The following is a 72089-nucleotide window of genomic DNA, read 5'->3' as shown; positions in this document are numbered from 1 at the left end:
TGCTAACCACTACACTACCGTGTGATGGGAATTGAACCGGTGTCACTGGTACTGTAAAAGTTCTGCTACCACTACACTACCGTGTGATAGGAATTGAACCCGGGTCACTGGTACTGTAAACACTGTGCTAACCACTACACTACCGTGTGATGGGAATTGAACCCGGGTAACTGGTTCTGTAAAAATTGTGCTAACGACTACACTACTGTGTGATGGGAATCGAACCTGTGTCACTGGTACTGTAAACACTGTGCTAACCACTACACTACCGTGTGATTGGAATTGAACCCCGGTCACTGGTACTGTAAACATTGTGCTAACCACTACACTACCGTGTGTTGGGAATTGAACCCGGGTCACTGGTACTGTAAACACTGTGCTATTCACTACACGACCGTATGATGGGAATTGAACCCGGGTCACTGGTACTGTATATATTGTGCTAACTACTACACTACCGTGTGATGGGAATCGAAACCGGGTCACTGGTACTGTAAACATTGTGCTAACCACTACACTACCGTGTGATGGGAATCGAACCCGGGTCACAGGTACTGTAAACATTGTGCTAACCACTACACTACCGTGTGATGGGAATTGAACCTGGGTCGCTGGTACTGTAAACGTTGTGCTACCACTACACTACCGTGTGATGGGAATTGAACCTGGGTCGCTGGTACTGTAAACATTGTGCTAACCACTACACTACCGTGTGATGGGAATTGTTCCTGGGTCGCTGGTACTGTAAACGTTGTGCTACCACTACACTACCGTGTGATCGGAATTGAACCCGGGTCACTGGAACTGTAAAAATTGTGCGAACCACTACACTACCGTGTGATGGGAATGGACCCTGGGTCACTGGTACTGTAAACATTGTGCTAACCACTACACTACCGTGTGATGGGAATTGAACCCGGGTCACTGGTACTGTAAACACTGTGCTAACCACTACACTACCGTGTGATGGGAATGAAACCCAGGTCACTGGTACGGTAAACATTGTGCTAACCACTACACTACCGTGTGATGGGAATCGAACACGGGTCACTGGCACTGTAAACATTGTGCTAACCACTACACTACCGTTTGATGGGAATCGAACCTGTGTCACTGGTGCTGTAAACATTGTGCTAACCACTACACTACCCTGTGATGGGAATGGAACCCGGGTCACTGGTACGGTAAACATTGCGCTAACCACTACACTACGGTGTGATGGGAATTGAACCCAGGTCGCTGGTACTGTAAACACTGTGCTAACCACTACATTACCGTGTGATGGGAATTGAACCCGGGTCACTGGTACTGTAAACATTGTGCTAACCACTACACTACCGTGTGATGGGAATTGAAACCGGGTCACTGGTACTGTAAACATTGTGCTAACCACTACACTACCGTGTGATTGGAATTGAACGTGGTCACTGGTACTGTAAACATTGTGCTAACCACTACACTACCGTGTGATGGGAATTGAACCCGGGTCACTGGTACTGTAAACATTGTGCTAACCACTGCACTACCGTGTGATGGGAATCGAACCTGGGTCACTGGTACTGTAAACATTGTGCTAACCAGTACACTACCGTGTGATGGGAATTGAACCGAGGTCGCTGGTACTGTAAACATTGTGCTAACCACTACACTACCGTGTGATGGGAATTGAACCCGGGTCACTGGTACTGTAAACATTGTGCTAACCACTACACTACCGTGTGATGGGAATGGAACATAGGTCACTGGTACTGTAAACATTGTGCTAACCACTACACTACCGTGTGATGGGAATTGAACCTGTGTCACTGGTACTGTAAAGCGTTGTGCTAACCACTACACTACCGTGTGATGGGAATTGAACCTGTGTCACTGGTACTGTAAACATTGTGCTAACCACAACACTACCGTGTGATGGGAATTGAACCCGGGTCACTGGTACGGTAAACATTGTGCTAACCACTACACTACCGTGTGATGGGAATGGAACCCAGGTCACTGGTACTGTAAACATTGTGCTAACCACTACACTACCGTGTGATGTGAATCGAACCCGGGTCACTGGTACTGTAAACATTGTGCTAACCACTACACTACCGTGTGATGTGAATTGAACACGGGTCACTGGTACTGTAAACACTGCGCTAACAACTACACTACCGTGTGATGGGAATCGAACCCGGGTCACAGGTACTATAAACACTGTGCTAACCACTACACTACCGTGTGATGGGAATTGAACCCGGGTCACTGGTACTGTAAACATTGTGCTAACCACTACACTACCTTGTGATGGGAATCGAACCCGGGTCACTGCGACTGTAAACATTGTGCTAACCACTACACTACCGTGTGATGGGAATTGAACCCGGGTCACTGGTACTGTAAACATTGTTCTAACCACTACACTACCGTGTGATGGGAATGGAACCCGGGTCACTGGTACTGTAAACACTGTGCTAACCACTACACTACCGTGTGATTGGAATTGAACTCCGGTCACTGGTACTGTAAACATTGTGCTAACCACTACACTACCGTGTGTTGGGAATTGAACCCGGGTCACTGGTACTGTAAACACTGTGCTATTCACTACACGACCGTATGATGGGAATTGAACCCGGGTCACTGGTACTGTATATATTGTGCTAACTACTGCACTACCGTGTGATGGGAATCGAAACCGGGTCACTGGTACTGTAAACATTGTCCTAACCACTACACTACCGTGTGATGGGAATCGAACCCGGGTCACAGGTACTGTAAACATTGTGCTAACCACTACACTACCGTGTGATGGGAATTGAACCTGGGTCGCTGGTACTGTAAACGTTGTGCTACCACTACACTACCGTGTGATGGGAATTGAACCTGGGTCGCTGGTACTGTAAACATTGTGCTAACCACTACACTACCGTGTGATGGGAATTGTTCCTGGGTCGCTGGTACTGTAAACGTTGTGCTACCACTACACTACCGTGTGATCGGAATTGAACCCGGGTCACTGGTACTGTAAACATTGTGCTAACCACTACACTACCGTGTGATGGGAATTCAAACTGGGTCAATGGTACTGTAAACATTGTGCTAACCACTACACTACCGTGTGATCGGAATTGAACCCGGGTCACTGGTACTGTAAACATTGTGCTAACCAGTACACTACCGTGTGATGGGAATCGAACCCGGGTCACTGGCACTGTAAACATTGTGCTAACCACTACACTACCGTTTGATGGGAATCGAACCTGTGTCACTGGTACTGTAAACATTGTGCTAACCAGTACACTACCGTGTGATGGGAATTGAAACTGTGTCATTGGTACTGTAAATATTGTGCTAACCACTACACTACCATGTGATCTGAATTGAAACCGGGTCACTGGTACTGTAAAGATTGTGCTAACCACTACACTACCCTGTGATGGGAATGGAACCCGGGTCACTGGTACGGTAAATATTGTGCTAACCACTACACTACCGTGTGATGGGAATTGAACCCAGGTCGCTGGTACTGTAAACACTGTGCTAACCACTACATTACCGTGTGATGGGAATTGAACCCGTGTCACTGGTACTGTAAACATTGTGCTAACCACTACACTACCGTGTGATAGGAATTGAACCCGGGTCACTGGTACTGTAAACATTGTGCTAACCACTACACTACCGTGTGATGGGAATTGAACCCGGGTCACTGGTACTGTAAACATTGTTCTAACCACTGCACTACCGTCTGATGGGAATTGAACCTGCGTCACTGGTACTGTAAAGTGTTGTGCTAACCACTACACTACCGTGTGATGGGAATTGAACCTGTGTCACTGGTACTGTAAAGTGTTGTGCTAACCACTACACTACCGTGTGATGGGAATCGAACCCGGGTCACTGGTACTGTAAACATTGTGCTAACCACAACACTACCGTGTGATGGGAATTGAACCCGGGTCACTGGTACGGTAAACATTGTGCTAACCACTACACTACCGTGTGATGGGAATGGAACCCAGGTCACTGGTACTGTAAACATTGTGCTAACCACTACACTACCGTGTGATGTGAATCGAACCCGGGTCACTGGTACTGTAAACATTGTGCTAACCACTACACTACCGTGTGATGGGAATTGATCACGGGTCACTGGTACTGTAAACACTGCGCTAACCACTACACTACCGTGTGATGGGAATCGAACCCAGGTCACAGGTACTATAAACACTGTGCTAACCACTACACTACCGTGTGATGGGAATTGAACCCGGGTCACTGGTACTGTAAACATTGTGCTAACCACTACACTACCTTGTGATGGGAATCGAACCCGGGTCACTGCGACTGTAAACATTGTGCTAACCACTACACTACCGTGTGATGGGAATTGAACCCGGGTCACTGGTACTGTAAACATTGTGCTAACCACTACACTACCGTGTGATGTGAATCGAACCCGGGTCACTGGTACTGTAAACATTGTGCTAACCACTACACTACCGTGTGATGGGAATTGAACACGGGTCACTGGTACTGTAAACACTGCGCTAACCACTACACTACCGTGTGATGGGAATCGAACCCGAGTCACAGGTACTATAAACACTGTGCTAACCACTACACTACCGTGTGATGGGAATTGAACCCGGGTCACTGGTACTGTAAACATTGTGCTAACCACTACACTACCTTGTGATGGGAATCGAACCCGGGTCACTGCGACTGTAAACATTGTGCTAACCACTACACTACCGTGTGATGGGAATTGAACCCGGGTCACTGGTACTGTAAACATTGTGCTAACCACTACACTACCGTGTGATGGGAATCGAACCCGGGTCACTGGTACTGTAAACATTGTGCTAACCACAACACTACCGTGTGATGGGAATTGAACCCGGGTCACTGGTACGGTAAACATTGTGCTAACCACTACACTACCGTGTGATGGGAATGGAACCCAGGTCACTGGTACTGTAAACATTGTGCTAACCACTACACTACCGTGTGATGTGAATCGAACCCGGGTCACTGGTACTGTAAACATTGTGCTAACCACTACACTACCGTGTGATGGGAATTGATCACGGGTCACTGGTACTGTAAACACTGCGCTAACCACTACACTACCGTGTGATGGGAATCGAACCCGGGTCACAGGTACTATAAACACTGTGCTAACCACTACACTACCGTGTGATGGGAATTGAACCCGGGTCACTGGTACTGTAAACATTGTGCTAACCACTACACTACCTTGTGATGGGAATCGAACCCGGGTCACTGCGACTGTAAACATTGTGCTAACCACTACACTACCGTGTGATGGGAATTGAACCCGGGTCACTGGTACTGTAAACATTGTGCTAACCACTACACTACCGTGTGATGTGAATCGAACCCGGGTCACTGGTACTGTAAACATTGTGCTAACCACTACACTACCGTGTGATGGGAATTGAACACGGGTCACTGGTACTGTAAACACTGCGCTAACCACTACACTACCGTGTGATGGGAATCGAACCCGGGTCACAGGTACTATAAACACTGTGCTAACCACTACACTACCGTGTGATGGGAATTGAACCCGGGTCACTGGTACTGTAAACATTGTGCTAACCACTACACTACCTTGTGATGGGAATCGAACCCGGGTCACTGCGACTGTAAACATTGTGCTAACCACTACACTACCGTGTGATGGGAATTGAACCCGGGTCACTGGTACTGTAAACATTGTGCTAACCACTACACTACCGTGTGATGGGAATGGAACCCGGGTCACAGGTACTGTAAACGTTGTGCTAACCACTACACTACCGTGTGATGGGAATGAACCCGGGTCACTGGTACTGTAAACATTGTGCTAACCACTACACTACCGTGTGATGGGAATCGAACCCGGGTCACTGGTACTGTAAACATTGTGCTAACCACTACACAACATTGTGATGGGAATTGAACCCGGGTCACTGGTACTGTAACCATTGTGCTAACCACTACACTACAGTGTGATGGGAATCGAACCCAGGTCACTGGTACTGTAAACATTGTGCTAACCACTACACTGCCTTGTGATGGGAATTGAACCCAGGTCACTGGTACTGTAAACATTCTGCTAACCACTACACTACCGTGTGATGGGAATTGAACCCGGGTCACTGGTACTGCAAACGTTTTGCTAACCACTATACTACCGTGTGATGGGAATGGAACCCGGGTCACTGGTACTGTAAACATTGTGCTAACCACTACACTACCGTGTGATGGGAATTGAACCCGGGTCACTGGTACTGTAAACATTGTGCTAACCACTACACTACCGTGTGATGGGAATTGAACCCGGGTCACTGGTACTGTAAACATTGTGCTAACCACTACACTACCTTGTGATGGGAATCGAACCCGGGTCACTGCGACTGTAAACATTGTGCTAACCACTACACTACCGTGTGATGGGAATTGAACCCGGGTCACTGGTACTGTAAACATTGTGCTAACCACTACACTACCGTGTGATGGGAATCGAACCCGGGTCACTGGTACTGTAAACATTGTGCTAACCACAACACTACCGTGTGATGGGAATTGAACCCGGGTCACTGGTACGGTAAACATTGTGCTAACCACTACACTACCGTGTGATGGGAATGGAACCCAGGTCACTGGTACTGTAAACATTGTGCTAACCACTTCACTACCGTGTGATGTGAATCGAACCCGGGTCACTGGTACTGTAAACATTGTGCTAACCACTACACTACCGTGTGATGGGAATTGATCACGGGTCACTGGTACTGTAAACAGTGCGCTAACCACTACACTACCGTGTGATGGGAATCGAACCCGGGTCACAGGTACTATAAACACTGTGCTAACCACTACACTACCGTGTGATGGGAATTGAACCCGGGTCACTGGTACTGTAAACATTGTGCTAACCACTACACTACCTTGTGATGGGAATCGAACCCGGGTCACTGCGACTGTAAACATTGTGCTAACCACTACACTACCGTGTGATGGGAATTGAACCCGGGTCACTGGTACTGTAAACATTGTGCTAACCACTACACTACCGTGTGATGTGAATCGAACCCGGGTCACTGGTACTGTAAACATTGTGCTAACCACTACACTACCGTGTGATGGGAATTGAACACGGGTCACTGGTACTGTAAACACTGCGCTAACCACTACACTACCGTGTGATGGGAATCGAACCCGGGTCACAGGTACTATAAACACTGTGCTAACCACTACACTACCGTGTGATGGGAATTGAACCCGGGTCACTGGTACTGTAAACATTGTGCTAACCACTACACTACCTTGTGATGGGAATCGAACCCGGGTCACTGCGACTGTAAACATTGTGCTAACCACTACACTACCGTGTGATGGGAATTGAACCCGGGTCACTGGTACTGTAAACATTGTGCTAACCACTACACTACCGTGTGATGGGAATGGAACCCGGGTCACAGGTACTGTAAACGTTGTGCTAACCACTACACTACCGTGTGATGGGAATGAACCCGGGTCACTGGTACTGTAAACATTGTGCTAACCACTACACTACCGTGTGATGGGAATCGAACCCGGGTCACTGGTACTGTAAACATTGTGCTAACCACTACACAACATTGTGATGGGAATTGAACCCGGGTCACTGGTACTGTAACCATTGTGCTAACCACTACACTACAGTGTGATGGGAATCGAACCCAGGTCACTGGTACTGTAAACATTGTGCTAACCACTACACTGCCTTGTGATGGGAATTGAACCCAGGTCACTGGTACTGTAAACATTCTGCTAACCACTACACTACCGTGTGATGGGAATTGAACCCGGGTCACTGGTACTGCAAACGTTTTGCTAACCACTATACTACCGTGTGATGGGAATGGAACCCGGGTCACTGGTACTGTAAACATTGTGCTAACCACTACACTACCGTGTGATGGGAATTGAACCCGGGTCACTGGTACTGTAAACATTGTGCTAACCACTACACTACCGTGTGATGGGAATTGAACCTGTGTCACTGGTACTGTAAAGTGTTGTGCTAACCACTACAGTACCGTGTGATGGGAATCGAACCCTGGTCACTGGTACTGTAAACATTGTGCTAACCACTACACTACCGTGTGATGGGAATTGAACCCGGGTCACTGGTACTGTAAACATTGTGCTAACCACTACACTACCGTGTGATGGGAATCGAACCCGGGTCACTGGTACTGTAAACATTGTGCTAACCACTACACTACTGTCTGATGGGAATTGAACCCGGGTCACTGGTACTGTAAACACTGTGCTAACCACTACACTACCGTGTGATGGGAATCGAACCCGGGTCACAGGTACTGTAAACACTGTGCTAACCACTACACTACCGTATGATGGGAATTGAACCCGGGTCACTGGTACTGTAAACATTGTGCTAACCACTACACTACCTTGTGATGGGAATCGAACCCATGTCACTGCGACTGTAAACATTGTGCTAACCACTACACAACAGTGTGACGGGAATTGAACCCGGGTCACTGGTACTGTAACCATTGTGCTAACCACTACACTACAGTGTGATGGGAATCGAACCCGGGTCACTGGTACTGTAAACATTGTGCTAACCACTACACTACCGTGTGATGGGAATTGAAAACGGGACACTGGTACTGTAAACATTGTGCAAACCACTACACTACCGTGTGATGGGAATTCAACCCGGGTCACTGGTACTGTAAACATTGTGCTAACCACGACACTACCGTGTGATGGGAATTGAACCTGGGTCGCTGGTACTGTAAACGTTGTGCTACCACTACACTACCGTGTGATGGGAATTGAACCTGGGTCACTGGTACTGTAAATATTGTGCTAACCACTACACTACCGTGTGATGGGAATCGAACCTGTGTCACTGGTACTGTAAACACTGTGCTAACCAGTACACTTCTGTGTGATGGGAATGGAACCCTGGTCACAGGTACTGCAAACGTTGTGCTAACCACTACACTACCGTGTGATGGGAATGGAACCCAGGTCACTGGTACTGTAAACATTGTGCTAACCACTACACTACCGTGTGATGGGAATCGAACCCGTGTCACTGGTACTGTAAACATTGTGCTAACCACTACACTACCGTGTGATGGGAATGGAACCCAGGTCACTGGTACTGTAAACATTGTGCTAACCACTACACTACCGTGTGATGGGAATCGAACCCGGGTCACTGGTACTGTAAACATTGTGCTAACCACTACACTACCGTGTGATGGGAATCGAACCCGGGTCACTGGTACTGTAAACATTGTGCTAACCACTACACTACCTAATGATTGGAATCGAACCCGGGTAACTGCGACTGTAAACATTGTGCTAACCACTACACTACCGTGTGATGGGAATTGAACCCGGGTCACTGGTACTATAAACATTGTGCTAACCACTACACAACAGTGTGATGGGAATTGAACCCGGGTCACTGGTACTGTAACCATTGTGCTAACCATTACACTACAGTGTGATGGGAATCGAACCCGGGTCACTGGTACTGTAAACATTGTGCTAACCACTACACTGCCTTGTGATGGGAATTGAACCCAGGTCACTGGTACTGTAAACATTGTGCTAACCACTACACTACCGTGTGATGGGAATTGAAAACGGGACACTGGTACTGTAAACATTGTGCAAACCACTACACTACCGTGTGATGGGAATTCAACCCGGGTCACTGGTACTGTAAACATTGTGCTAACCACGACACTACCGTTTGATGGGAATTGAACCTGGGTCGCTGGTACTGTAAACGTTGTGCTACCACTACACTACCGTGTGATGGGAATTGAACCTGGGTCGCTGGTACTGTAAATATTGTGCTAACCACTACACTACCGTGTGATGGGAATTGAACCCGTGTCACTGGTACTGTAAAAGTTCTGCTACCACTACACTACCGTGTGATGGGAATTGAACCCGGGTCACTGGTACTGTTAACACTGTGCTAACTACTACACTACCGTGTGATGGGAATTCAACCCAGGTCACTGGTTCTGTAAAAATTGTGCTAACGACTACACTACTGTGTGATGGGAATCGAACCTGTGACACTGGTACTTTAAACATTGTGCTAACCACTACACTACCGTGTGATGGGAATTGAACCTGTGTCACTGGTACTGTAAAGTGTTGTGCTAACCACTACACTACCGTGTGATGGGAATTGAACCCGGGTCACTGGTACTGTAAACATTGTGCTAACCACTACACTACCGTGTGATGGGAATTGAACCCGGGTCACTGGTACTGTAAACATTGTGCTAACCACTACACTACCGTGTGATGGGAATGGAACCCAGGTCGCTGGTACTGTAAACATTGTGCTAACCACTACACTACCGTGTGATGGGAATCGAACCCGGGTCACTGGTACTGTAAACATTTTGCTAACCACTACACTACTGTCTGATGGGAATTGAACCCGGGTCACTGGTACTGTAAACACTGTGCTAACCACTACACTACCGTGTGATGGGAATCGAACCCGGGTCACAGGTACTGCAAACACTGTGCTAACCACTACACTACCGTATGATGGGAATTGAACCCGGGTCACTGGTACTGTAAACATTGTGCTAACCACTACACTACCGTGTGATTGGAATTGAACCCGGGTCACTGGTACTGTAAACATTGTGCTAACCACTACACTACCGTGTGATGGGAATTGAAAACGGGACACTGGTACTGTAAACATTGTGCAAACCACTACACTACCGTGTGATGGGAATTCAACCCGGGTCACTGTTACTGTAAACATTGTGCTAACCACGACACTACCGTGTGATGGGAATTGAACCTGGGTCGCTGGTACTGTAAACGTTGTGCTACCACTACACTACCGTGTGATGGGAATTGAACCTGGGTCACTGGTACTGTAAATATTGTGCTAACCACTACACTACCGTGTGATGGGAATCGAACCTGTGTCACTGGTACTGTAAACACTGTGCTAACCACTACACTTCTGTGTGATGGGAATGGAACCCTGGTCACAGGTACTGCAAACGTTGTGCTAACCACTACACTACCGTGTGATGGGAATGGAACCCAGGTCACTGGTACTGTAAACATTGTGCTAACCACTACACTACCGTGTGATGGGAATCGAACCCGGGTCACTGGTACTGTAAACATTGTGCTAACCACTACACTACCGTGTGATGGGAATTGAAACTGTGTCATTGGTACTGTAAATATTGTGCTAACCACTACACTACCGTGTGATGGGAATCGAACTCGGGTCACTGGTACTGTAAACATTGTGCTAACCACTACACTACCGTGTGATGGGAATTGAAACTGTGTCATTGGTACTGTAAATATTGTGCTAACCACTACACTACCGTGTGATCTGAATTGAACCCGGGTCACTGGTACTGTAAAGATTGTGCTAACCACTACACTACCCTGTGATGGGAATGGAACCCGGGTCACTGGTACTGTAAACATTGTGCTAACCACTACACTACCGTGTGATGGGAATGGAACCCGGGTCACTGGTACTGTAAACACTGTGCTAACCACTACACTACCGTGTGATTGGAATTGAACCCCGGTCACTGGTACTGTAAACATTGTGCGAACCACTACACTACCGTGTGTTGGGAATTGAACCCGGGTCACTGGTACTGTAAACACTGTGCTATTCACTACACGACCGTATGATGGGAATTGAACCCGGGTCACTGGTACTGTATATATTGTGCTAACTACTGCACTACCGTGTGATGGGAATCGAAACCGGGTCACTGGTACTGTAAACATTGTCCTAACCACTACACTACCGTGTGATGGGAATCGAACCCGGGTCACAGGTACTGTAAACATTGTGCTAACCACTACACTACCGTGTGATGGGAATTGAACCTGGGTCGCTGGTACTGTAAACATTGTGCTAACCACTACACTACCGTGTGATCGGAATTGAACCCGGGTCACTGGTACTGTAATCATTGTGCTAACCACTACACTACCGTGTGATGGGAATTCAAACTGGGTCAATGGTACTGTAAACATTGTGCTAACCACTACACTACCGTATGATGGGAATTGAACCCGGGTCACTGGTACTGTAAACATTGTGCTAACCACTACACTACCGTGTGATGGGAATCGAACCCGGGTCACTGGCACTGTAAACATTGTGCTAACCACTACACTACCGTTTGATGGGAATCGAACCTGTGTCACTGGTACTGTAAACATTGTGCTAACCACTACACTACCGTGTGATGGGAATCGAACCTGTGTCACTGGTACTGTAAACATTGTGCTAACCACTACACTTCTGTGTGATGGGAATGGAACCCTGGTCACAGGTACTGCAAACGTTGTGCTAACCACTACACTACCGTGTGATGGGAATCGAACCCGGGTCACTGGTACTGTAAACATTGTGCTAACCACTACACTTCTGTGTGATGGGAATGGAACCCAGGTCACTGGTACTGTAAACATTGTGCTAACCACTACACTACCGTGTGATGGGAATCGAACCCGGGTCACTGGTACTGTAAACATTGTGCTAACCACTACACTACCGTGTGATGGGAATGGAACCCAGGTCACTGGTACTGTAAACATTGTGCTAACCACTACACTACCGTGTGATGGGAATCGAACCCGGGTCACTGGTACTGTAAACATTGTGCTAACCACTACACTACCGTGTGATGGGAATTGAACCCGGGTCACTGGTACTGTAAACACTGTGCTAACCACTACACTACCGTGTGATGGGAATCGAACCCGGGTCACAGGTACTGTAAACACTGTGCTAACCACTGCACTACCGTATGATGGGAATTGAACCCGGGTCACTGGTACTGTAAACATTGTGCTAACCACTACACTACCGTGTGATGGGAATGGAACCCGGGTCACTGGTACTATAAACATTGTGCTAACCACTACACAACAGTGTGATGGGAATTGAACCCGGGTCACTGGTACTGTAACCATTGTGCTAACCTCTACACTACAGTGTGATGGGAATCGAACCCGGGTCACTGGTACTGTAAACATTGTGCTAACCACTACACTGCCTTGTGATGGGAATTGAACCCAGGTCACTGGTACTGTAAACATTGTGCTAACCACTACACTACCGTGTGATGGGAATTGAAAACGGGACACTGGTACTGTAATAATTGTGCAAACCACTACACTACCGTGTGATGGGAATTCAACCCGGGTCACTGGTACTGTAAACATTGTGCTAACCACGACACTACCGTTTGATGGGAATTGAACCTGGGTCGCTGGTACTGTAAACGTTGTGCTACCACTACACTACCGTGTGATGGGAATTGAACCTGGGTCGCTGGTAATGTAAATATTGTGCTAACCACTACACTACCGTGTGATGGGAATTGAACCCGGGTCACTGGTACTGTAAACATTGTGCTAACCACTACACTACCGTGTGATGGGAATTGAACCCGGGTCACTGGTACTGTAAACATTGTGCTAACCACTACACTACCGTGTGATGGGAATTGAACCCGGGTCACTGGTACTGTAAACATTGTGCTAACCACTACACTACCGTGTGATGGGAATTGAACCCGGGTCACTGGTACTGTAAACATTGTGCTAACCACTACACTACCGTGTGATGGGAATTGAACCCGGGTCACTGGTACTGTAAACATTGTGCTAACCACTACACTACCGTGTGATGGGAATCGAACCCGGGTCACTAGTACTGTAAACATTGTGCTAACTACTACACTACCGTGTGATGGGAATTCAACCCAGGTCACTGGTTCTGTAAAAATTGTGCTAACGACTACACTACTGTGTGATGGGAATCGAACCTGTGTCACTGGTACTGTAAACATTGTGCTAACCACTACACTACCGTGTGATGGGAATTGAACCTGTGTCACTGGTACTGTAAAGTGTTGTGCTAACCACTACACTACCGTGTGATCTGAATTGAAACCGGGTCACTGGTACTGTAAACGTTGTGCTAACCGCTACACTACCATGTGATGGGAAACGAACCCGGGTCACTGGTACTGTAAACATTGTGCTAACCACTACACTACTGTCTGATGGGAATTGAACCCGGGTCACTGGTACTGTAAACACTGTGCTAACCACTACACTACCGTGTGATGGGAATCGAACCCGGGTCACAGGTACTGTAAACACTGTGCTAACCACTACACTACCGTGTGATGGGAATTGAACCCGGGTCACTGGTACTGTAAACATTGTGCTAACCACTACACTACCTTGTGATGGGAATCGAACCCGGGTCACTGCGACTGTAAACATTGTGCTAACCACTACACTACCGTGTGATGGGAATTGAACCCGGGTCACTGGTAGTATAAACATTGTGCTAACCACTACACAACAGTGTGATGGGAATTGAACCCGGGTCACTGGTACTGTAACCATTGTGCTAACCACTACACTACAGTGGGATGGGAATCGAACCCGGGTCACTGGTACTGTAAACATTGTGCTAACCACTACACTACCGTGTGATGGGAATTGAAAACGGGACACTGGTACTGTAAACATTGTGCAAACCACTACACTACCGTGTGATGGGAATTCAACCCGGGTCACTGGTACTGTAAACATTGTGCTAACCACGACAATACCGTGTGATGGGAATTGAACCTGGGTCGCTGGTACTGTAAACGTTGTGCTACCACTACACTACCGTGTGATGGGAATTGAACCTGGGTCACTGGTTCTGTAAATATTGTGCTAACCACTACACTACCGTGTGATGGGAATCGAACCTGTGTCACTGGTACTGTAAACACTGTGCTAACCACTACACTTCTGTGTGATGGGAATGGAACCCTGGTCACAGGTACTGCAAACGTTGTGCTAACCACTACACTACCGTGTGATGGGAATGGAACCCAGGTCACTGGTACTGTAAACATTGTGCTAACCACTACACTACCGTGTGATGGGAATGGAACCCAGGTCACTGGTACTGTAAACATTGTGCTAACCACTACACTACCGTGTGATGGGAATTGAAACTGTGTCATTGGCACTGTAAATATTGTGCTAACCACTACACTACCGTGTGATCTGAATTGAACCCGGGTCACTGGTACTGTAAAGATTGTGCTAACCACTACACTACCCTGTGATGGGAATGGAACCCGGGTCACTGGTACTGTAAACATTGTGCTAGCCACTACACTACCGTGTGATGGGAATGGAACCCGGGTCACTGGTACTGTAAACACTGTGCTAACCACTACACTACCGTGTGATTGGAATTGAACCCCGGTCACTGGTACTGTAAACATTGTGCTAACCACTACACTACCGTGTGTTGGGAATTGAACCCGGGTCACTGGTACTGTAAACACTGTGCTATTCACTACACGACCGTATGATGGGAATTGAACCCGGGTCACTGGTACTGTATATATTGTGCTAACTACTGCACTACCGTGTGATGGGAATCGAAACCGGGTGACAGGTACTGTAAACATTGTCCTAACCACTACACTACCGTGTGATGGGAATCGAACCCGGGTCACAGGTACTGTAAACATTGTGCTAACCACTACACTACCGTGTGATGGGAATGGAACCCGGGTCACTGGTACTGTAAACATTGTGCTAACCACGACACTACCGTGTGATGGGAATTGAACCTGGGTCGCTGGTACTGTAAACGTTGTGCTACCACTACACTACCGTGTGATGGGAATTGAACCTGGGTCGCTGGTACTGTAAACATTGTGCTAACCACTACACTACCGTGTGATGGGAATTGTTCCTGGGTCGCTGGTACTGTAAACGTTGTGCTACCACTACACTACCGTGTGATCGGAATTGAACCCGGGTCACTGGTACTGTAAACATTGTGCTAACCACTACACTACCGTGTGATGGGAATTCAAACTGGGTCAATGGTACTGTAACCATTGTGCTAACCACTACACTACCGTGTGATCGGAATTGAACCCGGGTCACTGGTACTGTAAACATTGTGCTAACCACTACACTACCGTGTGATGGGAATCGAACCCGGGTCACTGGCACTGTAAACATTGTGCTAACCACTACACTACCGTTTGATGGGAATCGAACCTGTGTCACTGGTACTGTAAACATTGTGCTAACCACTACACTACCGTGTGATGGGAATTGAAACTGTGTCATTGGTACTGTAAATATTGTGCTAACCACTACACTACCGTGTGATCTGAATTGAAACCGGGTCACTGGTACTGTAAAGATTGTGCTAACCACTACACTACCCTGTGATGGGAATGGAACCCGGGTCACTGGTACGGTAAATATTGTGCTAACCACTACACTACCGTGTGATGGGAATTGAACCCAGGTCGCTGGTACTGTAAACACTGTGCTAACCACTACATTACCGTGTGATGGGAATTGAACCCGGGTCACTGGTACTGTAAACATTGTGCTAACCACTACACTACCGTGTGATGGGAATTCAACCCGGGTCACTGGTACTGTAAACATTGTGCTAACCACGACACTACCGTTTGATGGGAATTGAACCTGGGTCGCTGGTACTGTAAACGTTGTGCTACCACTACACTACCGTGTGATGGGAATTGAACCTGGGTCGCTGGTACTGTAAATATTGTGCTAACCACTACACTACCGTGTGATGGGAATCGAACCCGGGTCACTGGTACTGTTAACACTGTGCTAACTACTACACTACCGTGTGATGGGAATTCAACCCAGGTCACTGGTTCTGTAAAAATTGTGCTAACGACTACACTACTGTGTGATGGGAATCGAACCTGTGTCACTGGTACTGTAAACATTGTGCTAACCACTACACTACCATGTGATGGGAATTGAACCCGGGTCACTGGTACTGTAAACATTGTGCTAACCACTACACTACCGTGTGATGGGAATGGAACCCAGGTCGCTGGTACTGTAAACATTGTGCTAACCACTACACTACCGTGTGATGGGAATCGAACCCGGGTCACTGGTACTGTAAACATTGTGCTAACCACTACACTACTGTCTGATGGGAATTGAACCCGGGTCACTGGTACTGTAAACACTGTGCTAACCACTACACTACCGTGTGATGGGAATCGAACCCGGGTCACAGGTACTGTAAACACTGTGCTAACCACTACACTACCGTATGATGGGAATTGAACCCGGGTCACTGGTACTGTAAACATTGTGCTAACCACTACACTACCTTGTGATGGGAATCGAACCCGGGTCACTGCGACTGTAAACATTGTGCTAACCACTACACTACGGTGTGATGGGAATTGAACCCGGGTCACTGGTAGTATAAACATTGTGCTAACCACTACACAACAGTGTGATGGGAATTGAACCCGGGTCACTGGTACTGTAACCATTGTGCTAACCACTACACTACAGTGGGATGGGAATCGAACCCGGGTCACTGGTACTGTAAACATTGTGCTAACCACTACACTACCGTGTGATGGGAATTGAAAACGGGACACTGGTACTGTAAACATTGTGCAAACCACTACACTACCGTGTGATGGGAATTCAACCCGGGTCACTGGTACTGTAAACATTGTGCTAACCACTACACTTCTGTGTGATGGGAATGGAACCCTGGTCACAGGTACTGCAAACGTTGTGCTAACCACTACACTACCGTGTGATGGGAATGGAACCCAGGTCACTGGTACTGTAAACATTGTGCTAACCACTACACTACCGTGTGATGGGAATCGATCCCGGGTCACTGGTACTGTAAACATTGTGCTAACCACTACACTACCGTGTGATGGGAATGGAACCCAGGTCACTGGTACTGTAAACATTGTGCTAACCACTACACTACCGTGTGATGGGAATTGAAACTGTGTCATTGGTACTGTAAATATTGTGCTAACCACTACACTACCGTGTGATCTGAATTGAACCCGGGTCACTGGTACTGTAAAGATTGTGCTAACCACTACACTACCCTGTGATGGGAATGGAACCCGGGTCACTGGTACTGTAAACACTGTGCTAAGCACTACACTACCGTGTGATCGGAATTGAACCCGGGTCACTGGTACTGTAAACATTGTGCTAACCACTACACTACCGTGTGATGGGAATTCAAACTGGGTCAATGGTACTGTAAACATTGTGCTAACCACTACACTACCGTGTGATCGGAATTGAACCCGGGTCACTGGTACTGTAAACATTGTGCTAACCACTACACTACCGTATGATGGGAATCGAACCCGGGTCACTGGCACTGTAAACATTGTGCTAACCACTACACTACCGTTTGATGGGAATCGAACCTGTGTCACTGGTACTGTAAACATTGTGCTAACCACTACACTACCGTGTGATGGGAATTGAAACTGTGTCATTGGTACTGTAAATATTGTGCTAACCACTACACTACCGTGTGATCTGAATTGAAACCGGGTCACTGGTACTGTAAAGATTGTGCTAACCACTACACTACCCTGTGATGGGAATGGAACCCGGGTCACTGGTACGGTAAATATTGTGCTAACCACTACACTACCGTGTGATGGGAATTGAACCCAGGTCGCTGGTACTGTAAACACTGTGCTAACCACTACATTACCGTGTGATGGGAATTGAACCCGGGTCACTGGTACTGTAAACATTGTGCTAACCACTACACTACCGTGTGATGGGAATTCAACCCAGGTCACTGGTTCTGTAAAAATTGTGCTAACGACTACACTACTGTGTGATGGGAATCGAACCTGTGTCACTGGTACTGTAAACATTGTGCTAACCGCTACACTACCGTGTGATTGGAATTGAACCCGTGTCACTGGTACTGTAAACATTGTGCTAACCACTACACTACCGTGTGATGGGAATTGAACCCGGGTCACTGGTACTGTAAACATTGTGCTAACCACTACACTACTGTCTGATGGGAATTGAACCCGGGTCACTGGTACTGTAAACACTGTGCTAACCACTACACTACCGTGTGATGGGAATCGAACCCGGGTCACAGGTACTGTAAACACTGTGCTAACCACTACACTACCGTATGATGGGAATTGAACCCGGGTCACTGGTACTGTAAACATTGTGCTAACCACTACACTACCTTGTGATGGGAATCGAACCCGGGTCACTGCGACTGTAAACATTGTGCTAACCACTACACTACCGTGTGATGGGAATTGAACCCGGGTCACTGGTAGTATAAACATTCTGCTAACCACTACACAACAGTGTGATGGGAATTGAACCCGGGTCACTGGTACTGTAACCATTGTGCTAACCACTACACTACAGTGGGATGGGAATCGAACCTGTGTCACTGGTACTGTAAACATTGTGCTAACCACTACACTACCGTGTGATGGGAATTGAACCCGGGTCACTGGTACTGTAAACATTGTGCTAACCACTACACTACCGTGTGATGGGAATTGAAAACGGGACACTGGTACTGTAAACATTGTGCAAACCACTACACTACCGTGTGATGGGAATTCAACCCGGGTCACTGGTACTGTAAACATTGTGCTAACCACGACACTACCGTGTGATGGGAATTGAACCTGGGTCGCTGGTACTGTAAACGTTGTGCTACCACTACACTACCGTGTGATGGGAATTGAACCTGGGTCACTGGTTCTGTAAATATTGTGCTAACCACTACACTACCGTGTGATGGGAATCGAACCTGTGTCACTGGTACTGTAAACACTGTGCTAACCACTACACTTCTGTGTGATGGGAATGGAACCCTGGTCACAGGTACTGCAAACGTTGTGCTAACCACTACACTACCGTGTGATGGGAATGGAACCCAGGTCACTGGTACTGTAAACATTGTGCTAACCACTACACTACCGTGTGATGGGAATCGAACCCGGGTCACTGGTACTGTAAACATTGTGCTAACCACTACACTACCGTGTGATGGGAATGGAACCCAGGTCACTGGTACTGTAAACATTGTGCTAACCACTACACTACCGTGTGATGGGAATTGAAACTGTGTCATTGGTACTGTAAATATTGTGCTAACCACTACACTACCGTGTGATCTGAATTGAACCCGGGTCACTGGTACTGTAAAGATTGTGCTAACCACTACACTACCCTGTGATGGGAATTGAACCCGGGTCACTGGTACTGTAAACATTGTGCTAACCACTACACTACCGTGTGATGGGAATGGAACCCGGGTCACTGGTACTGTAAACACTGTGCTAACCACTACACTACCGTGTGATTGGAATTGAACCCCGGTCACTGGTACTGTAAACATTGTGCTAACCACTACACTACCGTGTGTTGGGAATTGAACCCGGGTCACTGGTACTGTAAACACTGTGCTATTCACTACACGACCGTATGATGGGAATTGAACCCGGGTCACTGGTACTGTATATATTGTGCTAACTACTGCACTACCGTGTGATGGGAATCGAAACCGGGTCACTGGTACTGTAAACATTGTCCTAACCACTACACTACCGTGTGATGGGAATCGAACCCGGGTCACAGGTACTGTAAACATTGTGCTAACCACTACACTACCGTGTGATGGGAATTGAACCTGGGTCGCTGGTACTGTAAACGTTGTGCTACCACTACACTACCGTGAGATGGGAATTGAACCTGGGTCGCTGGTACTGTAAACATTGTGCTAACCACTACACTACCGTGTGATGGGAATTGTTCCTGGGTCGCTGGTACTGTAAACGTTGTGCTACCACTACACTACCGTGTGATCGGAATTGAACCCGGGTCACTGGTACTGTAAACATTGTGCTAACCACTACACTACCGTGTGATGGGAATTCAAACTGGGTCAATGGTACTGTAAACATTGTGCTAACCACTACACTACCGTGTGATCGGAATTGAACCCGGGTCACTGGTACTGTAAACATTGTGCTAACCACTACACTACCGTGTGATGGGAATCGAACCCGGGTCACTGGCACTGTAAACATTGTGCTAACCACTACACTACCGTGTGATGGGAATCGAACCCGGGTCACTGGCACTGTAAACATTGTGCTAACCACTACACTACCGTGTGATCTGAATTGAAATCGGGTCACTGGTACTGTAAAGATTGTGCTAACCACTACACTACCCTGTGATGGGAATGGAACCCGGGTCACTGGTACGGTAAATATTGTGCTAACCACTACACTACCGTGTGATGGGAATTGAACCCAGGTCGCTGGTACTGTAAACACTGTGCTAACCACTACATTACCGTGTGATGGGAATTGAACCCGGGTCACTGGTACTGTAAACATTGTGCTAACCACTACACTACCGTGTGATAGGAATTGAACCCGGGTCACTGGTACTGTAAACATTGTGCTAACCACTACACTACCGTGTGATGGGAATTGAACCCGGGTCGCTGGTACTGTAAACACTGTGCTAACCACTACATTACCGTGTGATGGGAATTGAACCCGGGTCACTGGTACTGTAAACATTGTGCTAACCACTACACTACTGTCTGATGGGAATTGAACCCGGGTCACTGGTACTGTAAACACTGTGCTAACCACTACACTACCGTGTGATGGGAATCGAACCCGGGTCACAGGTACTGTAAACACTGTGCTAACCACTACACTACCGTATGATGGGAATTGAACCCAGGTCACTGGTACTGTAAACATTGTGCTAACCACTACACTACCTTGTGATGGGAATCGAACCCGGGTCACTGCGACTGTAAACATTGTGCTAACCACTACACTACCGTGTGATGGGAATTGAACCCGGGTCACTGGTAGTATAAACATTCTGCTAACCACTACACAACAGTGTGATGGGAATTGAACCCGGGTCACTGGTACTGTAACCATTGTGCTAACCACTACACTACAGTGGGATGGGAATCGAACCTGTGTCACTGGTACTGTAAACATTGTGCTAACCACTACACTACCGTGTGATGGGAATTGAACCCGGGTCACTGGTTCTGTAAACATTGTGCTAACCACTACACTACCGTGTGATGGGAATTGAAAACGGGACACTGGTACTGTAAACATTGTGCAAACCACTACACTACCGTGTGATGGGAATTCAACCCGGGTCACTGTTACTGTAAACATTGTGCTAACCACGACACTACCGTGTGATGGGAATTGAACCTGGGTCGCTGGTACTGTAAACGTTGTGCTACCACTACACTACCGTGTGATGGGAATTGAACCTGGGTCACTGGTTCTGTAAATATTGTGCTAACCACTACACTACCGTGTGATGGGAATCGAACCTGTGTCACTGGTACTGTAAACACTGTGCTAACCACTACACTTCTGTGTGATGGGAATGGAACCCTGGTCACAGGTACTGCAAACGTTGTGCTAACCACTACACTACCGTGTGATGGGAAAGGAACCCAGGTCACTGGTACTGTAAACATTGTGCTAACCACTACACTACCGTGTGATGGGAATCGAACCCGGGTCACTGGTACTGTAAACATTGTGCTAACCACTACACTACCGTGTGATGGGAATGGAACCCAGGTCACTGGTACTGTAAACATTGTGCTAACCACTACACTACCGTGTGATGGGAATTGAAACTGTGTCATTGGTACTGTAAATATTGTGCTAACCACTACACTACCGTGTGATCTGAATTGAACCCGGGTCACTGGTACTGTAAAGATTGTGCTAACCACTACACTACCCTGTGATGGGAATTGAACCCGGGTCACTGGTACTGTAAACATTGTGCTAACCACTACACTACCGTGTGATGGGAATGGAACCCGGGTCACTGGTACTGTAAACACTGTGCTAACCACTACACTACCGTGTGATTGGAATTGAACCCCGGTCACTGGTACTGTAAACATTGTGCTAACCACTACACTACCGTGTGTTGGGAATTGAACCTGTGTCACTGGTACTGTAAACATTGTGCTAACCACTACACTACCGTGTGATGGGAATCGAACCCGGGTCACAGGCACTGTAAACATTGTGCTAACCACTACACTACCGTGTGATGGGAATGGAACCCGGGTCACTGGTACTGTAAACACTGTGCTATTCACTACACGACCGTATGATGGGAATTGAACCCGGGTCACTGGTACTGTATATATTGTGCTAACTACTGCACTACCGTGTGATGGGAATCGAAACCGGGTCACTGGTACTGTAAACATTGTCCTAACCACTACACTACCGTGTGATGGGAATCGAACCCGGGTCACAGGTACTGTAAACATTGTGCTAACCACTACACTACCGTGTGATGGTAATTGAACCTGGGTCGCTGGTACTGTAAACGTTGTGCTACCACTACACTACCGTGAGATGGGAATTGAACCTGGGTCGCTGGTACTGTAAACATTGTGCTAACCACTACACTACCGTGTGATGGGAATTGTTCCTGGGTCGCTGGTACTGTAAACGTTGTGCTACCACTACACTACCGTGTGATCGGAATTGAACCCGGGTCACTGGTACTGTAAACATTGCGCTAACCACTACACTACCGTGTGATGGGAATTCAAACTGGGTCAATGGTACTGTAAACATTGTGATAACCACTACACTACCGTGTGATCGGAATTGAACCCGGGTCACTGGTACTGTAAACATTGTGCTAACCACTACACTACCGTGTGATGGGAATCGAACCCGGGTCACTGGTACTGTAAACATTGTGCTAACCACTACACTACCGTGTGATGGGAATTGAACCCAGGTCACTGGTACTGTAAACATTGTGATAACCACTACACTACCGTGTGATCGGAATTGAACCCGGGTCACTGGCACTGTAAACATTGTGCTAACCACTACACTACCGTGTGATGGGAATCGAACCCGGGTCACTGGCACTGTAAACATTGTGCTAACCACTACACTACCGTGTGATGGGAATTGAACCCGGGTCACTGGTACTGTAAACATTGTGCTAACCACTACACTACCGTGTGATGGGAATCGAACCCGCGTCACTGGCACTGTAAACATTGTGCTAACCACTACACTACCGTGTGATGGGAATTGAAACTGTGTCATTGGTACTGTAAATATTGTGCTAACCACTACACTACCGTGTGATCTGAATTGAAACCGGGTCACTGGTACTGTAAAGATTGTGCTAACCACTACACTACCCTGTGATGGGAATGGAACCCGGGTCACTGGTACGGTAAATATTGTGCTAACCACTACACTACCGTGTGATGGGAATTGAACCCAGGTCGCTGGTACTGTAAACACTGTGCTAACCACTACATTACCGTGTGATGGGAATTGAACCCGGGTCACTGGTACTGTAAACATTGTGCTAACCACTACACTACCGTGTGATAGGAATTGAACCCGGGTCACTGGTACTGTAAACATTGTGCTAACCACTACACTACCGTGTGATGGGAATTGAACCCGGGTCACTGGTACTGTAAACATTGTGCTAACCACTACACTACCGTGTGATGGGAATTGAACCTGTGTCATTGGTACTGTAAACATTGTGCTAACCACTACACTACCGTGTGATGGGAATTGAACCTGTGTCACTGGTACTGTAAACATTGTGCTAACCACTACACTACCGTGTGATGGGAATCGAACCTGGGTCACTGGTACTGTAAACATTGTGCTAACCAGTACACTACCGTGTGATGGGAATTGAACCCGGGTCGCTGGTACTGTAAACATTGTGCTAACCACTACACCTCCGTGTGATGGGAATTGAACCTGTGTCACTGGTACTGTAAACATTGTGCTAACCACTACACTACCGTGTGATGGGAATTGAACACGGGTCACTGGTACTGTAAACACTGCGCTAACCACTACACTACCGTGTGATGGGAATCGAACCCGGGTCACAGGTACTATAAACACTGTGCTAACCACTACACTACCGTGTGATGGGAATTGAACCCGGGTCACTGGTACTGTAAACATTGTGCTAACCACTACACTACCTTGTGATGGGAATCGAACCCGGGTCACTGCGACTGTAAACATTGTGCTAACCACTACTCTACCGTGTGATGGGAATTGAACCCGGGTCACTGGTACTGTAAACATTGTGCTAACCACTACACTACCGTGTGATGGGAATGGAACCCGGGTCACAGGTACTGTAAACGTTGTGCTAACCACTACACTACCGTGTGATGGGAATGAACCCGGGTCACTGGTACTGTAAACATTGTGCTAACCACTACACTACCGTGTGATGGGAATCGAACCCGGGTCACTGGTACTGTAAACATTGTGCTAACCACTACACAACAGTGTGATGGGAATTGAACCCGGGTCACTGGTACTGTAACCATTGTGCTAACCACTACACTACAGTGTGATGGGAATCGAACCCAGGTCACTGGTACTGTAAACATTGTGCTAACCACTACACTGCCTTGTGATGGGAATTGAACCCAGGTCACTGGTACTGTAAACATTCTGCTAACCACTACACTACCGTGTGATGGGAATTGAACCCGGGTCACTGGTACTGCAAACGTTGTGCTAACCACTATACTACCGTGTGATGGGAATGGAACCCGGGTCACTGGTACTGTAAACATTGTGCTAACCACTACACTACCGTGTGATGGGAATGGAACCCAGGTCACTGGTACTGTAAAATTGTGCTAACCACTACACTACCGTGTGATGGGAATTGAACCCGGGTCACTGGTACTGTAAACATTGTGCTAACCACTACACTACCGTGTGATGGGAATTGAACCTGTGTCACTGGTACTGTAAAGTGTTGTGCTAACCACTACACTACCGTGTGATGGGAATGGAACCCAGGTCGCTGGTACTGTAAACATTGTGCTAACCACTACACTACCGTGTGATGGGAATGGAACCCAGGTCGCTGGTACTGTAAACACTGTGCTAACCACTACACTACCGTGTGATGGGAATCGAACCCGGGTCACTGGTACTGTAAACATTGTGCTAACCACTACACTACTGTCTGATGGGAATTGAACCCGGGTCACTGGTACTGTAAACACTGTGCTAACCACTACACTACCTTGTGATGGGAATCGAACCCGGGTCACTGCGACTGTAAACATTGTGCTAACCACTACACTACCGTGTGATGGGAATTGAACCCGGGTCACTGGTAGTATAAACATTGTGCTAACCACTACACAACAGTGTGATGGGAATTGAACCCGGGTCACTGGTACTGTAACCATTGTGCTAACCACTACACTACAGTGTGATGGGAATCGAACCCGGGTCACTGGTACTGTAAACATTGTGCTAACCACTACACTACCGTGTGATGGGAATTGAAAACGGGACACTGGTACTGTAAACATTGTGCAAACCACTACACTACCGTGTGATGGGAATTCAACCCGGGTCACTGGTACTGTAAACATTGTGCTAACCACGACACTACCGTGTGATGGGAATTGAACCTGGGTCGCTGGTACTGTAAACGTTGTGCTACCACTACACTACCGTGTGATGGGAATTGAACCTGGGTCACTGGTACTGTAAATATTGTGCTAACCACTACACTACCGTGTGATGGGAATCGAACCTGTGTCACTGGTACTGTAAACACTGTGCTAACCACTACACTTCTGTGTGATGGGAATGGAACCCTGGTCACAGGTACTGCAAACGTTGTGCTAACCACTACACTACCGTGTGATGGGAATGGAACCCAGGTCACTGGTACTGTAAACATTGTGCTAACCACTACACTACCGTGTGATGGGAATCGAACCCGGGTCACTGGTACTGTAAACATTGTGCTAACCACTACACTACCGTGTGATGGGAATGGAACCCAGGTCACTGGTACTGTAAACATTGTGCTAACCACTACACTACCGTGTGATGGGAATCGAACCCGGGTCACTGGTACTGTAAACATTGTGCTAACCACTACACTACCGTGTGATGGGAATTGAACCCGGGTCACTGGTACTGTAAACACTGTGCTAACCACTACACTACCGTGTGATGGGAATCGAACCCGGGTCACAGGTACTGTAAACACTGTGCTAACCACTACACTACCGTATGATGGGAATTGATCCCGGGTCACTGGTACTGTAAACATTGTGCTAACCACTACACTACCTAATGATTGGAATCGAACCCGGGTCACTGCGACTGTAAACATTGTGCTAACCACTACACTACCGTGTGATGGGAATTGAACCCGGGTCACTGGTACTATAAACATTGTGCTAACCACTACACAACAGTGTGATGGGAATTGAACCCGGGTCACTGGTACTGTAACCATTGTGCTAACCACTACACTACAGTGTGATGGGAATCGAACCCGGGTCACTGGTACTGTAAAAATTGTGCTAACCACTACACTACCGTGTGATGGGAATTGAAAACGGGACACTGGTACTGTAAACATTGTGCAAACCACTACACTACCGTGTGATGGGAATTGAAAACGGGACACTGGTACTGTAAACATTGTGCAAACCACTACACTACCGTGTGATGGGAATTCAACCCGGGTCACTGGTACTGTAAACATTGTGCTAACCACGACACTACCGTTTGATGGGAATTGAACCTGGGTCGCTGGTACTGTAAACGTTGTGCTACCACTACACTACCGTGTGATGGGAATTGAACCTGGGTCGCTGGTACTGTAAATATTGTGCTAACCACTACACTACCGTGTGATGGGAATTGAACCCGTGTCACTGGTACTGTAAAAGTTCTGCTACCACTACACTACCGTGTGATGGGAATTGAACCCGGGTCACTGGTACTGTTAACACTGTGCTAACTACTACACTACCGTGTGATGGGAATTCAACCCAGGTCACTGGTTCTGTAAAAATTGTGCTAACGACTACACTACCGTGTGATGGGAATCGAACCCGGGTCACTGGTACTGTAAACATTGTGCTAACCACTACACTACTGTGTGATGGGCATCGAACCTGTGTCACTGGTACTTTAAACATTCTGCTAACCACTACACTACCGTGTGATGGGAATTGAACCCAGGTCACTCGTACAGTAAACATTGTGCTAACCACTACACTACCGTGTGATGGGAATGGAACCCAGGTCGCTGGTACTGTAAACATTGTGCTACCCACTACACTACCGTGTGATGGGAATCGAACCCGGGTCACTGGTACTGTAAACATTGTGCTAACCACTACACTACTGTCTGATGGGAATTGAACACGGGTCACTGGTACTGTAAACACTGTGCTAACCACTACACTACCGTGTGATGGGAATTGAACCTGGGTCGCTGGTACTGTAAACACTGTGCTAACCACTACACTACCGTGTGATGGGAATTGAACCCGGGTCACTGGTACTGTAAACATTGTGCTAACCACTACACTACCGTGTGATGGGAATTGTTCCTGGGTCGCTGGTACTGTAAACGTTGTGCTACCACTACACTACCGTGTGATCGGAATTGAACCCGGGTCACTGGTACTGTAAACATTGTGCTAACCACTACACTACCGTGTGATGGGAATTCAAACTGGGTCAATGGTACTGTAAACATTGTGCTAACCACTACACTACCGTGTGATCGGAATTGAACCCGGGTCACTGGTACTGTAAACATTGTGCTAACCACTACACTACCGTGTGATGGGAATCGAACCCAGGTCACTGGCACTGTAAACATTGTGCTAACCACTACACTACCGTGTGATGGGAATCGAACCCTGGTCACTGGTACTGTAAACATTGTGCTAACCACGACACTACCGTGTGATGGGAATCGAACCCGGGTCACTGGCACTGTAAACATTGTGCTAACCACTACACTACCGTGTGATGGGAATTGAACCCGGGTCACTGGTACTGTAAACATTGTGCTAACCACTACACTACCGTGTGATGGGAATCGAACCCGGGTCACTGGCACTGTAAACATTGTGCTAACCACTACACTACCGTGTGATGGGAATTGAAACTGTGTCATTGGTACTGTAAATATTGTGCTAACCACTACACTACCGTGTGATCTGAATTGAAACCGGGTCACTGGTACTGTAAAGATTGTGCTAACCACTACACTACCCTGTGATGGGAATGGAACCCGGGTCACTGGTACGGTAAATATTGTGCTAACCACTACACTACCGTGTGATGGGAATTGAACCCAGGTCGCTGGTACTGTAAACACTGTGCTAACCACTACATTACCGTGTGATGGGAATTGAACCCGGGTCACTGGTACTGTAAACATTGTGCTAACCACTACACTACCGTGTGATAGGAATTGAACCCGGGTCACTGGTACTGTAAACATTGTGCTAACCACTACACTACCGTGTGATGGGAATTGAACCCGGGTCACTGGTACTGTAAACATTGTGCTAACCACTACACTACCGTGTGATGGGAATTGAACCTGTGTCACTGGTACTGTAAACATTGTGCTAACCACTACACTACCGTGTGATGGGAATTGAACCTGTGTCACTGGTACTGTAAACATTGTGCTAACCACTACACTACCGTGTGATGGGAATCGAACCTGGGTCACTGCTACTGTAAACATTGTGCTAACCACTACACTACCGTGTGATGGGAATCGAACCTGGGTCACTGCTACTGTAAACATTGTGCTAACCACTACACTACCGTGTGATTGGAATTGAACCTGGGTCGCTGGTACTGTAAACATTGTGCTAACCACTACACCTCCGTGTGATGGGAATTGAACCTGTGTCACTGGTACTGTAAAGTGTTGTGCTAACCACAACACTACCGTGTGATGCGAATTGAACCCGGGTCACTGGTACGGTAAACATTGTGCTAACCACTACACTACCGTGTGATGGGAATGGAACCCAGGTCACTGGTACTGTAAACATTGTGCTAACCACTACACTACCGTGTGATGTGAATCGAACCCGGGTCACTGGTACTGTAAACATTGTGCTAACCACTACACTACCGTGTGATGGGAATTGAACACGGGTCACTGGTACTGTAAACACTGCGCTAACCACTACACTACCGTGTGATGGGAATCGAACCCGGGTCACAGGTACTATAAACACTGTGCTAACCACTACACTACCGTGTGATGGGAATTGAACCCGGGTCACTGGTACTGTAAACATTGTGCAAACCACTACACTACCGTGTGATGGGAATTGAACCCGGGTCACTGGTACTGTAAACATTGTGCAAACCACTACACTACCGTGTGATGGGAATTGAACCCGGGTCACTGCGACTGTAAACATTGTGCTAACCACTACACTACCTTGTGATGGGAATCGAACCCGGGTCACTGCGACTGTAAACATTGTGCTAACCACTACTCTACCGTGTGATGGGAATTGAACCCGGGTCACTGGTACTGTAAACATTGTGCTAACCACTACACTACCGTGTGATGGGAATGGAACCCGGGTCACAGGTACTGTAAACGTTGTGCTAACCACTACACTACCGTGTGATGGGAATGAACCCGGGTCACTGGTACTGTAAACATTGTGCTAACCACTACACTACCGTGTGATGGGAATCGAACCCGGGTCACTGGTACTGTAAACATTGTGCTAACCACTACACAACAGTGTGATGGGAATTGAACCCGGGTCACTGGTACTGTAACCATTGTGCTAACCACTACACTACAGTGTGATGGGAATTGAACCCAGGTCACTGGTACTGTAAACATTGTGCTAACCACTACACTGCCTTGTGATGGGAATTGAACCCAGGTCACTGGTTCTGTAAACATTCTGCTAACCACTACACTACCGTGTGATGGGAATTGAACCCGGGTCACTGGTACTGCAAACGTTGTGCTAACCACTATACTACCGTGTGATGGGAATGGAACCCGGGTCACTGGTACTGTAAACATTGTGCTAACCACTACACTACCGTGTGATGGGAATGGAACCCAGGTCACTGGTACTGTAAAATTGTGCTAACCACTACACTACCGTGTGATGGGAATGGAACCCAGGTCACTGGTACTGTAAACATTGTGCTAACCACTACACTACCGTGTGATGGGAATGGAACCCAGGTCGCTGGTACTGTAAACACTGTGCTAACCACTACACTACCGTGTGATGGGAATCGAACCCGGGTCACTGGTACTGTAAACATTGTGCTAACCACTACACTACTGTCTGATGGGAATTGAACCCGGGTCACTGGTACTGGAAACACTGTGCTTACCACTACACTACCGTGTGATGGGAATCGAACCCGGGTCACAGGTACTGTAAACACTGTGCTAACCACTACACTACCGTATGATGGGAATTGAACCCGGGTCACTGGTACTGTAAACATTGTGCTAACCACTACACTACCTTGTGATGGGAATCGAACCCGGGTCACTGCGACTGTAAACATTGTGCTAACCACTACACTACCGTGTGATGGGAATTGAACCCGGGTCACTGGTAGTATAAACATTGTGCTAACCACTACACAACAGTGTGATGGGAATTGAACCCGGGTCACTGGTACTGTAACCATTGTGCTAACCACTACACTACAGTGTGATGGGAATCGAACCCGGGTCACTGGTACTGTAAACATTGTGCTAACCACTACACTACCGTGTGATGGGAATTGAAAACGGGACACTGGTACTGTAAACATTGTGCAAACCACTACACTACCGTGTGATGGGAATTCAACCCGGGTCACTGGTACTGTAAACATTGTGCTAACCACTACACTACCGTGTGATGGGAATTGAACCCGGGTCACTGGTACTGTAAACATTGTGCTAACCACGACACTACCGTGTGATGGGAATTGAACCTGGGTCGCTGGTACTGTAAACGTTGTGCTACCACTACACTACCGTGTGATGGGAATGAACCCGGGTCACTGGTACTGTAAACATTGTGCTAACCACTACACTACCGTGTGATGGGAATCGAACCCGGGTCACTGGTACTGTAAACATTGTGCTAACCACTACACAACAGTGTGATGGGAATTGAACCCGGGTCACTGGTACTGTAACCATTGTGCTAACCACTACACTACAGTGTGATGGGAATTGAACCCAGGTCACTGGTACTGTAAACATTGTGCTAACCACTACACTACCGTGTGATTGGAATTGAACCTGGGTCACTGGTACTGTAAACACTGTGCTAACCACTACACTGCCTTGTGATGGGAATTGAACCCAGGTCACTGGTACTGTAAACATTCTGCTAACCACTACACTACCGTGTGATGGGAATTGAACCCGGGTCACTGGTACTGCAAACGTTGTGCTAACCACTTTACTACCGTGTGATGGGAATGGAACCCGGGTCACTGGTACTGTAAACATTGTGCTAACCACTACACTACCGTGTGATGGGAATGGAACCCAGGTCACTGGTACTGTAAAATTGTGCTAACCACTACACTACCGTGTGATGGGAATTGAACCCGGGTCACTGGTACTGTAAACATTGTGCTAACCACTACACTACCGTGTGATGGGAATTGAACCTGTGTCACTGGTACTGTAAAGTGTTGTGCTAACCACTACACTACCGTGTGATGGGAATGGAACCCAGGTCGCTGGTACTGTAAACATTGTGCTAACCACTACACTACCGTGTGATGGGAATGGAACCCAGGTCGCTGGTACTGTAAACACTGTGCTAACCACTACACTACCGTGTGATGGGAATCGAACCCGGGTCACTGGTACTGTAAACATTGTGCTAACCACTACACTACTGTCTGATGGGAATTGAACCTGGGTCACTGGTACTGTAAACATTGTGCTAACCACTACACTACCGTGGGATGGGAATCGAACCCGGGTCACAGGTACTGTAAACACTGTGCTAACCACTACACTACCGTATGATGGGAATTGAACCCGGGTCACTGGTACTGTAAACATTGTGCTAACCACTACACTACCTTGTGATGGGAATCGAACCCGGGTCACTGCGACTGTAAACATTGTGCTAACCACTACACTACCGTGTGATGGGAATTGAACCCGGGTCACTGGTAGTATAAACATTGTGCTAACCACTACACAACAGTGTGATGGGAATTGAACCCGGGTCACTGGTACTGTAACCATTGTGCTAACCACTACACTACAGTGTGATGGGAATCGAACCCGGGTCACTGGTACTGTAAACATTGTGCTAACCACTACACTACCGTGTGATGGGAATTGAAAACGGGACACTGGTACTGTAAACATTGTGCAAACCACTACACTACCGTGTGATGGGAATTCAACCCGGGTCACTGGTACTGTAAACATTGTGCTAACCACGACACTACCGTGTGATGGGAATTGAACCTGGGTCACTGGTACTGTAAATATTGTGCTAACCACTACACTACCGTGTGATGGGAATCGAACCTGTGTCACTGGTACTGTAAACACTGTGCTAACCACTACACTTCTGTGTGATGGGAATGGAACCCTGGTCACAGGTTCTGCAAACGTTGTGCCTACACTACACTACCGTGTGATGGGAATGGAACCCAGGTCACTGGTACTGTAAACATTGTGCTAACCACTACACTACCGTGTGATGGGAATCGAACCCGGGTCACTGGTACTGTAAACATTGTGCTAACCACTACACTACCGTGTGATGGGAATCGAACCCAGGTCACTGGTACTGTAAACATTGTGCTAACCACTACACTACCGTGTGATGGGAATCGAACCCGGGTCACTGGTACTGTAAACATTGTGCTAACCACTACACTACCGTGTGATGGGAATTGAACCCGGGTCACTGGTACTGTAAACACTGTGCTAACCACTACACTACCGTGTGATGGGAATCGAACCCGGGTCACAGGTACTGTAAACACTGTGCTAACCACTACACTACCGTATGATGGGAATTGAACCCGGGTCACTGGTACTGTAAACATTGTGCTAACCACTACACAACCTTGTGATGGGAATCGAACCCGGGTCACTGGTACTGTAAACATTGTGCTAACCACGACACTACCGTTTGATGGGAATTGAACCTGGGTCGCTGGTACTGTAAACGTTGTGCTACCACTACACTACCGTGTGATGGGAATTGAACCTGGGTCGCTGGTACTGTAAATATTGTGCTAACCACTACACTACCGTGTGATGGGAATGGAACCCGGGTCACTGGTACTGTAAACATTGTGCTATCCACTACACTACCGTGTGATGGGAATTGAACCTGGGTCGCTGGTACTGTAAATATTGTGCTAACCACTACACTACCGTGTGATGGGAATGGAACCCGTGTCACTGGTATTGTAAACGTTGTGCTACCACTACACTACCGTGTGATGGGAATTGAACCCGGGTCACTGGTACTGTTAACACTGTGCTAACTACTACACTACCGTGTGATGGGAATTCAACCCAGGTCACTGGTTCTGTAAAAATTGTGCTAACGACTACACTACTGTGTGATGGGCATCGAACCTGTGTCACTGGTACTTTAAACATTCTGCTAACCACTACACTACCGTGTGATGGGAATTGAACCCGGGTCACTGGTACAGTAAACATTGTGCTAACCACTACACTACCGTGTGATGGGAATGGAACCCACGTCGCTGGTACTGTAAACATTGTGCTACCCACTACACTACCGTGTGATGGGAATCGAACCCGGGTCACTGGTACTGTAAACATTGTGCTAACCACTACACTACTGTCTGATGGGAATTGAACCCGGGTCACTGGTACTGTAAACACTGTGCTAACCACTACACTACCGTGTGATGGGAATCGAACCCGGGTCACAGGTACTGTAAACATTGTGCTAACCACTACACTACCGTGTGATGGGAATCGAACCCGGGTCACTGGTACTGTAAACACTGTGCTAACCACTACACTACCGTATGATGGGAATTGAACCCGGGTCACTAGTACTGTAAACATTGTGCTAACCACTACACTACCTTGTGTTGGGAATCGAACCCGGGTCACTGCGACTGTAAACATTGTGCTAACCACTACACTACCGTGTGATGGGAATTGAACCCGGGTCACTGGTAGTATAAACATTGTGCTAACCACTACACAACAGTGTGATGGGAATTGAACCCGGGTCACTGGTACTGTAACCATTGTGCTAACCACTACACTACAGTGTGATGGTAATCGAACCCGGGTCACTGGTACTGTAAACATTGTGCTAACCACTACACTACCGTGTGATGGGAATTGAAAACGGGACACTGGTACTGTAAACATTGTGCAAACCACTACACTACCGTGTGATGGGAATTCAACCCGGGTCACTGGTACTGTAAACATTGTGCTAACCACGACACTACCGTGTGATGGGAATTGAACCTGGGTCGCTGGTACTGTAAACGTTGTGCTACCACTACACTACCGTGTGATGGGAATTGAACCTGGGTCACTGGTACTGTAAATATTGTGCTAACCACTACACTACCGTGTGATGGGAATCGAACCTGTGTCACTGGTACTGTAAACACTGTGCTAACCACTACACTTCTGTGTGATGGGAATGGAACCCTGGTCACAGGTACTGCAAACGTTGTGCTAACCACTACACTACCGTGTGATGGGAATGGAACCCAGGTCACTGGTACTGTAAACATTGTGCTAACCACTACACTACCGTGTGATGGGAATCGAACCCGGGTCACTGGTACTGTAAACATTGTGCTAACCACTACACTACCGTGTGATGGGAATGGAACCCAGGTCACTGGTACTGTAAACATTGTGCTAACCACTACACTACCGTGTGATGGGAATCGAACCTGTGTCACTGGTACTGTAAACACTGTGCTAACCACTACACTTCTGTGTGATGGGAATGGAACCCTGGTCACAGGTTCTGCAAACGTTGTGCCTACACTACACTACCGTGTGATGGGAATGGAACCCAGGTCACTGGTACTGTAAACATTGTGCTAACCACTACACTACCGTGTGATGGGAATCGAACCCGGGTCACTGGTACTGTAAACATTGTGCTAACCACTACACTACCGTGTGATGGGAATCGAACCCAGGTCACTGGTACTGTAAACATTGTGCTAACCACTACACTACCGTGTGATGGGAATCGAACCCGGGTCACTGGTACTGTAAACATTGTGCTAACCACTACACTACCGTGTGATGGGAATTGAACCCGGGTCACTGGTACTGTAAACACTGTGCTAACCACTACACTACCGTGTGATGGGAATCGAACCCGGGTCACAGGTACTGTAAACACTGTGCTAACCACTACACTACCGTATGATGGGAATTGAACCCGGGTCACTGGTACTGTAAACATTGTGCTAACCACTACACAACCTTGTGATGGGAATCGAACCCGGGTCCCTGGTACTGTAAACATTGTGCTAACCACGACACTACCGTTTGATGGGAATTGAACCTGGGTCGCTGGTACTGTAAACGTTGTGCTACCACTACACTACCGTGTGATGGGAATTGAACCTGGGTCGCTGGTACTGTAAATATTGTGCTAACCACTACACTACCGTGTGATGGGAATGGAACCCGGGTCACTGGTACTGTAAACATTGTGCTATCCACTACACTACCGTGTGATGGGAATTGAACCTGGGTCGCTGGTACTGTAAATATTGTGCTAACCACTACACTACCGTGTGATGGGAATGGAACCCGTGTCACTGGTATTGTAAACGTTGTGCTACCACTACACTACCGTGTGATGGGAATTGAACCCGGGTCACTGGTACTGTTAACACTGTGCTAACTACTACACTACCGTGTGATGGGAATTCAACCCAGGTCACTGGTTCTGTAAAAATTGTGCTAACGACTACACTACTGTGTGATGGGCATCGAACCTGTGTCACTGGTACTTTAAACATTCTGCTAACCACTACACTACCGTGTGATGGGAATTGAACCCGGGTCACTGGTACAGTAAACATTGTGCTAACCACTACACTACCGTGTGATGGGAATGGAACCCACGTCGCTGGTACTGTAAACATTGTGCTACCCACTACACTACCGTGTGATGGGAATCGAACCCGGGTCACTGGTACTGTAAACATTGTGCTAACCACTACACTACTGTCTGATGGGAATTGAACCCGGGTCACTGGTACTGTAAACACTGTGCTAACCACTACACTACCGTGTGATGGGAATCGAACCCGGGTCACAGGTACTGTAAACATTGTGCTAACCACTACACTACCGTGTGATGGGAATCGAACCCGGGTCACTGGTACTGTAAACACTGTGCTAACCACTACACTACCGTATGATGGGAATTGAACCCGGGTCACTAGTACTGTAAACATTGTGCTAACCACTACACTACCTTGTGTTGGGAATCGAACCCGGGTCACTGCGACTGTAAACATTGTGCTAACCACTACACTACCGTGTGATGGGAATTGAACCCGGGTCACTGGTAGTATAAACATTGTGCTAACCACTACACAACAGTGTGATGGGAATTGAACCCGGGTCACTGGTACTGTAACCATTGTGCTAACCACTACACTACAGTGTGATGGGAATCGAACCCGGGTCACTGGTACTGTAAACATTGTGCTAACCACTACACTACCGTGTGATGGGAATTGAAAACGGGACACTGGTACTGTAAACATTGTGCAAACCACTACACTACCGTGTGATGGGAATTCAACTCGGGTCACTGGTACTGTAAACATTGTGCTAACCACGACACTACCGTGTGATGGGAATTGAACCTGGGTCGCTGGTACTGTAAACGTTGTGCTACCACTACACTACCGTGTGATGGGAATTGAACCTGGGTCACTGGTACTGTAAATATTGTGCTAACCACTACACTACCGTGTGATGGGAATCGAACCTGTGTCACTGGTACTGTAAACACTGTGCTAACCACTACACTTCTGTGTGATGGGAATGGAACCCTGGTCACAGGTACTGCAAACGTTGTGCTAACCACTACACTACCGTGTGATGGGAATGGAACCCAGGTCACTGGTACTGTAAACATTGTGCTAACCACTACACTACCGTGTGATGGGAATCGAACCCGGGTCACTGGTACTGTAAACATTGTGCTAACCACTACACTACCGTGTGATGGGAATGGAACCCAGGTCACTGGTACTGTAAACATTGTGCTAACCACTACACTACCGTGTGATGGGAATCGAACCCGGGTCACTGGTACTGTAAACATTGTGCTAACCACTACACTACCGTGTGATGGGAATTGAACCCGGGTCACTGGTACTGTAAACACTGTGCTAACCACTACACTACCGTGTGATGGGAATCGAACCCGGGTCACAGGTACTGTAAACACAGTGCTAACCACTACAATACCGTATGATGGGAATTGAACCCGGGTCACTGGTACTGTAAACATTGTGCTAACCACTACACTACCTTGTGATGGGAATTGAACCCGGGTCACTGGTACTATAAACATTGTGCTAACCACTACACAACAGTGTGATGGGAATTGAACCCGGGTCACTGGTACTGTAACCATTGTGCTAACCACTACACTACAGTGTGATGGGAATCGAACCCGGGTCACTGGTACTGTAAACATTGTGCTAACCACTACACTGCCTTGTGATGGGAATTGAACCCAGGTCACTGGTACTGTAAACATTGGGCTAACCACTACACTACCGTGTGATGGGAATTGAAAACGGGACACTGGTACTGTAAACATTGTGCAAACCACTACACTACCGTGTGATGGGAATTCAACCCGGGTCACTGGTACTGTAAACATTGTGCTAACCACGACACTACCGTTTGATGGGAGTTGAACCTGGGTCGCTGGTACTGTAAACGTTGTGCTACCACTACACTACCGTGTGATGGGAATTGAACCTGGGTCGCTGGTACTGTAAATATTGTGCTAACCACTACACTACCGTGTGATGGGAATTGAACCCGTGTCACTGGTACTGTAAAAGTTCTGCTACCACTACACTACCGTGTGATGGGAATTGAACCCGGGTCACTGGTACTGTTAACACTGTGCTAACTACTACACTACCGTGTGATGGGAATTCAACCCAGGTCACTGGTTCTGTAAAAATTGTGCTAACGACTACACTACTGTGTGATGGGAATCGAACCTGTGTCACTGGTACTTTAAACACTGTGCTAACCACTACACTACCGTGTGATGGGAATTGAACCTGTGTCACTGGTACTGTAAACATTGTGCTAACCACTACACTACCCTGTGATGGGAATTGAACCCGGGTCACTGGTACTGTAAATATTGTGCTAACCACTACACTACCGTGTGATGGGAATCGAAACCGGGTCACTGGTACTGTAAACATTGTGCTAACCACTACACTACCGTGTGATGGGAATCGAACCCGGGTCACAGGTGTTGTAAACATTGTGCTAACCACTACACTACCGTGTGATGGGAATTGAACCCGGGTCACTGGTACTATAAACATTGTGCTAACCACTACACTGCCTTGTGATGGGAATTGAACCCAGGTCACTGGTACTGTAAACATTGTGCTAACCACTACACTACCGTGTGATGGGAATTGAAAACGGGACACTGGTACTGTAAACATTGTGCAAACCACTACACTACCGTGTGATGGGAATTCAACCCGGGTCACTGGTACTGTAAACATTGTGCTAACCACGACACTACCGTGTGATGGGAATTGAACCTGGGTCGCTGGTACTGTAAACGTTGTGCTACCACTACACTACCGTGTGATGGGAATTGAACCCGGGTCACAGGTACTGTAAATATTGTGCTAACCACTACACTACCGTGTGATGGGAATCGAACCTGTGTCACTGGTACTGTAAACACTGTGCTAACCACTACACTACCGTGTGATGGCAATGGAACCCAGGTCACTGGTACAGTAAACATTGTGCTGACCACTACACTACCGTGTGATGGGAATGGAACCCAGGTCACTGGTACTGTAAACATTGTGCTAACCACTACACTACCGTGTGATGGGAATCGAACCCGGGCCACTGGTACTGTAAACATTGTGCTAACCACTACACTACCTTGTGATGGGAATCGAACCCAGGTCACTGGTACTGTAAACATTGTGCTAACCACTACACTACCGTGTGATGGGAATCGAACCCGGGTCACTGGTACTGTAAACATTGTGCTAACCACTACACTACCGTGTGATGGGAATTGAACCTGTGTCACTGGTACTGTAAACATTGTGCTAACCACTACACTACCGTGTGATGGGAATCGAACCTGTGTCACTGGTACTGTAAACATTGTGCTAACCACTACACTACCGTATGATGGGAATCGAACCTGTGTCACTGGTACTGTAAACATTGTGCTAACCACTACACTACCGTATGTTGGGAATTGAACCCGGGTCACTGGTACTGTAAACACTGTGCTAACCACGACACTACGGTATGATGGGAATTGAACCCGGGTCACTGGTACTGTAAATATTGTGCTAACCACTACACTACCGTGTGATGGGAATCGAAACCGGGTCACTGGTACTGTAAACATTGTGCTAACCACTACACTACCGTGTGATGGGAATCGAACCCGGGTCACAGGTACTGTAAACATTGTGCTAACCACTACACTACCGTGTGATGGGAATTGAACCCGGGTCACTGGTACTATAAACATTGTACTAACCACTACACTACCGTGTGATGGGAATTGAAAACGGGACACTGGTACTGTAAACATTTTGCAAACCACTACACTACCGTGTGATGGGAATTCAACCCGGGTCACTGGTACTGTAAACATTGTGCTAACCACGACACTACCGTGTGATGGGAATTGAACCTGGGTCGCTGGTACTGTAAACGTTGTGCTACCACTACACTACCGTGTGATGGGAATTGAACCTGGGTCGCTGGTACTGTAAATATTGTGCTAACCACTACACTTCTGTGTGATGGGAATGGAACCCTGGTCACAGGTACTGTAAACATTGTGCTAACCACTACACTACCGTGTGTTGGGAATTGAACCCGGGTCACTGGTACTGTAAACACTGTGCTAACCACGACACTACCGTATGATGGGAATTGAACCCAGGTCACTGGTACTGTAAATATTGTGCTAACCACTACACTACCGTGTGATGGGAATCGTAACCAGGTCACTGGTACTGTAAACATTGTGCTAACCACTACACTACCGTGTGATGGGAATCGAACCCGGCTCACAGGTACTGTAAACATTGTGCTAACCACTACACTACCGTGTGATGGGAATCGAACCTGGGTCACTGGTACTGTAAACATTGTGCTAACCAGTACACTACCGTGTGATGGGAATTGAACCGAGGTCGCTGGTACTGTAAACATTGTGCTAACCACTACACTACCGTGTGATGGGAATTGAACCCGGGTCACTGGTACTGTAAACATTGTGCTAACCACTACACTACCGTGTGATGGGAATCGAACCCGGGTCACTGGTACTGTAAACATTGTGCTAACCACAACACTACCGTGTGATGGGAATTGAACCCGGGTCACTGGTACGGTAAACATTGTGCTAACCACTACACTACCGTGTGATGGGAATGGAACCCAGGTCACTGGTACTGTAAACATTGTGCTAACCACTACACTACCGTGTGATGGGAATTGAACCCGGGTCACTGGTACTATAAACATTGTACTAACCACTACACTACCGTGTGATGGGAATTGAAAACGGGACACTGGTACTGTAAACATTTTGCAAACCACTACACTACCGTGTGATGGGAATTCAACCCGGGTCACTGGTACTGTAAACATTGTGCTAACCACGACACTACCGTGTGATGGGAATTGAACCTGGGTCGCTGGTACTGTAAACGTTGTGCTACCACTACACTACCGTGTGATGGGAATTGAACCTGGGTCGCTGGTACTGTAAATATTGTGCTAACCACTACACTTCTGTGTGATGGGAATGGAACCCTGGTCACAGGTACTGTAAACATTGTGCTAACCACTACACTACCGTGTGTTGGGAATTGAACCCGGGTCACTGGTACTGTAAACACTGTGCTAACCACGACACTACCGTATGATGGGAATTGAACCCAGGTCACTGGTACTGTAAATATTGTGCTAACCACTACACTACCGTGTGATGGGAATCGTAACCAGGTCACTGGTACTGTAAACATTGTGCTAACCACTACACTACCGTGTGATGGGAATCGAACCCGGCTCACAGGTACTGTAAACATTGTGCTAACCACTACACTACCGTGTGATGGGAATCGAACCTGGGTCACTGGTACTGTAAACATTGTGCTAACCAGTACACTACCGTGTGATGGGAATTGAACCGAGGTCGCTGGTACTGTAAACATTGTGCTAACCACTACACTACCGTGTGATGGGAATTGAACCCGGGTCACTGGTACTGTAAACATTGTGCTAACCACTACACTACCGTGTGATGGGAATCGAACCCGGGTCACTGGTACTGTAAACATTGTGCTAACCACAACACTACCGTGTGATGGGAATTGAACCCGGGTCACTGGTACGGTAAACATTGTGCTAACCACTACACTACCGTGTGATGGGAATGGAACCCAGGTCACTGGTACTGTAAACATTGTGCTAACCACTACACTACCGTGTGATGTGAATCGAACCCGGGTCACTGGTACTGTAAACATTGTGCTAACCACTACACTACCGTGTGATGGGAATTGAACACGGGTCACTGGTACTGTAAACACTGCGCTAACCACTACACTACCGTGTGATGGGAATCGAACCCGGGTCACAGGTACTATAAACACTGTGCTAACCACTACACTACCGTGTGATGGGAATTGAACCCGGGCACTGGTACTGTAAACATTGTGCTAACCACTACACTACCTTGTGATGGGAATCGAACCCGGGTCACTGCGACTGTAAACATTGTGCTAACCACTACACTACCGTGTGATGGGAATTGAACCCGGTTCACTGGTACTGTAAACATTGTGCTAACCACTACACTACCGTGTGATGGGAATGGAACCCGGGTCACTGGTACTGTAAACACTGTGCTAACCACTACACTACCGTGTGATTGGAATTGAACCCCGGTCACTGGTACTGTAAACATTGTGCTAACCACTACACTACCGTGTGTTGGGAATTGAACCCGGGTCACTGGTACTGTAAACACTGTGCTATTCACTACACGACCGTATGATGGGAATTGAACCCGGGTCACTGGTACTGTATTTATTGTGCTAACTACTACACTACCGTGTGATGGGAATCGAAACCGGGTCACTGGTACTGTAAACATTGTCCTAACCACTACACTACCGTGTGATGGGAATCGAACCCGGGTCACAGGTACTGTAAACATTGTGCTAACCACTACACTACCGTGTGATGGGAATTGAACCTGGGTCGCTGGTACTGTAAACGTTGTGCTACCACTACACTACCGTGTGATGGGAATTGAACCTGGGTCGCTGGTACTGTAAACATTGTGCGAACCACTACACTACCGTGTGATGGGAATTGTTCCTGGGTCGCTGGTACTGTAAACGTTGTGCTACCACTACACTTCTGTGTGATGGGAATGGAACCCTGGTCACAGGTACTGTAAACATTGTGCTAACCACTACACTACCGTGTGTTGGGAATTGAACCCGGGTCACTGGTACTGTAAACACTGTGCTAACCACGACACTACCGTATGATGGGAATTGAACCCAGGTCACTGGTACTGTAAATATTGTGCTAACCACTACACTACCGTGTGATGGGAATCGTAACCAGGTCACTGGTACTGTAAACATTGTGCTAACCACTACACTACCGTGTGATGGGAATCGAACCCGGCTCACAGGTACTGTAAACATTGTGCTAACCACTACACTACCGTGTGATGGGAATCGAACCTGGGTCACTGGTACTGTAAACATTGTGCTAACCAGTACACTACCGTGTGATGGGAATTGAACCGAGGTCGCTGGTACTGTAAACATTGTGCTAACCACTACACTACCGTGTGATGGGAATTGAACCCGGGTCACTGGTACTGTAAACATTGTGCTAACCACTACACTACCGTGTGATGGGAATCGAACCCGGGTCACTGGTACTGTAAACATTGTGCTAACCACAACACTACCGTGTGATGGGAATTGAACCCGGGTCACTGGTACGGTAAACATTGTGCTAACCACTACACTACCGTGTGATGGGAATGGAACCCAGGTCACTGGTACTGTAAACATTGTGCTAACCACTACACTACCGTGTGATGTGAATCGAACCCGGGTCACTGGTACTGTAAACATTGTGCTAACCACTACACTACCGTGTGATGGGAATTGAACACGGGTCACTGGTACTGTAAACACTGCGCTAACCACTACACTACCGTGTGATGGGAATCGAACCCGGGTCACAGGTACTATAAACACTGTGCTAACCACTACACTACCGTGTGATGGGAATTGAACCCGGGCACTGGTACTGTAAACATTGTGCTAACCACTACACTACCTTGTGATGGGAATCGAACCCGGGTCACTGCGACTGTAAACATTGTGCTAACCACTACACTACCGTGTGATGGGAATTGAACCCGGTTCACTGGTACTGTAAACATTGTGCTAACCACTACACTACCGTGTGATGGGAATGGAACCCGGGTCACTGGTACTGTAAACACTGTGCTAACCACTACACTACCGTGTGATTGGAATTGAACCCCGGTCACTGGTACTGTAAACATTGTGCTAACCACTACACTACCGTGTGTTGGGAATTGAACCCGGGTCACTGGTACTGTAAACACTGTGCTATTCACTACACGACCGTATGATGGGAATTGAACCCGGGTCACTGGTACTGTATTTATTGTGCTAACTACTACACTACCGTGTGATGGGAATCGAAACCGGGTCACTGGTACTGTAAACATTGTCCTAACCACTACACTACCGTGTGATGGGAATCGAACCCGGGTCACAGGTACTGTAAACATTGTGCTAACCACTACACTACCGTGTGATGGGAATTGAACCTGGGTCGCTGGTACTGTAAACGTTGTGCTACCACTACACTACCGTGTGATGGGAATTGAACCTGGGTCGCTGGTACTGTAAACATTGTGCTAACCACTACACTACCGTGTGATGGGAATTGTTCCTGGGTCGCTGGTACTGTAAACGTTGTGCTACCACTACACTACCGTGTGATCGGAATTGAACCCGGGTCACTGGTACTGTAAAAATTGTGCGAACCACTACACTACCGTGTGATGGGAATGGACCCTGGGTCACTGGTACTGTAAACATTGTGCTAACCACTACACTACCGTGTGATGGGAATTGAAACTGGGTCAATGGTACTGTAAACATTGTGCTAACCACTACACTACCGTGTGATCGGAATTGAACCCGGGTCACTGGTACTGTAAACATTGTGCTAACCACTACACTACCGTGTGATGGGAATCGAACCCGGGTCACTGGCACTGTAAACATTGTGCTAACCACTACACTACCGTTTGATGGGAATCGAACCTGTGTCACTGGTACTGTAAACATTGTGCTAACCACTACACTACCGTGTGATGGGAATCGAACCTGTGTCACTGGTACTGTAAACATTGTGCTAACCACTACACTACCGTGTGATGGGAATTGAAACTGTGTCATTGGTACTGTAAATATTGTGCTAACCACTACACTACCGTGTGATGTGAATTGAAACCGGGTCACTGGTACTGTAAAGATTGTGCTAACCACTACACTACCCTGTGATGGGAATTGAAACCGTGTCACTGGTACTGTAAACATTGTACTAACCACTACACTACCGTGTGATGTGAATTGAACCCGGGTCACTGGTACTGTAAACATTGTGCTAACCACTACATTACCGTGTGATGGGAATTGAACCCAGGTCGCTGGTACTGTAAACACTGTGCTAACCACTACATTACCGTGTGATGGGAATTGAACCAGGGTCACTGGGACGCTAAACATTGCGCTAACCACTACACTACGGTGTGATGGGAATTGAACCCAGGTCGCTGGTACTGTAAACACTGTGCTAACCACTACATTACCGTGTGATGGGAATTGAACCCGGGTCACTGGTACTGTAAACATTGTGCTAACCACTACACTACCGTGTGATGGGAATTGAAACCGTGTCACTGGTACTGTAAACATTGTACTAACCACTACACTACCGTGTGATGTGAATTGAACCCGGGTCACTGGTACTGTAAACATTGTGCTAACCACTGCACTACCGTCTGATGGGAATTGAACCTGTGTCACTGGTACTGTAAAGTGTTGTGCTAACCACTACACTACCGTGTGATGGGAATCGAACCTGGGTCACTGGTACTGTAAACATTGTGCTAACCACTACACTACCGTGTGATGGGAATCGAACCTGGGTCACTGGTACTGTAAACATTGTGCTAACCAGTACACTACCGTGTGATGGGAATTGAACCGAGGTCGCTGGTACTGTAAACATTGTGCTAACCACTACACTACCGTGTGATGGGAATTGAACCCGGGTCACTGGTACTGTAAACATTGTGCTAACCACTACACTACCGTGTGATGGGAATCGAACCCGGGTCACTGGTACTGTAAACATTGTGCTAACCACAACACTACTATGTGATGGGAATTGAACCCGGGTCACTGGTACGGTAAACATTGTGCTAACCACTACACTACCGTGTGATGGGAATGGAACCCAGGTCACTGGTACTGTAAACATTGTGCTAACCACTACACTACCGTGTGATGTGAATCGAACCCGGGTCACTGGTACTGTAAACATTGTGCTAACCACTACACTACCGTGTGATGGGAATTGAACACGGGTCACTGGTACTGTAAACACTGCGCTAACCACTACACTACCGTGTGATGGGAATCGAACCCGGGTCACAGGTACTATAAACACTGTGCTAACCACTACACTACCGTATGATGGGAATTGAACCCGGGTCACTGGTACTGTAAACATTGTGCTAACCACTACACTACCTTGTGATGGTAATCGAACCCGGGTCACTGCGACTGTAAACATTGTGCTAACCACGACACTACCGTGTGATGGGAATTGAACTTGGGTCGCTGGTACTGTAAACGTTGTGCTACCACTACACTACCGTGTGATGGGAATTGAACCTGGGTCGCTGGTACTGTAAATATTGTGCTAACCACTACACTACCGTGTAATGGGAATTGAACCCGGGTCACTGGTACTGTAAACATTGTGCTAACCATTACACTACCGTGTGATGGGAATTGAACCCGGGTCACTGGTACTGTAAACATTGTGCTAACCACGACACTACCGTGTGATGGGAATTGAACTTGGGTCGCTGGTACTGTAAACGTTGTGCTACCACTACACTACCGTGTGATGGGAATTGAACCTGGGTCGCTGGTACTGTAAATATTGTGCTAACCACTACACTACCGTGTGATGGGAATTGAACCCGGGTCACTGGTACTGTAAACACTGCGCTAACCACTACACATCTGTGTGATGGGAATGGAACCCGGGTCACAGGTACTGCAAACGTTGTGCTAAGCACTATACTACCGTGTGATGGGAATGGAACCCGGGTCACTGGTACTGTAAACATTGTGCTAACCACTACACTACCGTGTGATGGGAATCGAACCCGGGTCACTGGTACTGTAACCATTGTGCTAACCACTACACTACAGTGTGATGGGAATCGAACCCAGGTCACTGGTACTGTAAACATTGTGCTAACCACTACACTGCCTTGTGATGGGAATTGAACCCAGGTCACTGGTACTGTAAACATTGTGCTAACCACTACACTACCGTGTGATGGGAATTGAACCCGGGTCACTGGTACTGTACACATTGTGCTAACCATTACACTACCGTGTGATGGGAATTGAACCCGGGTCACTGGTACTGTAAACATTGTGCTAACCACGACACTACCGTGTGATGGGAATTGAACTTGGGTCGCTGGTACTGAAAACGTTGTGCTACCACTACACTACCGTGTGATGGGAATTGAACCTGGGTCGCTGGTACTGTAAATATTGTGCTAACCACTACACTACCGTGTGATGGGAATCGAACCTGTGTCACTGGTACTGTAAACATTGTGCTAACCACTACACTACCGTGTGATGGGAATTGAACCCGGGTCACTGGTACTGTAAACACTGCGCTAACCACTACGCTTCTGTGTGATGGGAATGGAACCCGGGTCACTGGTACTGTAAACATTGTGCTAACCACTACACTACCGTGTGATGGGAATGGAACCCAGGTCACTGGTACTGTAAACACTGTGCTAACCACTACACTACCGTGTGATGGGAATGGAACCCAGGTCACTGGTACTGTAAACATTGTGCTAACCACTACACTACCGTGTGATGGGAATTGAACCCGGGTCACTGGTACTGTAAACACTGTGCTAACCACTACACTACCGTGTGATGGGAATTGAACCTGGGTCACTGGTACTGTAAACATTGTGCTAACCACTACACTACCGTGTGATGGGAATTGAACCTGTGTCACTGGTACTGTAAACATTGTGCTAACCACTACACTACCGTGCGATGGGAATTGAACCCCGGTCACTGGTACTGTAAACATTGTGCTAACCACTACACTACCGTGTGATGGGAATGGAACCCGTTCACTGGTACTGTAAACATTGTGCTAACCACTACACTACCGTGTGATGGGAATCGAACCCGGGTCACTGGTACTGTAAACATTGTGCTAACCACTACACTACTGTCTGATGGGAATTGAACCCGGGTCACTGGTACTGTAAACATTGTGCTAACCACTACACTACCGTGTGATGGGAATCGAACCCGGGTCACTGGTACTGTAAACATTGAACTAACCACTACACTACCGTGTGATGTGAATTGAACCCGGGTCACTGGTACTGTAAACATTGTGCTAACCACTGCACTACCGTCTGATGGGAATTGAACCTGTGTCACTGGTACTGTAAAGTGTTGTGCTAACCACTACACTACCGTGTGATGGGAATCGAACCTGGGTCACTGGTACTGTAAACATTGTGCTAACCACTACACTACCGTGTGATGGGAATCGAACCTGGGTCACTGGTACTGTAAACATTGTGCTAACCAGTACACTACCGTGTGATGGGAATTGAACCGAGGTAGCTGGTACTGTAAACATTGTGCTAACCACTACACTACCGTGTGATGGGAATTGAACCCGGGTCACTGGTACTGTAAACATTGTGCTAACCACTACACTACCGTGTGATGGGAATCGAACCCGGGTCACTGGTACTGTAAACATTGTGCTAACCACAACACTACTATGTGATGGGAATTGAACCCGGGTCACTGGTACGGTAAACATTGTGCTAACCACTACACTACCGTGTGATGGGAATGGAACCCAGGTCACTGGTACTGTAAACATTGTGCTAACCACTACACTACCGTGTGATGGGAATCGAACCCGGGTCACAGGTACTATAAACACTGTGCAAACCACTACACTACCGTGTGATGGGAATTGAACCCGGGTCACTGGTACTGTAAACATTGTGCTAACCACTACACTACCTTGTGATGGGAATCGAACCCGGGTCACTGCGACTGTAAACATTGTGCTAACCACGACACTACCGTGTGATGGGAATTGAACTTGGGTCGCTGGTACTGTAAACGTTGTGCTACCACTACACTACCGTGTGATGGGAATTGAACCTGGGTCGCTGGTACTGTAAATATTGTGCTAACCACTACACTACCGTGTGATGGGAATTGAACCCGGGTCACTGGTACTGTAAACATTGTGCTAACCATTACACTACCGTGTGATGGGAATTGAACCCGGGTCACTGGTACTGTAAACATTGTGCTAACCACGACACTACCGTGTGATGGGAATTGAACCCGAGTCACTGGTACTGTAAACATTGTGCTAACCACGACACTACCGTGTGATGGGAATTGAACTTGGGTCGCTGGTACTGTAAACGTTGTGCTACCACTACACTACCGTGTGATGGGAATTGAACCTGGGTCGCTGGTACTGTAAATATTGTGCTAACCACTACACTACCGTGTGATGGGAATTGAACCCGGGTCACTGGTACTGTAAACACTGCGCTAACCACTACACATCTGTGTGATGGGAATGGAACCCGGGTCACAGGTACTGCAAACGTTGTGCTAAGCACTATACTACCGTGTGATGGGAATGGAACCCGGGTCACTGGTACTGTAAACGTTGTGCTAACCACTACACTACCGTGTGATGGGAATGAACCCGGGTCACTGGTACTGTAAACATTGTGCTAACCACTACACTACCGTGTGATGGGAATCGAACCCGGGTCACTGGTACTGTAAACATTGTGCTAACCACTACACAACAGTGTGATGGGAATTGAACCCGGGTCACTGGTACTGTAACCATTGTGCTAACCACTACACTACAGTGTGATGGGAATCGAACCCAGGTCACTGGTACTGTAAACATTGTGCTAACCACTACACTGCCTTGTGATGGGAATTGAACCCAGGTCACTGGTACTGTAAACATTGTGCTAACCACTACACTACCGTGTGATGGGAATTGAACCCGGGTCACTGGTACTGTACACATTGTGCTAACCATTACACTACCGTGTGATGGGAATTGAACCCGGGTCACTGGTACTGTAAACATTGTGCTAACCACGACACTACCGTGTGATGGGAATTGAACTTGGGTCGCTGGTACTGAAAACGTTGTGCTACCACTACACTACCGTGTGATGGGAATTGAACCTGGGTCGCTGGTACTGTAAATATTGTGCTAACCACTACACTACCGTGTGATGGGAATCGAACCTGTGTCACTGGTACTGTAAACATTGTGCTAACCACTACACTACCGTGTGATGGGAATTGAACCCGGGTCACTGGTACTGTAAACACTGCGCTAACCACTACGCTTCTGTGTGATGGGAATGGAACCCGGGTCACTGGTACTGTAAACATTGTGCTAACCACTACACTACCGTGTGATGGGAATGGAACCCAGGTCACTGGTACTGTAAACACTGTGCTAACCACTACACTACCGTGTGATGGGAATGGAACCCAGGTCACTGGTACTGTAAACATTGTGCTAACCACTACACTACCGTGTGATGGGAATTGAACCCGGGTCACTGGTACTGTAAACACTGTGCTAACCACTACACTACCGTGTGATGGGAATTGAACCTGGGTCACTGGTACTGTAAAGATTGTGCTAACCACTACACTACCGTGTGATGGGAATTGAACCTGTGTCACTGGTACTGTAAACATTGTGCTAACCACTACACTACCGTGCGATGGGAATTGAACCCCGGTCACTGGTACTGTAAACATTGTGCTAACCACTACACTACCGTGTGATGGGAATGGAACCCGTTCACTGGTACTGTAAACATTGTGCTAACCACTACACTACCGTGTGATGGGAATCGAACCCGGGTCACTGGTACTGTAAACATTGTGCTAACCACTACACTACTGTCTGATGGGAATTGAACCCGGGTCACTGGTACTGTAAACATTGTGCTAACCACTACACTACCGTGTGATGGGAATCGAACCCGGGTCACTGGTACTGTAAACATTGAACTAACCACTACACTACCGTGTGATGTGAATTGAACCCGGGTCACTGGTACTGTAAACATTGTGCTAACCACTGCACTACCGTCTGATGGGAATTGAACCTGTGTCACTGGTACTGTAAAGTGTTGTGCTAACCACTACACTACCGTGTGATGGGAATCGAACCTGGGTCACTGGTACTGTAAACATTGTGCTAACCACTACACTACCGTGTGATGGGAATCGAACCTGGGTCACTGGTACTGTAAACATTGTGCTAACCAGTACACTACCGTGTGATGGGAATTGAACCGAGGTCGCTGGTACTGTAAACATTGTGCTAACCACTACACTACCGTGTGATGGGAATTGAACCCGGGTCACTGGTACTGTAAACATTGTGCTAACCACTACACTACCGTGTGATGGGAATCGAACCCGGGTCACTGGTACTGTAAACATTGTGCTAACCACAACACTACTATGTGATGGGAATTGAACCCGGGTCACTGGTACGGTAAACATTGTGCTAACCACTACACTACCGTGTGATGGGAATGGAACCCAGGTCACTGGTACTGTAAACATTGTGCTAACCACTACACTACCGTGTGATGTGAATCGAACCCGGGTCACTGGTACTGTAAACATTGTGCTAACCACTACACTACCGTGTGATGGGAATTGAACACGGGTCACTGGTACTGTAAACACTGCGCTAACCACTACACTACCGTGTGATGGGAATCGAACCCGGGTCACAGGTACTATAAACACTGTGCAAACCACTACACTACCGTGTGATGGGAATTGAACCCGGGTCACTGGTACTGTAAACATTGTGCTAACCACTACACTACCTTGTGATGGGAATCGAACCCGGGTCACTGCGACTGTAAACATTGTGCTAACCACGACACTACCGTGTGATGGGAATTGAACTTGGGTCGCTGGTACTGTAAACGTTGTGCTACCACTACACTACCGTGTGATGGGAATTGAACCTGGGTCGCTGGTACTGTAAATATTGTGCTAACCACTACACTACCGTGTGATGGGAATTGAACCCGGGTCACTGGTACTGTAAACATTGTGCTAACCATTACACTACCGTGTGATGGGAATTGAACCCGGGTCACTGGTACTGTAAACATTGTGCTAACCACGACACTACCGTGTGATGGGAATTGAACCCGAGTCACTGGTACTGTAAACATTGTGCTAACCACTACACTACCGTGTGATGGGAATTGAACCCGGGTCACTGGTACTGTAAACATTGTGCTAACCACGACACTACCGTGTGATGGGAATTGAACTTGGGTCGCTGGTACTGTAAACGTTGTGCTACCACTACACTACCGTGTGATGGGAATTGAACCTGGGTCGCTGGTACTGTAAATATTGTGCTAACCACTACACTACCGTGTGATGGGAATTGAACCCGGGTCACTGGTACTGTAAACACTGCGCTAACCACTACACATCTGTGTGATGGAGAATGGAACCCGGGTCACAGGTACTGCAAACGTTGTGCTAACCACTACACTACCGTGTGATGGGAATGGAACCCGGGTCACTGGTACTGTAAACGTTGTGCTAACCACTACACTACCGTGTGATGGGAATGAACCCGGGTCACTGGTACTGTAAACATTGTGCTAACCACTACACTACCGTGTGATGGGAATCGAACCCGGGTCACTGGTACTGTAAACATTGTGCTAACCACTACACAACAGTGTGATGGGAATTGAACCCGGGTCACTGGTACTGTAACCATTGTGCTAACCACTACACTACAGTGTGATGGGAATCGAACCCAGGTCACTGGTACTGTAAACATTGTGCTAACCACTACACTGCCTTGTGATGGGAATTGAACCCAGGTCACTGGTACTGTAAACATTGTGCTAACCACTACAGTACCGTGTGATGGGAATTGAACCCGGGTCACTGGTACTGTACACATTGTGCTAACCATTACACTACCGTGTGATGGGAATTGAACCCGGGTCACTGGTACTGTAAATATTGTGCTAACCACTACACTACCGTGTGATGGGAATGGAACCCGGGTCACTGGTACTGTAAACATTGTGCTAACCACTACACTACCGTGTGATGGGAATGGAACCCAGGTCACTGGTACTGTAAACATTGTGCTAACCACTACACTACCGTGTGATGGGAATTGAACCTGGGTCACTGGTACTGTAAACATTGTGCTAACCACTACACTACCGTGTGATGGGAATTGAACCTGTGTCACTGGTACTGTAAACATTGTGCTAACCACTACACTACCGTGCGATGGGAATTGAACCCCAGTCACTGGTACTGTAAACATTGTGCTAACCACTACACTACCGTGTGATGGGAATGGAACCCGTTCACTGGTACTGTAAACATTGTGCTAACCACTACACTACCGTGTGATGGCAATCGAACCCGGGTCACTGGTACTGTAAACATTGTGCTAACCACTACACTACTGTCTGATGGGAATTGAACCCGGGTCACTGGTACTGTAAACATTGTGCTAACCACTACACTACCGTGTGATGGGAATCGAACCCGGGTCACAGGTACTGTAAACACTGTGCTAACCACTACACTACCGTATGATGGGAATTGAACCCGGGTCACTGGTACAGTAAACATTGTGCTAACCACTACACAACCGTGTGATGGGAATTGAACCCGGGTCACTGGTACAGTAAACATTGTGCTAACCACTACACTACCGTGTGATGGGGATTGAACCCGGGTCACTGGTACTGTAAAGTGTTGTGCTAACCACTACACAACAGTGTGATGGGAATTGAACCCGGGTCACTGGTACTGTAACCATTGTGCTAACCACTACACTACAGTGTGATGGGAATCGAACCCGGGTCACTGGTACTGTAAACATTGTGCTAACCACTACACTACCGTGTGATGGGAATTGAAAACGGGACACTGGTACTGTAAACATTGTGCAAACCACTACACTACCGTGTGATGGGAATTCAACCCGGGTCACTGGTACTGTAAACATTGTGCTAAACACGACACTACCGTGTCATGGGAATTGAACCTGGGTCGCTGGTACTGTAAACGTTGTGCTACCACTACACTACCGTGTGATGGGAATTGAACCTGGGTCACTGGTACTGTAAATATTGTGCTAACCACTACACTACCGTGTGATGGGAATCGAACCTGTGTCACTGGTACTGTAAACACTGTGCTAACCACTACACTTCTGTGTGATGGGAATGGAACCCTGGTCACAGGTACTGCAAACGTTGTGCTAACCACTACACTACCGTGTGATGGGAATGGAACCCAGGTCACTGGTACTGTAAACATTGTGCTAACCACTACACTACCGTGTGATGGGAATCGAACCCGGGTCACTGGTACTGTAAACATTGTGCTAACCACTACACTACCGTGTGATGGGAATGGAACCCAGGTCACTGGTACTGTAAACATTGTGCTAACCACTACACTACCGTGTGATGGGAATCGAACCCGGGTCACTGGTACTGTAAACATTGTGCTAACCACTACACTACCGTGTGATGGGAATTGAACCCGGGTCACTGGTACTGTAAACACTGTGCTAACCACTACACTACCGTGTGATGGGAATCGAACCCGGGTCACAGGTACTGTAAACACTGTGCTAACCACTACACTACCGTATGATGGGAATTGAACCCGGGTCACTGGTACTGTAAACATTGTGCTAACCACTACACTACCTAATGATTGGAATCGAACCCGGGTCACTGCGACTGTAAACATTGTGCTAACCACTACACTACCGTGTGATGGGAATTGAACCCGGGTCACTTGTACTATAAACATTGTGCTAACCACTACACAACAGTGTGATGGGAATTGAACCCGGGTCACTGGTACTGTAACCATTGTGCTAACCACTACACTACAGTGTGATGGGAATCGAACCCGGGTCACTGGTACTGTAAACATTGTGCTAACCACTACACTGCCTTGTGATGGGAATTGAACCCAGGTCACTGGTACTGTAAACATTGTGCTAACCACTACACTACCGTGTAATGGGAATTGAAAACGGGACACTGGTACTGTAAACATTGTGCTAACCACTACACTACCGTGTGATGGGAATTGAAAACGGGACACTGGTACTGTAAACATTGTGCAAACCACTACACTACCGTGTGATGGGAATTCAACCCGGGTCACTGGTACTGTAAACATTGTGCTAACCACGACACTACCGTTTGATGGGAATTGAACCTGGGTCGCTGGTACTGTAAACGTTGTGCTACCACTACACTACCGTGTGATGGGAATTGAACCTGGGTCGCTGGTACTGTAAATATTGTGCTAACCACTACACTACCGTGTGATGGGAATTGAACCCGTGTCACTGGTACTGTAAAAGTTCTGCTACCACTACACTACCGTGTGATGGGAATTGAACCCGGGTCACTGGTTCTGTAAAAATTGTGCTAACGACTACACTACTGTGTGATGGGAATCGAACCTGTGTCACTGGTACTTTAAACACTGTGCTAACCACTACACTACCATGTGATGGGAATCGAACCCGGGTCACTGGTACTGTAAACATTGTGCTAACCACTACACTACCGTGTGATTGGAATTGAACCCCGGTCACTGGTACTGTAAACATTGTGCTAACCACTACACTACCGTCTGTTGGGAATTGAACCCGGGTCACTGGTACTGTAAACACTGTGCTAACCACGACACTACCGTATGATGGGAATTGAACCCGGGTCACTGGTACTGTAAATATTGTGCTACCCACTACACTACCGTGTGATGGGAATTGAAAACGGGACACTGGTACTGTAAACATTGTGCAAACCACTACACTACCGTGTGATGGGAATTCAACCCGGGTCACTGGTACTGTAAACATTGTGCTAAACACGACACTACCGTGTGATGGGAATTGAACCTGGGTCGCTGGTACTGTAAATGTTGTGCTACCACTACACTACCGTGTGATGGGAATTGAACCTGGGTCACTGGTACTGTAAATATTGTGCTAACCACTACACTACCGTGTGATGGGAATCGAACCTGTGTCACTGGTACTGTAAACACTGTGCTAACCACTACACTTCTGTGTGATGGGAATGGAACCCTGGTCACAGGTACTGCAAACGTTGTGCTAACCACTACACTACCGTGTGATGGGAATGGAACCCAGGTCACTGGTACTGTAAACATTGTGCTAACCACTACACTACCGTGTGATGGGAATCGAACCCGGGTCACTGGTACTGTAAACATTGTGCTAACCACTACACTACCGTGTGATGGGAATTGAACCCGGGTCACTGGTACTGTAAACATTGTGCTAACCACTACACTACCGTGTGATGGGAATCGAACCCAGGTCACTGGTACTGTAAACATTGTGCTAACCACTACACTACCGTGTGATGGGAATTGAACCCGGGTCACTGGTACTGTAAACATTGTGCTAACCACTACACTACCGTGTGATGGGAATCGAACCCGGGTCACTGGTACTGTAAACATTGTGCTAACCACTACACTACCGTGTGATGGGAATCGAACCCGGGTCACTGGTACTGTAAACATTGTGCTAACCACTACACTACCGTGTGATGGGAATTGAACCCGGGTCACTGGTACTGTAAACACTGTGCTAACCACTACACTACCGTGTGATGGGAATCGAACCCGGGTCACAGGTACTGTAAACACTGTGCTAACCACTACACTACCGTATGATGGGAATTGAACCCGGGTCACTGGTACTGTAAACATTGTGCTAACCACTACACTACCTAATGATTGGAATCGAACCCGGGTCACTGCGACTGTAAACATTGTGCTAACCACTACACTACCGTGTGATGGGAATTGAACCCGGGTCACTTGTACTATAAACATTGTGCTAACCACTACACAACAGTGTGATGGGAATTGAACCCGGGTCACTGGTACTGTAACCATTGTGCTAACCACTACACTACAGTGTGATGGGAATCGAACCCGGGTCACTGGTACTGTAAACATTGTGCTAACCACTACACTGCCTTGTGATGGGAATTGAACCCAGGTCACTGGTACTGTAAACATTGTGCTAACCACTACACTACCGTGTGATGGGAATTGAAAACGGGACACTGGTACTGTAAACATTGTGCAAACCACTACACTACCGTGTGATGGGAATTCAACCCGGGTCACTGGTACTGTAAACATTGTGCTAACCACTACACTACCGTGTGATGGGAATTGAACCTGTGTCGCTGGTACTGTAAACATTGTGCTAACCACGACACTACCGTTTGATGGGAATTGAACCTGGGTCGCTGGTACTGTAAACGTTGTGCTACCACTACACTACCGTGTGATGGGAATTGAACCTGGGTCGCTGGTACTGTAAATATTGTGCTAACCACTACACTACCGTGTGATGGGAATTGAACCCGTGTCACTGGTACTGTAAAAGTTCTGCTACCACTACACTACCGTGTGATGGGAATTGAACCCGGGTCACTGGTTCTGTAAAAATTGTGCTAACGACTACACTACTGTGTGATGGGAATCGAACCTGTGTCACTGGTACTTTAAACACTGTGCTAACCACTACACTACCATGTGATGGGAATCAAACCCGGGTCACTGGTACTGTAAACATTGTGCTAACCACTACACTACCGTGTGATTGGAATTGAACCCCGGTCACTGGTACTGTAAACATTGTGCTAACCACTACACTACCGTCTGTTGGGAATTGAACCCGGGTCACTGGTACTGTAAACACTGTGCTAACCACGACACTACCGTATGATGGGAATTGAACCCGGGTCACTGGTACTGTAAATATTGTGCTACCCACTACACTACCGTGTGATGGGAATTGAAAACGGGACACTGGTACTGTAAACATTGTGCAAACCACTACACTACCGTGTGATGGGAATTCAACCCGGGTCACTGGTACTGTAAACATTGTGCTAAACACGACACTACCGTGTGATGGGAATTGAACCTGGGTCGCTGGTACTGTAAATGTTGTGCTACCACTACACTACCGTGTGATGGGAATTGAACCTGGGTCACTGGTACTGTAAATATTGTGCTAACCACTACACTACCGTGTGATGGGAATCGAACCTGTGTCACTGGTACTGTAAACACTGTGCTAACCACTACACTTCTGTGTGATGGGAATGGAACCCTGGTCACAGGTACTGCAAACGTTGTGCTAACCACTACACTACCGTGTGATGGGAATGGAACCCAGGTCACTGGTACTGTAAACATTGTGCTAACCACTACACTACCGTGTGATGGGAATCGAACCCGGGTCACTGGTACTGTAAACATTGTGCTAACCACTACACTACCGTGTGATGGGAATTGAACCCGGGTCACTGGTACTGTAAACATTGTGCTAACCACTACACTACCGTGTGATGGGAATCGAACCCAGGTCACTGGTACTGTAAACATTGTGCTAACCACTACACTACCGTGTGATGGGAATTGAACCCGGGTCACTGGTACTGTAAACATTGTGCTAACCACTACACTACCGTGTGATGGGAATCGAACCCGGGTCACTGGTACTGTAAACATTGTGCTAACCACTACACTACCGTGTGATGGGAATCGAACCCGGGTCACTGGTACTGTAAACATTGTGCTAACCACTACACTACCGTGTGATGGGAATTGAACCCGGGTCACTGGTACTGTAAACACTGTGCTAACCACTACACTACCGTGTGATGGGAATCGAACCCGGGTCACAGGTACTGTAAACACTGTGCTAACCACTACACTACCGTATGATGGGAATTGAACCCGGGTCACTGGTACTGTAAACATTGTGCTAACCACTACACTACCTAATGATTGGAATCGAACCCGGGTCACTGCGACTGTAAACATTGTGCTAACCACTACACTACCGTGTGATGGGAATTGAACCCGGGTCACTTGTACTATAAACATTGTGCTAACCACTACACAACAGTGTGATGGGAATTGAACCCGGGTCACTGGTACTGTAACCATTGTGCTAACCACTACACTACAGTGTGATGGGAATCGAACCCGGGTCACTGGTACTGTAAACATTGTGCTAACCACTACACAGCCTTGTGATGGGAATTGAACCCAGGTCACTGGTACTGTAAACATTGTGCTAACCACTACACTACCGTGTGATGGGAATTGAAAACGGGACACTGGTACTGTAAACATTGTGCAAACCACTACACTACCGTGTGATGGGAATTCAACCCGGGTCACTGGTACTGTAAACATTGTGCTAACCACTACACTACCGTGTGATGGGAATTGAACCTGTGTCGCTGGTACTGTAAACATTGTGCTAACCACGACACTACCGTTTGATGGGAATTGAACCTGGGTCGCTGGTACTGTAAACGTTGTGCTACCACTACACTACCGTGTGATGGGAATTGAACCTGGGTCGCTGGTACTGTAAATATTGTGCTAACCACTACACTACCGTGTGATGGGAATTGAACCCGTGTCACTGGTACTGTAAAAGTTCTGCTACCACTACACTACCGTGTGATGGGAATTGAACCCGGGTCACTGGTTCTGTAAAAATTGTGCTAACGACTACACTACTGTGTGATGGGAATCGAACCTGTGTCACTGGTACTTTAAACACTGTGCTAACCACTACACTACCATGTGATGGGAATCGAACCCGGGTCACTGGTACTGTAAACATTGTGCTAACCACTACACTACCGTGTGATTGGAATTGAACCCCGGTCACTGGTACTGTAAACATTGTGCTAACCACTACACTACCGTCTGTTGGGAATTGAACCCGGGTCACTGGTACTGTAAACACTGTGCTAACCACGACACTACCGTATGATGGGAATTGAACCCAGGTCACTGGTACTGTAAATATTGTGCTACCCACTACACTACCGTGTGATGGGAATCGAAACCGGGTCACTGGTACTGTAAACATTGTGCTAACCACAACACTACCGTGTGATGGGAATCGAACCCGGGTCACAGGTACTGTAAACATTGTGCTAACCACTACACTACCGTGTGATGGGAATTGAACCCGGGTCACTGGTACTATAAACATTGTGCTAACCACTACACAACAGTGTGATGGGAATTGAACCCGGGTCACTGGTACTGTAACCATTGTGCTAACCACTACACTACAGTGTGATGGGAATCGAACCCGGGTCACTGGTACTGTAAACATTGTGCTAACCACTACACTGCCTTGTGATGGGAATTGAACCCAGGTCACTGGTACTGTAAACATTGTGCTAACCACTACACTACCGTGTGATGGGAATTGAAAACGGGACACTGGTACGGTAAACATTGTGCAATCCACTACACTACCGTGTGATGGGAATTCAACCCGGGTCACTGGTACTGTAAACATTGTGCTAACCACGACACTACCGTGTGATGGGAATTGAACCTGGGTCGCTGGTACTTTAAACGTTGTGCTACCACTACACTACCGTGTGATGGGAATTGAACCTGGGTCGCTGGTACTGTAAATATTGTGCTAACCACTACACTACCGTGTGATGGGAATCGAACCTGTGTCACTGGTACTGTAAACATTGTGCTAACCACTACACTACCGTGTGATGGGAATGGAACCCAGGTCACTGGTACTGTAAACATTGTGCTAACCACTACACTACCGTGTGTTGGGAATTCAACCCGGGTCACTGGTACTGTAAACATTGTGCTAACCACGACACTACCGTGTGATGGGAATTGAACCTGGGTCGCTGGTACTGTAAACGTTGTGCTACCACTACACTACCGTGTGATGGGAATTGAACCTGGGTCGCTGGTACTGTAAATATTGTGCAAACCACTACACTACCGTGTGATGGGAATCGAACCTGTGTCACTGGTACTGTAAACACTGTGCTACCCACTACACTTCTGTGTGATGGGAATGGAACCCTGGTCACAGGTACTGCAAACGTTGTGCTAACCACTACACTACCGTGTGATGGGAATGGAACCCAGGTCACTGGTACTGTAAACATTGTGCTAACCACTACACTACCTTGTGATGGGAATCGAACCCGGGTCACTGGTACTGTAAACATTGTGCTAACCACTACACTACCGTGTGATGGGAATCGAACCTGTGTCACTGGTACTGTAAACATTGTGCTAACCACTACACTACCGTCTGATGGGAATTGAACCTGGGTCACTGGTACTGTAAACATTGTGCTAACCACTACACTACCGTGTGATGGGAATTGAACCTGTGTCACTGGTACTGTAAAGTGTTGTGCTAACCACTACACTACCGTGTGATGGGAATGGAACCCTGGTCACTGGTACTGTAAACATTGTGCTAACCACTACACTACCGTGTGATGGGAATGGAACCCAGGTCACTGGTACTGTAAACATTGTGCTAACCACTACACTACCGTGTGATGGGAATCGAACCCGGGTAACTGGTACTGTAAAAATTTTGCTAACCACTACACTACCGTGTGATGGGAATTGAACCCGGGTCACTGGTACTGTAAACATTGTGCTAACCACTACACTACCGTATGATGGGAATTGAACCCGGGTCACTGGTACTGTAAATAGTGTGCTAACCACTACACTACCGTGTGATGGGAATCGAAACCGGGTCACTGGTACTGTAAACATTGTGCTAACCACTACACTACCGTGTGATGGGAATCGAACCCGGGTCACTGCGACTGTAAACATTGTGCTAACCACTACACTACCGTGTGATGGGAATTGAACCCGGGTCACTGGTACTGTAACCATTGTGCTAACCACTACACTACAGTGTGATGGGAATCGAACCCGGGTCACTGGTACTGTAAACATTGTGCTAACCACTACACTGCCTTGTGATGGGAATTGAACCCAGGTCACTGGTACTGTAAACATTGTGCTAACCACTACACTACCGTGTGATGGGAATTGAAAACGGGACACTGGTACTGTAAACATTGTGCAAACCACTACACTACCGTGTGATGGGAATTCAACCCGGGTCACTGGTACTGTAAACATTGTGCTAACCACGACACTACCGTTTGATGGGAATTGAACCTGGGTCGCTGGTACTGTAAACGTTGTGCTACCACTACACTACCGTGTGATGGGAATCGAACCTGTGTCACTGGTACTGTAAACACTGTGCTAACCACTACACTACCATGTGATGGGAATCGAACCCGGGTCACTGGTACTGTAAACATTGTGCTAACCACTACACTACCGTGTGATTGGAATTGAACCCCGGTCACTGGTACTGTAAACATTGTGCTAACCACTACACTACCGTCTGTTGGGAATTGAACCCGGGTCACTGGTACTGTAAACACTGTGCTAACCACGACACTACCGTATGATGGGAATTGAACCCGGGTCACTGGTACTGTAAATATTGTGCTACCCACTACACTACCGTGTGATGGGAATCGAACCGGGGTCACAGGTACTGTAAACATTGTGCTAACCACTACACTACCGTGTGATGGGAATTGAACCCGGGTCACTGGTACTATAAACATTGTGCTAACCACTACACAACAGTGTGATGGGAATTGAACCCGGGTCACTGGTACTGTAACCATTGTGCTAACCACTACACTACAGTGTGATGGGAATCGAACCCGGGTCACTGGTACTGTAAACATTGTGCTAACCACTACACTGCCTTGTGATGGGAATTGAACCCAGGTCACTGGTACAGTAAACATTGTGCTAACCACTACACTACCGTGTGATGGGAATTGAAAACGGGACACTGGTACTGTAAACATTGTGCAATCCACTACACTACCGTGTGATGGGAATTCAACCCGGGTCACTGGTACTGTAAACATTGTGCTAACCACGACACTACCGTATGATGGGAATTGAACCTGGGTCGCTGGTACTGTAAACGTTGTGCTACCACTACACTACCGTGTGATGGGAATTGAACCTGGGTCGCTGGTACTGTAAATATTGTGCTAACCACTACACTACCGTGTGATGGGAATCGAACCTGTGTCACTGGTACTGTAAACACTGTGCTAACCACTACACTTCTGTGTGATGGGAATGGAACCCTGGTCACAGGTACTGCAAACGTTGTGCTAACCACTACACTACCGTGTGATGGCAATGGAACCCAGGTCACTGGTACTGTAAACATTGTGCTAACCACTACACTACCGTGTGTTGGGAATTCAACCCGGGTCACTGGTACTGTAAACATTGTGCTAACCACGACACTACCGTGTGATGGGAATTGAACCTGGGTCGCTGGTACTGTAAACGTTGTGCTACCACTACACTACCGTGTGATGGGAATTGAACCTGGGTCGCTGGTACTGTAAATATTGTGCTAACCACTACACTACCGTGTGATGGGTATCGAACCTGTGTCACTGGTACTGTAAACACTGTGCTAACCACTACACTACCGTGTGATGGGAATGGAACCTGTGTCACTGGTACTGTAAACATTGTGCTAACCACTACACTACCGTGTGATGGGAATGGAACCCAGGTCACTGGTACTGTAAACATTGTGCTAACCACTACACTACCGTGTGATGGGAATTGAACCTGTGTCACTGGTACTGTAAACATTGTGCTAACCACTACACTACCGTGTGATGGGAATTGAACCCGGGTCACTGGTTCTGTAAAAATTGTGCTAACGACTACACTACTGTGTGATGGGAATCGAACCTGTGTCACTGGTACTGTAAACACTGTGCTAACCACTACACTACCGTGTGATTGGAATTGAACCCCGGTCACTGGTACTGTAAACATTGTGCTAACCACTGCACTACCGTGTGTTGGGAATTGAACCCGGGTCACTGGTACTGTAAACACTGTGCTAACCACGACACTACCGTATGATGGGAATTGAACCCGGGTCACTGGTACTGTAAATATTGTGCTAACCACTACACTACCGTGTGATGGGAATCGAAACCGGGTCACTGGTACTGTAAACATTGTGCTAACCGCTACACTACCGTGTGATGGGAATCGAACCTGGGTCACTGGTACTGTAAACATTTTGCTAACCACTACACTACAGTGTGATGGGAATTGAACCCGGGTCACTGGTACTGTAAAGTGTTGTGCTAACCACTACACTACCGTGTGATGGGAATCGAACCTGGGTCACTGGTACTGTAAACATTGTGCTAACCACTACACTACCGTGTGATGGGAATCGAACCTGGGTCACTGGTACTGTAAACATTGTGCTAACCAGTACACTACCGTGTGATGGGAATTGAACCGAGGTCGCTGGTACTGTAAACATTGTGCTAACCACTACACTACCGTGTGATGGGAATTGAACCCGGGTCACTGGTACTGTAAACATTGTGCTAACCACTACACTACCGTGTGATGGGAATCGAACCCGGGTCACTGGTACTGTAAACATTGTGCTAACCACAACACTACTATGTGATGGGAATTGAACCCGGGTCACTGGTACGGTAAACATTGTGCTAACCACTACACTACCGTGTGATGGGAATGGAACCCAGGTCACTGGTACTGTAAACATTGTGCTAACCACTACACTACCGTGTGATGTGAATCGAACCCGGGTCACTGGTACTGTAAACATTGTGCTAACCACTACACTACCGTGTGATGGGAATTGAACACGGGTCACTGGTACTGTAAACACTGCGCTAACCACTACACTACCGTGTGATGGGAATCGAACCCGGGTCACAGGTACTATAAACACTGTGCTAACCACTACACTACCGTATGATGGGAATTGAACCCGGGTCACTGGTACTGTAAACATTGTGCTAACCACTACACTACCTTGTGATGGGAATCGAACCCGGGTCACTGCGACTGTAAACATTGTGCTAACCACGACACTACCGTGTGATGGGAATTGAACTTGGGTCGCTGGTACTGTAAACGTTGTGCTACCACTACACTACCGTGTGATGGGAATTGAACCTGGGTCGCTGGTACTGTAAATATTGTGCTAACCACTACACTACCGTGTGATGGGAATTGAACCCGGGTCACTGGTACTGTAAACATTGTGCTAACCATTACACTACCGTGTGATGGGAATTGAACCCGGGTCACTGGTACTGTAAACATTGTGCTAACCACGACACTACCGTGTGATGGGAATTGAACTTGGGTCGCTGGTACTGTAAACGTTGTGCTACCACTACACTACCATGTGATGGGAATTGAACCTGGGTCGCTGGTACTGTAAATATTGTGCTAACCACTACACTACCGTGTGATGGGAATTGAACCCGGGTCACTGGTACTGTAAACACTGCGCTAACCACTACACATCTGTGTGATGGGAATGGAACCCGGGTCACAGGTACTGTAAACATTGTGCTAAGCACTATACTACCGTGTGATGGGAATGGAACCCGGGTCACTGGTACTGTAAACGTTGTGCTAAGCACTACACTACCGTGTGATGGGAATGAACCCGGGTCACTGGTACTGTAAACATTGTGCTAACCACTACACTACCGTGTGATGGGAATCGAACCCGGGTCACTGGTACTGTAAACATTGTGCTAACCACTACACAACAGTGTGATGGGAATTGAACCCGGGTCACTGGTACTGTAACCATTGTGCTAACCACTACACTACAGTGTGATGGGAATCGAACCCAGGTCACTGGTACTGTAAACATTGTGCTAACCACTACACTGCCTTGTGATGGGAATTGAACCCAGGTCACTGGTACTGTAAAAATTGTGCTAACCACTACACTACCGTGTGATGGGAATTGAACCCGGGTCACTGGTACTATAAACATTGTGCTAACCACTACACTACCGTGTGATGGGAATCGAACCTGGGTCACTGGTACTGTAAACATTGTGCTAACCATTACACTACCGTGTGATGGGAATTGAACCCGGGTCACTGGTACTGTAAACATTGTGCTAACCACGACACTACCGTGTGATGGGAATTGAACTTGGGTCGCTGGTACTGAAAACGTTGTGCTACCACTACACTACCGTGTGATGGGAATTGAACCTGGGTCGCTGGTACTGTAAACATTGTGCTAACCACTACACTACCGTGTGATGGGAATTGAACCCGGGTCACTGGTACTGTACACATTGTGCTAACCATTACACTACCGTGTGATGGGAATGGAACCCAGGTCACTGGTACTGTAAACATTGTGCTAACCACTACACTACCGTGTGATGGGAATTGAACCTGGGTCACTGGTACTGTAAACATTGTGCTAACCACTACACTACCGTGTGATGGGAATTGAACCTGTGTCACTGGTACTGTAAACATTGTGCTAACCACTACACTACCGTGCGATGGGAATTGAACCCCGGTCACTGGTACTGTAAACATTGTGCTAACCACTACACTACCGTGTGATGGGAATGGAACCCGTTCACTGGTACTGTAAACATTGTGCTAACCACTACACTACCGTGTGATGGGAATCGAACCCGGGTCACTGGTACTGTAAACATTGTGCTAACCACTACACTACTGTCTGATGGGAATTGAACCCGGGTCACTGGTACTGTAAACATTGTGCTAACCACTACACTACCGTGTGATGGGAATCGAACCCGGGTCACAGGTACTGTAAACACTGTGCTAACCACTACACTACCGTATGATGGGAATTGACACCGTGTCACTGGTACTGTAAACATTGAACTAACCACTACACTACCGTGTGATGTGAATTGAACCCGGGTCACTGGTACTGTAAACATTGTGCTAACCACTGCACTACCGTCTGATGGGAATTGAACCTGTGTCACTGGTACTGTAAAGTGTTGTGCTAACCACTACACTACCGTGTGATGGGAATCGAACCTGGGTCACTGGTACTGTAAACATTGTGCTAACCACTACACTACCGTGTGATGGGAATCGAACCTGGGTCACTGGTACTGTAAACATTGTGCTAACCAGTACACTACCGTGTGATGGGAATTGAACCGAGGTCGCTGGTACTGTAAACATTGTGCTAACCACTACACTACCGTGTGATGGGAATTGAACCCGGGTCACTGGTACTGTAAACATTGTGCTAACCACTACACTACCGTGTGATGGGAATCGAACCCGGGTCACTGGTACTGTAAACATTGTGCTAACCACAACACTACTATGTGATGGGAATTGAACCCGGGTCACTGGTACGGTAAACATTGTGCTAACCACTACACTACCGTGTGATGGGAATGGAACCCAGGTCACTGGTACTGTAAACATTGTGCTAACCACTACACTACCGTGTGATGTGAATCGAACCCGGGTCACTGGTACTGTAAACATTGTGCTAACCACTACACTACCGTGTGATGGGAATTGAACACGGGTCACTGGTACTGTAAACACTGCGCTAACCACTACACTACCGTGTGATGGGAATCGAACCCGGGTCACAGGTACTATAAACACTGTGCTAACCACTACACTACCGTGTGATGGGAATTGAACCCGGGTCACTGGTACTGTAAACATTGTGCTAACCACTACACTACCTTGTGATGGGAATCGAACCCGGGTCACTGCGACTGTAAACATTGTGCTAACCACGACACTACCGTGTGATGGGAATTGAACTTGGGTCGCTGGTACTGTAAACGTTGTGCTACCACTACACTACCGTGTGATGGGAATTGAACCTGGGTCGCTGGTACTGTAAATATTGTGCTAACCACTACACTACCGTGTGATGGGAATTGAACCCGGGTCACTGGTACTGTAAACATTGTGCTAACCATTACACTACCGTGTGATGGGAATTGAACCCGGGTCACTGGTACTGTAAACATTGTGCTAACCACGACACTACCGTGTGATGGGAATTGAACCCGAGTCACTGGTACTGTAAACATTGTGCTAACCATTACACTACCGTGTGATGGGAATTGAACCCGGGTCACTGGTACTGTAAACATTGTGCTAACCACGACACTACCGTGTGATGGGAATTGAACTTGGGTCGCTGGTACTGTAAACGTTGTGCTACCACTACACTACCGTGTGATGGGAATTGAACCTGGGTCGCTGGTACTGTAAATATTGTGCTAACCACTACACTACCGTGTGATGGGAATTGAACCCGGGTCACTGGTACTGTAAACACTGCGCTAACCACTACACATCTGTGTGATGGAGAATGGAACCCGGGTCACAGGTACTGCAAACGTTGTGCTAACCACTACACTACCGTGTGATGGGAATGAACCCGGGTCACTGGTACTGTAAACATTGTGCTAACCACTACACTACCGTGTGATGGGAATCGAACCCGGGTCACTGGTACTGTAAACATTGTGCTAACCACTACACAACAGTGTGATGGGAATTGAACCCGGGTCACTGGTACTGTAACCATTGTGCTAACCACTACACTACAGTGTGATGGGAATCGAACCCAGGTCACTGGTACTGTAAACATTGTGCTAACCACTACACTGCCTTGTGATGGGAATTGAACCCAGGTCACTGGTACTGTAAACATTGTGCTAACCACTACACTGCCTTGTGATGGGAATTGAACCCAGGTCACTGGTACTGTAAACATTGTGCTAACCACTACACTACCGTGTGATGGGAATTGAACCCGGGTCACTGGTACTGTACACATTGTGCTAACCATTACACTACCGTGTGATGGGAATTGAACCCGGGTCACTGGTACTGTAAACATTGTGCTAACCACGACACTACCGTGTGATGGGAATTGAACTTGGGTCGCTGGTACTGAAAACGTTGTGCTAACCACTACACTACCGTGTGATGGGAATTGAACCTGGGTCGCTGGTACTGTAAATATTGTGCTAACCACTACACTACCGTGTGATGGGAATCGAACCTGTGTCACTGGTACTGTAAACATTGTGCTAACCACTACACTACCGTGTGATGGGAATTGAACCCGGGTCACTGGTACTGTAAACATTGTGCTAACCACTACACTACCGTGTGATGGGAATGGCACCCGGGTCACAGGTACTGCAAACGTTGTGCTAACCACTACACTACCGTGTGATGGGAATGGAACCCAGGTCACTGGTACTGTAAACATTGTGCTAACCACTACACTACCGTGTGATGGGAATGGAACCCAGGTCACTGGTACTGTAAACATTGTGCTAACCACTACACTACCGTGTGATGGGAATTGAACCTGGGTCACTGGTACTGTAAACATTGTGCTAACCACTACACTACCGTGTGATGGGAATTGAACCTGTGTCACTGGTACTGTAAACATTGTGCTAACCACTACACTACCGTGCGATGGGAATTGAACCCCGGTCACTGGTACTGTAAACATTGTGCTAACCACTACACTACCGTGTGATGGGAATGGAACCCGTTCACTGGTACAGTAAACATTGTGCTAACCACTACACAACCGTGTGATGGGAATTGAACCCGGGTCACTGGTACAGTAAACATTGTGCTAACCACTACACTACCGTGTGATGGGGATTGAACCCGGGTCACTGGTACTGTAAAGTGTTGTGCTAACCACTACACAACAGTGTGATGGGAATTGAACCCGGGTCACTGGTACTGTAACCATTGTGCTAACCACTACACTACAGTGTGATGGGAATCGAACCCGGGTCACTGGTACTGTAAACATTGTGCTAACCACTACACTACCGTGTGATGGGAATTGAAAACGGGACACTGGTACTGTAAACATTGTGCAAACCACTACACTACCGTGTGATGGGAATTCAACCCGGGTCACTGGTACTGTAAACATTGTGCTAAACACGACACTACCGTGTCATGGGAATTGAACCTGGGTCGCTGGTACTGTAAACGTTGTGCTACCACTACACTACCGTGTGATGGGAATTGAACCTGGGTCACTGGTACTGTAAATATTGTGCTAACCACTACACTACCGTGTGATGGGAATCGAAACCGGGTCACTGGTACAGTAAACATTGTGCTAACCACTACACTACCGTGTGATGGGAATCGAACCTGTGTCACTGGTACTGTAAACACTGTGCTAACCACTACACTTCTGTGTGATGGGAATGGAACCCTGGTCACAGGTACTGCAAACGTTGTGCTAACCACTACACTACCGTGTGATGGGAATGGAACCCAGGTCACTGGTACTGTAAACATTGTGCTAACCACTACACTACCGTGTGATGGGAATCGAACCCGGGTCACTGGTACTGTAAACATTGTGCTAACCACTACACTACCGTGTGATGGGAATGGAACCCAGGTCACTGGTACTGTAAACATTGTGCTAACCACTACACTACCGTGTGATGGGAATCGAACCCGGGTCACTGGTACTGTAAACATTGTGCTAACCACTACACTACCGTGTGATGGGAATTGAACCCGGGTCACTGGTACTGTAAACACTGTGCTAACCACTACACTACCGTGTGATGGGAATCGAACCCGGGTCACAGGTACTGTAAACACTGTGCTAACCACTACACTACCGTATGATGGGAATTGAACCCGGGTCACTGGTACTGTAAACATTGTGCTAACCACTACACTACCTAATGATTGGAATCGAACCCGGGTCACTGCGACTGTAAACATTGTGCTAACCACTACACTACCGTGTGATGGGAATTGAACCCGGGTCACTTGTACTATAAACATTGTGCTAACCACTACACAACAGTGTGATGGGAATTGAACCCGGGTCACTGGTACTGTAACCATTGTGCTAACCACTACACTACAGTGTGATGGGAATCGAACCCGGGTCACTGGTACTGTAAACATTGTGCTAACCACTACACTGCCTTGTGATGGGAATTGAACCCAGGTCACTGGTACTGTAAACATTGTGCTAACCACTACACTACCGTGTGATGGGAATTGAACCTGGGTCACTGGTACTGTAAACATTGTGCTAACCACTACACTACCGTGTGATGGGAATTGAACCTGTGTCACTGGTACTGTAAACATTGTGCTAACCACTACACTACCGTGCGATGGGAATTGAACCCCGGTCACTGGTACTGTAAACATTGTGCTAACCACTACACTACCGTGTGATGGGAATGGAACCCGTTCACTGGTACAGTAAACATTGTGCTAACCACTACACAACCGTGTGATGGGAATTGAACCCGGGTCACTGGTACAGTAAACATTGTGCTAACCACTACACTACCGTGTGATGGGGATTGAACCCGGGTCACTGGTACTGTAAAGTGTTGTGCTAACCACTACACAACAGTGTGATGGGAATTGAACCCGGGTCACTGGTACTGTAAACCATTGTGCTAACCACTACACTACAGTGTGATGGGAATCGAACCCGGGTCACTGGTACTGTAAACATTGTGCTAACCACTACACTACCGTGTG

This window comes from Hypanus sabinus, unplaced genomic scaffold (assembly GCF_030144855.1).
Source record: "Hypanus sabinus isolate sHypSab1 unplaced genomic scaffold, sHypSab1.hap1 scaffold_786, whole genome shotgun sequence".
In the NCBI taxonomy this organism is placed as follows: domain Eukaryota; kingdom Metazoa; phylum Chordata; class Chondrichthyes; order Myliobatiformes; family Dasyatidae; genus Hypanus; species Hypanus sabinus.
Note: the sequence above shows the minus strand (reverse complement) of the source record.